This window comes from Lygodium microphyllum, chromosome 4, assembly GCF_053477565.2.
Source record: "Lygodium microphyllum isolate KBCC chromosome 4, Lygodium_microphyllum_v1.1.10, whole genome shotgun sequence".
Taxonomy (NCBI): Eukaryota; Viridiplantae; Streptophyta; class Polypodiopsida; order Schizaeales; family Lygodiaceae; genus Lygodium; species Lygodium microphyllum.
In genome coordinates this window covers 14,964,520-15,035,431 of record NC_141138.1, presented here as the reverse complement: position 1 = coordinate 15,035,431, position 70,912 = coordinate 14,964,520, and the positions used below count along the sequence as shown (strand labels likewise).

The following is a 70,912-nucleotide window of genomic DNA, read 5'->3' as shown; positions in this document are numbered from 1 at the left end:
AGGAGAAAGCTTGAAGGATTATTTATCCAACTCAGTTGCAAATATCAAAAAGGAGTTGATGGATGTGATTACAGAGCAGCTACAGACGCTGAAAGTGAATACTGCTAGCATATCTAATGTGGTAGGAGCATGAAGAGATGTGATGAAGTCAAGTACTTGGTGTGGTAAGTGTCATCAAGCAGGCCATTTAGCCACTAAATGTACACAAAAACCAACCATTCTTGGAGCCTTCTGTTCCTACTGTTTGTGGAAGAACCATACAGAGGATATTTTCTCTCTGAAGGAGATGCATGATAGGAGAAGGAAGGAAGATGACGCAAGATTCAACTTACTGGAATCCAAAATGACAACACAAGATATTGGACCCAAGCCTAGAGAGTTTGGTCCTAATTTTGGACCCAGAAGATTTCCCTCTCAAAGTTATAGAGGAAGACAGTTTGGCGGTGGTCAGAGATCAGAAGTGGAGTGTTACAGATGTGGAGAAAAGGGACACATTTCACCAAATTGTCCAAATCCCAGAAGGTCAGTGGATTACAAGCCCTTATGCAGTCGATGCAAAGGAGAAGGCCACACTACAAAAGACTGTCCAAGCCCAGCCCTAGTGAAAAACAGTGCTACTGATAATCCAGCCAAGGCCCAAGAGCCTACCTCCAATTTAGTGGAATTGGAAGTTGCTGCCATCACACGTGCAAAGAAGAAGGAACCACCTATCCAGAAAGTAAACAATCCTCCTGCCAGAACAGTGAAGTTCAATCTTCCACCAGAAGAACAGAATAGAACAGAGCCTGACAGTGCCGTACAGAGCACTACAGTGCCACAGAGAGTTACAGAGACAGGACCAGAGGTCCAGGAGATAGAAGAGGAGGAAGTGCCACAAGTGGCAGAAGAAGTTCCCATGATACCCCTGTTGGAAGAAAGAAGGAGAATGAAAATGGGTGTTGCCCCATTTCCTAACCGTTTAGAGAAGCCAGTGGATCCTATTAAGGAATACGATATGGTCAGAGATCTAGATACCTTTAAACCAAACCTCACATTCCGTCAATTATTGATGTTGTCTCCCAGTTGCCGAAAAAGGTTCAAAAGTATACTGACAAGAAGATGTGGCTTAAGGATTGCTCCCTCAACAGCAACAAAATCTAACAAAGCTCCAGAGCCTGTCAAAGAAGTGGACGTGGCTAACACCTTCCTAGATCCGGGCACCCCAGAGACTGGCGTGTGGATTAAAGACTGCTTCATTGCAAATGCACTGATTGATGGTGGTTCATCAGTGAACATTATGATGGATGTGACAATGAAGGATCTAGGCCTACAAGGTGTGCAACCGACCCAATGGCTCATCAGACTGGCGGATCAGAGCAGAATCAAGCCTTTGGGCATTCTCCCATATGTGAAGACTACAGTGGTCTTTTTGCATTGTGATTTATCTGCATTGTCTTTTCCCAATCGATGTCTAAGGTGAAAATGAAACTCTTGTAGTATCTCTATTCGCCTTCTTTGCTTTTATTCATGTCAATTTGGGTAAAAATCCACATAAGTCTCTTGTCGATTTGGGTGAAAATATAATGCTTTTTGACTTAAGGCATTTACAATCACATTGTCTTTTTCCAGTCAATGTCTAACTTGAAAATCAAACTCTTGTAGTGTCTCTATCCACCTTTTCTACTTATTTTCATGTCGACTTGGGTGAAAATCCACTTAAGTCTCTTTTGATCTATCTATCACTGGAGGGAACCTTATTCCTAATACATAAAGTTTCCATAACTTTACAACATGAATCACTATTATCTTGAGATGATGAGCACTATAATTAGACTCATAGGGTTTTTAGAGTTTTAGCTTTTGTGAGGTGTAAACCATTTGCCTTCTTATACCAATACTTCTCTAATTGCAAGTCCACTTGCATTGGTGATCACCTCAAATGGTTGGGTGAAGTTGAGGAGTTTTAGTACCAGGGTAGTAGTTGTGGCTTCCTTGACTTTATCAACGCTCTATTGATGTTTGATTACCCATATGATTAGGGTGTTCTTCTTCAAGCGATTAGTTAGAGGTGCTATTATGAGAAAGTAATCCTTAATAAAGATTTGAGAGATTAGTCAGAGGTGCTACTGTGAGGCGGTAATTCCTTGATGAAAGATTTGATACCATCCTATTAGTCCTAAGATCCTCACATTTATTTGATTATATTAGGTACCGGCCAATTTAGGATGCCCTTTATATTTTCAAGGCTTACCAAGCTTCCATTGGTAGAGATGATATATCCCATGTATTCAATTTTGTGGGGGAAGAATATGTACAAATTAAATGTGTGAATAGCACATGTGTGCATGTACTGTGAATGGATTATAAGTTACCAAATTAAGTGGGTTATGGTGCTATGTGCTTGTGCAATGACAGGGTTCCCTTTATAAATTAGCAACCGATTCTTTTTAATTAAAAATTTATGAGGTGCATTCTGTTTGTTTGGTGGGTGTAACGATCGGTTAATTTTTAATTACAATTATATGTGTGTTAGGGTGCATGTGAAGGAGGAAAAAAGAAAAAGAACCTGGCAATGTGTGGTCACCCACAAGGTTTGATGCCCAAAATCCCACTTCCAAACAAGCCAAAGAATAGAAAAATCCTCGTATGAAAACAACATGTCAACTAAGTGGTAGTCGGCCTCTTTTGGCATAGAGTTGGTTTTCACAAAGGATTTGCAATGCAATCCTTAGGTAAATCTCATATTCTCTAGTGATTTGATTACATGAGTAATCAAAGGATAGTAGTGCAAAATCATCTAGCTACAAAGTTACAGTTATCTTACATTAGTTGGTTGAATGTTACCGAGGTGTTACTCAATCCAAATGGCATGACTAAGAGTTCATAATATCCATATCTAGTGCTGAAGGTGGTCTCTGGGATATCTTATTCTTGGATTTGGATTTAATTATATCCAAATCTCAAGTTTATATTTGAAAATACCTAACTTCATACATTTAGTCTAAGAGTTCATCAATTATGGGTATGGGACACTTGTTCTGACCATTTATTACTTTAGGCCTCTAAAGTCAATCTAGAGTTTACATGATCCATCTTCCTCTTTTGAAAAAAAAGTACCACACCACCCTGAGGTGAATTACTTGCGCAGATGAATCCTTGGCCAATTAGTTGCTTCAGTTGTTCCTTAAGCTCAATGGCTTCTAGTTCTAACATCTTGTAGGGCCATTTGGATACTTATTTGACTTTAGGAGGTAGTTCTATTTTATGATTTTCTCAATTAGAAGATAGTTGTGTATGTTCTTCTAGGGAGACATTGTTCAAGCCATTGAACCAAGAAGGTAACATGTCCTCTTTGGTTTTCTCAACATTGTTTAGTTAGTTCATATAGTTTGGTTGTCCTTTTCTCGATCCCTTTTAAAGTAAACTTGCCTTGGTTAGTTAGACTTTAGTATTTCTAGCCTTCCCACGTGTCTTTATGATGTTCTCTTCTAGATCATGGAAGATAACTTTGACTCAATTTTTGAGCTGTTGGTTTGAATGGAATTTTTCATATAGCTTTAGTAGAGGCCTTTTCACTAGTCGATTCTATTATCATTTTTTGTGTTTCCCTAGATTCTAGATGCAATCCTTTGATTATCATGGATGCAATAAAGAGAATGAGTACTCTTGTAAACTATCACAATGTTAAATGACTTACTTATATAAGTCATTGGAGTATAGATAATAGAGCACTAGTGGTTCATCCCCTTGTTCTTAGTGTTGAGATGGCAATCTCAACATGTGTGGACATTGATGATGGACTGTCTAGTTAGATGGATCCACATGTCTACACTTAGCATATCGATGGCCATTATGATCCTCACATGGCCACTGACTTATTACTTATTATATTTAGTTTGTTGCACCCACCTACAACTGGCATAGTTATAATGCCTGTTGATTAATATAGTTAGTTATGTATTGTTTGACTTAATAGGCCACTTTTCTTTGTGTTATATCTTATCTATACTTTGCATACATTGTATTGTGTATGAAAAAAGAAGAAAAAACTAGCAAGAAAATGTTTTTGTATCCATCTCTCTTCTTGTGTTCTTGAGTGAGATTACTCTTGTGTGTATGGTGTATGTTTGGCACAGCAGCTCAAGCAGTTCCCCCCACCATGCAATTTGTGACATGGTATCAAAGCAGTACTACTAAGAAGGTTTGTTTTAAAGGTTGAAGTGAAGAAGAATAAGTAAGGATTTGAGCTAGCAAGAAATGGGTAATAAGCTCTCTGTTAGTGAAAATGATTACTCGGTGTATTGTTATTGTTGTGCACTTGTTGTGAAAGGTTATAGAGTGATAATGGTAGAGAACAATGGAAACCCCATCATTGAGAAGTTGGACAAGAACAACTACCCATCATGGAAGTTTCATGTGATGAACTTTCTTATTGGAAAATGTCTTTTTGAGTTCTCTTCAGATGAAGAAAAGGAGCTAGACTTGAGTGACCATGTGACTATAGACTATAAATGAATTAAAGGAATGGAAAGAATATAATGCAAAAGACAAAAAGGTAATGTATTGGCTATTTGCAATCATCAACAATACTAAGTTGGGATACATCAGAAATGTAGAAACTTCACATGCAACTTGGACAATCTTTGAGAATATGTTTTCAATTAACACAAAGGCATGGAAAATTCAACTCAAGCAAGAGTGAGTATGCTTTAAAGGTGAAAAACATTGTAGATGTCTTAGTAGCTATTGGCACAATGCTTGATGATGATGATTTGGTTTCATCTACCTTAGGTGGCCTTAATAAAAGAAGGCTTGGAAATCAATTGTCACTTCTATGTATGTATGGAAGCTGTTTTTGGTTTTTGATGAGTTGGTCTCTCTCATGATCACTGAAGAGATCAACATGTAGGGTGAATCATCTAAAAGTATCTTTGCATAGTTTCCTCTAGTTTTTTCTCTTCTTTTTATGGTAAGATCTTAGGGGTTTCATCAAATTCTACATAATTGTGGTCTCAAGTTTTGTATCATGGTGGTGTACACCTCCTTCTACTTTGGATCTTCTTCTTCAATTGTTTGCTCTTTCAAATTCCTTGTATCAAAATTTGGTGGTTTTGGTAGATTAATGGGAGGTGGCATGACTTTGCTGGTTTTATAACAATGGGGTGCTTCTTATTGCAAAAGACCAAGTATCTTTAGTTCATGATCCTCATAGGCATTTTTTCTCAACTAGCAGATCAAGTCCTCTTTGGTTTACTCTACAAACATTAGATTGATCTTCGAGATATGCTCCATGCCTCCCCTAAAAGGAAATCCATAGACATTACTTGAACTCATTAGGATCTTTCATTTTTGGAATGTGGTGCAATAGTGCTACTTTCTAGAACAATTCTTACTACTTCACTAACAATTTTGGAGTTTTACATTCCACCAAGCTAATAGCCCTTGTTAGTCTAGCAACTATTGTTTCCTATATATATATATATCTGGCCTTCCATTGGCCATATGCATGTAGGTATTCAAAGTCTTGTCTTTCATGCAAGTCTATTTTGGCCTTCTCATGAGCTAGTTGGAGGATGTGCTTTTCCATTCATGATATCATTCTGCTTTTTATAGCAGTCTTTAGCCATATGACCCATTTTACCACATAAGAAATTAGCTTAAGACTTGAGATTTAGGGTTTAGTATAAATTGATAAGGGTTAGCCATTATAACCACCTTTTAATCATTTTGATCATTTCACTCCTAGGTGAAGCTTGAGGACCTTCCTCCCACCTTTCATGGAGGTGTATATCCATGACCACAAGAGGTAAGTTTATTGCTACACATGTCCATTCTTGTACCACATGGCTATGCTATTTGATTCATAAGCATATAATGGCTATTCACTTTCTTTAACTCTTGTAAGTTTAGTTATATTTTCTAGTTAAATACTCCCTCCATTACATTGGTAGGGTTATTTCCTACATTATGAACCATCTTGGCCTCGAAAAGCTTTGTCTCAAAGCTAAAATTTTGGAAAGAAATACAATGGAATGGAAGCTTTAAAGCTATAGAAGGTTCCCATGTGTTGAAGAAGACCCCTTACTCAATGAAGTACAAATAAGAAAAACTCTAGTAAACTTTTGGAAACATTTAAAACAAGGTAGTAGTAGAAAAATGGCTATAACTCCTTGTAATAAGTAACTTCGACTTGTCAAAATGAGGTGTCATGTCGAAATATACACTGATAGTAGGTGCTACATCCAACCATTAAAATTTTACTTTGTTGATGTTATGGCAATTTATTAATCACATTATTTTGATATATCAAAACATGCACTGTATAGGAGTTTCAATCTTCTTGAGTATTCTATTCATAGAAGCCATATAGAAACAATGAAGACAAGAAACTAACATGAAATTTTGATTATGGGATGTCATGTTGTAAGTTGCTTCCCCTAAAAGAAAGCCTCTTGGATCAAAATGAATCCCATCATAATGGTTCTCATGAACATGGAAATTGCCATTGTGATAATAGCATCATGCATGTGTTTCCTACCACTTGGATCAAAGGGAAATCCATCCCCCATCAAGTCATATGAAAACATAGAATCATCATGAATATCCAGACCAAATGGGTATAAAAGATAATTTCAATAATCACCCGAATCAAAAGGTTGATAAACATGTTATTGTCTCGCATGAAATTCCTCGTCATGATTTCTTAAAAAATCATTGACTATCAACTATATTCATCTTGGTCTTCATTAAGATTTTCTTCATGTTCTTCATTATCCTTCTCATGGTCTCCAAAATCTTCTTTAACTAAAATTGCTTCATCTTCCATCTTCTTTCTCCTCTTCATCTTCCTCTTCTTTATGTTGAAGCTCTATAACAAGTACTAGTTTAGCATTCTTTTTCTTGCATATGTCTTTGTGATATGAAGACATCAGTTCAACACATCTATAACATAATCCTTGGACATGCATTATGTAATACTTCCACGCAATTAAAAGTTATGGTTAATTTGAAAGTTAGTTAGTCAATTAGTAAGTTAGTAAGGTTACTAACTAAGGTAAAAACTAACTAATGTTAATAACTAAATAACTAATAATCTGCAAAAAACCAAGGATCGTAACCCATCTTTTTTTTTGGATTGACAAGGACTGTAGCCACCCATCATGGAAGTTACCACGTGAAAGAGAGTTATGAGCTATATTAGTCATTAGTGTCAGTGTGTATAGTATGGATGGCCCAAAAATACTAGATTTTTGGACAAAACTATCATATTTTTGATATTTTGGATATAATTTATTGTAAATATCCTAAAAAGCTATGGAAACTTCTAGCACATGGTGTCATGTAAAAAAAGCAAGTGGCTTTTTCAGCCAATTTTGGAGATTTAATGTAAAAAAGAAGAATTGGCAAAATTGTGTGTGTCGCGATTGCAATTTACAGGCATCAAACAACACTGAACAGAGAGAAGAAGAAGGAGAGATGTGGAAGATTTATGAACAGGTGTCTTGCAATTTTACCCCCCTTTCAGAGCTAATGGAACCATCAGATTTGTGATTTGAGCATCAGATTGCATCTTAGATGTTTCACATTGCTGTTTTTGTTAAGACCCCTCCATAAAGAGCTCTTCTTCTTAGCCACAACCCTTTTTCTCTAGTTTAGCTATAAATAAGAGACATAGGGAGCAGTTTAGGGAGGAACAAGGAGACCCCAAGAGGTTGTGAGAGGGAGGTACCCCTCCAAAAGGCTGAGAGAGAGAGAGAGAGAGAGAGAGAGAGAGAGAGAGAGAGAGAGAGAGAGAGAGCTTAACCTCCCCCCTTGTCTCGGTCTTTGACTAAGCCATCTTCTCTTACGCTCTCCCATCCCAAATTCATTCCTCATTCTTTATCTCTTAAATCCACTTGCGAACAATGGCTCAAAAGCGATGAGGTGGAAAGACCATGAGAACCACCGCAATCGGTCAAAGGTATTGCCGGAGATACGAGAGTGTCCAAAGTTGCTGGAGTTGCCACTACCAAAGGAACATGGGGTATGGTGAATGCAAGTGTAAGAAAATATGAAATTCCCAATGTCATCATGCCAAACTAGGATATTTATGTTTCAAAAATAAGCTACTATTTTCATATCACCACATAAAATAATAAGGTTTTTATTGAAAATTTACATAAAATGTTAGCTTTTGCATTAAATGGTACAAGATCTACTTGTTAGATTTCATGGACAACATCCACATAAGAATTAAGTACAAAAAAATATTAGCTTTCATATTTTTCACTTACACGAATTGATAATTTTATCTAGAGAGCGTATTAATACATGTATAAATGGTTAACTGTTACATATGATTTGTAGTTAGATTAATCGAGATTATAATTTGTAAGATCATGATGGAAATAGTTGCAGGAGGATATTGCATGAAATGAGTAAAAGACTATATGCGCACTCGAGATTAATAAAATAACTCGATATATTGTCAACATGACAATGTTAAGGTTGATTAACACTTGTTATGAAAAGTGAATGTCTATTTAAGGGTCTTGTAAATCATCTTGTTAAATTATTGTTGCAATAGTTTTTCTAAAGAAAATTCACTTATGTTGGGTAAATTAGCCCCAAACAGGAAATTCATGTCTTGCTTAATATGTTGTAAGAGATGTACTCAACACTTCTTTTTAGGGAGGAGATTCCTCATTAGAATGTAAGGTTACCTTAGGATAAGGTCTACCTTGGTTATGGAAGCTGTGAACTGCACGATGATGTGATTGTCATTGTTTGAAAGGATTGTTTGTTTGCTAGAATCTAGATCTCTGATTATAAACATTGACAAACAAGGTAGAAGGAAAGATCGCGCTAGGCTACCCCCAAGCTAGCTGCGAGACCCTACTCTAAGGGGGTCATGCTTATCGCTTCGAGAAGCTTAGATTGGCTTTGTAGCGAAAGGTCTATTCGTAGGGATAGCCTCGGGCAGTAGGAAATGTGGGTGCAGGGGGGAGCTCTGGCTGTAAATTCTACATTACTCCTAGAATCTGACGAGCCCCTTTGTGACCTAGGATGGGATCCTGGAACCCTAAATACTAGTTACAAGGGTGGAATCTTGGTGGGCAGAATACCCTCATGGAATTTTGTATATCTTCTACAGGGTCGAAAAGATGGAAAATGTAATAAACTTCCAATATAATAAAGGAAATTATTTTACTCAAGGGTTATTTGAATTGTATGCGTGTTCGTGAGATAAATTACATGAAGGAACTTGTGATTTAATGGACTAATTAAGGAAGTTGGTTGTATACGTTCCAATAAATATGCTGTAGGTAATTAAAAAAAACTAAAGATGATTTTGTCATCAAAGGACAACGGGTGGGTGTAACCCCCGATGGGTTCGTCCAACAGTAGGGTGGTCATGGTTAGCTGGAAGCTTTTCTAAATCGGCGATAGAAATAGGAAGACGATAAATTGACCTAGTCGTTAGGTAGAACCGACTTGCATTGTTTTAGGGGGCTCGAATGGGATTTTGCCTTATCGGCAAGAGGGTTGACGTACCACACTTCCCTCCATCTCCCATTCTCTTTGAAGTAAGTGCAATGGCAAGTCTGCTTCAATTCGAGTAATCCTGTAGAAAGTGGAAACTCAAAATTACTAATGCTAGCTAGCTGTTAGGAGACTCGTCTGATTTTAGGAACCCAAAAATTCAGGTCGATCCTAGTGGGCTTGGCTAGAACACTTCTGTTGCAATGTAGACTCAATGGGGTCTAAGTGACAAACCCTGTGATGTTCCAAGGGAGTGGTGGGTGGCGTCATTTGGAAAACCTACTAATGGACTACAAAAAGGTGCGCCTTGGAATGAGCCTGGTGGACACCTCATAGTTGGTATCAAAGTGCATGTTAGTATAGAATACGATGTAAGCTTAATAAAAATATATATATTTTAAAATATAGCCGAGGACATATTTTCTTCTCTTTGTTAATGTACGTTTTTGAATTATAGCAGAATAACGAATCTTGAAAACGATTCTTGATCTTCCAAGTAATGTTTATGTCAGCTACACATTCATCCGGTTTTGCCTAGAGAAATCAGATGATACGGATACTAGATCAATTATATAACCCCTCACCTCTATATCGTGAAAGACACTGGATGATTAGTAGAGGATACTACTATATTAATGCAAGCCATCTAGCTTATCTTCAGAATAATCTGAAAAGGGTAAAATGGATGGAAGATCTTAAAGTTGTTGAGATCTATCTATTTTATGAAGCGAGTGTAAACTCAACCCTATATACTAGAGGCAAGAATATCAAGCTAAACAACATATCTATGAGGAAGTTATGGTCTAGCTGCCGCAATTACAAAAAGAATGGATTTCTTGAACTCCCAAAAAAATATAGATTCCTAGATATCTACTCTCAGAATCCGAGCTACTTCATAAAAGATGTATCAGAATGTCATGCTTAGATTTTAGTAGGGAATCCTTTTCTGAAAAAAATAAGATGAACCTATGACCTATCTGATTACCTTGTAAATCTATTGTATAATAAAGATTGATTAAGACTTTATCAATTAGAGAAATAATGGAACCTTATTTTCCCTTGGAACCTCTGACATTGCAACTTAACTTTAGTAATGGAAAGAGAGTTTTATTTGAAAATAGTTTCAATAAATTAAATGAGAAATAATTTGAGCATCAAACTCTAATATGAATGCTATATAAATTTCATAATGTTTAACTTGGGAATTTTTGAAACTTTTGTATCCACAATAATTTCCAAATGACGCCCAAGAGAAGAAGAATCTTTTGAAGCAAGTCAAACCTTCGAAATTTGATAGGAAAGGTGAGAATGTGGAAGCCGATGCAGAAATTTGGATCAAATCCATGGAAGATTATTTTACGGTTGTTGGAACTGTCCTAGCTAACCAAGCAATGATAGCCAAGCTAAAATTAATTGGCAAAGCTCGACTCTAGTGGAAGTAGTGGTGCCGAGATCAAGGTGTCCCTGAAAGTACCATTACTTGGGATTTGCTGAAAGAAGTTGTAAGAGGTAGATATTTACCTCCAGCTTATCGCACCGAGAAGTTGAATGAGTTTTTTAATTTGAAGCAAATGGGACTGACCCTAGAAGTGTATTACTCTAATTTGTTTCACTTCTTAAAAATGCACCCTCCCTGGATACTGCTCAACAAGTGTCCAATAGATTCATTTGGAATCAATGCGCCCAATAGACCTTCAAGATGCTTTGATTTGAGTTGCTCCTATTGTGCAGGAAGTACATTCAAAGCCTAAAAATAATAAGTTTTGGAGCTACAATAACCAGAACAAAGGAGGATTCAAAGGTCAAGCAAAAGAACCCAAGGCCAATTTTACCAAGGTTAAAAGAAAAAGGTAAAATTCAATGCAGTTGGAAATTTTGTTTCTATCTAGGGAAATAGGAATGATCTTAGGTGCTCTCACTGTAATGAGCCAGGACATTTCAGGAGAGATTGTCCAAAGCTTGGTGGAAACCATCCCCAAGGCCAATTTTAAGGTCAAGGTGGAAAGCTGCCCAAGGTCGTGGTCAAGTAGCTATGGCAAGAGGAAGAACGTCAAATATTACCCTATAAGAGACTAATAGGGAGGAAAACCCTACTATGGAAGAAGATATTGAAAAAGCAACTGTTCATGTTGCATTCCACAAGAAGGACCCAAATCGTCAATATTCGATAATACAGATACTAACTATTCACCGAAGTAAATCATTTAAAGTTTTGATTAACTGTGGAAGTACACACATTTATTTCACCCAAGTGTGCTAAGAAGTTAGGAATAGATACAGTAAATGCATTAAAACTGCTTGCGGAATTAGCAAATGGAAAGGAAGTACTTTCTACATAGCAAACTGCCAAGGTAGAGTTTAACCTAGGAGAAAACCTTTCAAGTATGAGGTTCAGAGTAATGAACTTAGGATCTTATGAATGTTGACTGGAAATGGATTGGCTGATTTCCAATGATGCTCATATCCATTGTGGAAAAGGTCAAGTCATATTTCAAGATTTGAACGGTGAAATAGCAACTACACAAGGTGAAATAGGGAAACCTGAAGTTCAATTAGCAAAAGCTTCTCGAATTGTGAAAGGCTTGAAGAAAGAATTACCTATTTATTTGATCAAGCTTATTAAGGTAAATCAAGATGGTCAGATAGAAGAAGAATCATCCTGGTTAAAAGAATATGCTGACGTATTTCCTAAAGAGCTAACTAAGTTACATTCGAAAAGAGAAGTCGATCATAAGATCAAACTTGTTCCAGGAGCCACTCCAGTGGTGGCAAAGAGACCTTACAAAATGCTATTCTTGAAGCCATTGAACTAAAAGAGCAACTCAAGCAATTGCTAGAACAAGGGTATATTCGACCAAGTAGCTCATCATGGGGAGTCCCAGTATTATTCCAAAAGAAGAAAGATAGAACTCTTCGTCTTTGTATCAACTATTGAGGGATAAACCAGGTAACAATAAAGAATAAGTACCCAATCCCGAGGATAGATAAGCTTCTTGATCATCTACAAGAAGCAAGGATATTTTCTAAGATTGAGATATTATCAAATCAGAATCAAGGATGAAGATATTTCTAAAATCGCCTTCAACACAAGATACAATCATTTCGAATTCATTGTGATGTCATTTGGGTTGACAAATGCCCCAGCTACCTTTAACATGTTCATGCAGGACATTTTCAGACCTCATCTCGATGACTTTGTTCTTGTATTCTTTGATGATGTCCTAACTTATTCTAAGGAGGAAGAAGATCATGAACCACATCTTCGCATTGTCTTGGTGACAATGAGAATACAAAAGTTATATGCCAAGAAGAAGAAGTATGCCTTCTTCAAAAGGAAGATTGAGTACTTGGGATTCATAGTTTTCGCTGAAGTTATATTAGTAGATCCTACCAAGGTCAAAGATGTTCAAGATTGGCCACCCCCAGCCACTATCAAGGAAGTGAGAAGTTTTCTAGGTCTAATAAGATGGTATAGGATATTCATAAGAAACTATGTCGTTGAAGAACCATCTAGGGCAAAAACTCTGGCTACAATGTTATCAATACCAACTAATCCTATCATTGAGATGACTAAGGATGAAGCAAATAAGGACCTAGACTATCAACAATTATTTTGGGAAGTTCAGAATAAGGAACAAGATCCCAAACTCAAGACTAAGTAATTAAGAATTCTCTACAGATGAAGACAAAGGACTTGCTTATTTCAGAATGAGACTATGCATTCCTTCAAGTCAGACTCTCAAGAGAAGGATACTTTGGGAAGCACATGGCTCTCCTTTTTTAAGACACACAGAGTATGCAAAAACTCTTAATGCTGTTAGAAAAAGCTATTATTGGCAAAGACTCAAGGGTGATGTACTTAAGTATGTCACTAAATGTCTAAATTGCCAAAGGGTAAAATCTAAACGTGTCAAGTTACCACGGAAACTCTAGCCACTTGACATTCCCCTGATGAAATGGGAGTTTATTAGCATGGACTTTGTAGTTGGGTTACCTTCTGTGAAAGGATGATATAACTCAATAATGGTAATAGTAGACATGCTAACAAAGGTCGCTTATCTTATTCCAACAAAAACTAATTATAAAGCTTCAGATAATGCAATATTTATGTAAAAGATATTTTTGGTCACATGGGTTACCTAAAAGGATCATCAATCACATCGCGATTCTCTTTTTACATCACATTTTTGGAAGAGTTTATTTGAAGTGATTGGTTGGGACCCAACTTTATTGTAGCACTAGTTATCATCCACAAGAATTGATGGGCAAACATAACGAGGTAATCAAGTAATTGAGGATATTCTGCATGCATATTGCAGCAAGGAACCTAAAAGGTGGATTCAATATCTACCCTTAGTGGAATTTGCTTATAATGCCTCCTATCATCGAAGTATTCAGATGACTCCATTTCAGGCACTATATGATCAAGCTTGCCGTATGCCACTTAATTTTTCTGATCTTGCTCTAAGGGTAGAAGCTTCGAGAAAAATGTTAGAAGAAATTGATTATTAAATCAAGATTAGCAAATAGGATATTCAAGTTGCCAAGGACCGACAAAAGGCGATGCTGATCTAAAAAGGCAAGAATGAATCTTCAAAGAGGGAGACAAGGTCTTCATCTGTGTCCATCCAAAGAAGAGTTCTTTGTCTTTAGGAGAATTTAAGAAGCTAAGTCCAAGATATTATAGACCTCATAAGGTTCTCAAGTGCTTACGACCAAGCGCTTACAAGATACAACTCTTTGAGAATATAAATATCCACAATGTATTTCGTGTTAGCTTATTGAAAGCATACATAGCTACCCCTAACCATATCTTTGATGATCAACAAGTTGTAATACCTAGCCAAGGAAACCTTGAGCTACAACCTGATAGAGTAATTATATAAGGGAGAGAAATTTGAGGAGTAGAACCCTTAGAGAATACCTTGTCTAATGGAAGGATTATCCTAAAGAAGATGTGACATGGATAGATGAGAATATTCTTTATCAACAAAACCCACAGTTTCTCTCGAGATGAGGACATCTTGATTTCTCTAAGGGAAAGAGGATGTAATACTTCCACACAATTAAAAGTTAATTGGTTAGTTCGAAAGTTAGTTAGTCAATTAGTAAGTTAGTAAGGTTACTAACTAAATACTAACTAAAGTAAAAAACTAACTAACGTTACTAACTAACTAACAATTTTTTAAAAAATCCAAGGATCGTAACCCAACATTTTTTTCCAGATTGACAAGGACTATAGCCACCCATCATAAAAGTTACCACGTGAACGACAGTTAAGAGCCATATTAGTCATTAATGTCAATGTGTATAGTATGGATGGTCTAAAAATACTAGATTTTTGAACAAAACTAGCATATTTTTGATATTTTGGATATTATTTATTATAAATATCCTAAAAAGCTATGGAAACTTCTAGAACACGATGTCATGTAAAAAAAACAAGTGGCTTTTTCAGCCAGTTTTGGAGATTTGATGCAAAAAAGAAGAATTGGCAAAATCGTGCGTGTCGCGATTGCAATTTATAAGCAACAAAGAATACTCTAAATAGGGAGAAGAAGAATGAGTGATTTGGAGGATTTCTGAACACATGTGTTGTGGCTTTACCTCCCTTTCAAAGCTAATGGAACTATCAGATTTGTGATTTGAGCATCAGATTACATCTTAGAAGTTTCAGATTACTGTTTTTGCCAAGATCCCCTCCATAAAGAGCTCTTCTTCTTAGCGACAACCCTTATTCTCTAATTTAGGTATAAATAAGAGGCATAGGGAGTAGTTTAGGGAGGCACAAGGAGACCCCAAGAGGCTGTGAGAGGGAGGTTGAAGGAGACCCCTCCAAAAGAGAGAGAGAGAGAGAGAGAGAGAGAAAGAGAGAGAGAGAGAGAGGAGTTACCTCAAGAGGCTGCGAGGGAGAGAGTTAGCTCAACCTCCCCCCTTGTCTCGATCTTCAACTAAGTCATTTTCTCTTACACTCTCCCATCCCAAATTCATTCCTTTTTTTGTATCTCTCGAATCCACTTGCGAACGATGGCTCTAATGTAACGAGGTGGAAAGACCATGAGAGCCACCGCAACCAGTCAAAGAATGGGTATTACTGAAGATACGGGAGTGCCCAAGGTTGCTGGAGTTGCCACTACTAACGGAACATCGGGTGTGGCGAATGCAAGTGCAAGCAAATACGAAATTCCCAATGTTGTCGTGGCAAACTAGGTTATCCACGTTTCAAAAATAAGCTATTATTTTCATATCGCCACACAAAATAATAAGGTTTTTATAAAAAATTTACACAAGTTGTTAGCTTTTGCATTAAATGGTACAAGATCTACTTGTTAGATTGCATGGACATCATCCATATAAGAATTAAGTACAAAAAATATTAGCTTCCATATTTTTCACTTACATAAATTGACAATTTTATCTAGAGAGCCTATTAATACACATATAAATGGTTAACTGTTACCTATGATTTGTAGTTAGATTAATCAATATTATAATTCATAAGATCATGATGGAAATAGTTGTAGGAGGATATTGCATGAAATGAGTAAAATACTATATGCACACTCGAGATTAATAAAATAACTTGATATATTGTCAACGCGACAATGTTAAGGTTGATTAACACTTGTTATGAAAAGTGAATGTCTATTTAATGGCCTTGTAAATCATCTCATTAAATTATTGTCGCAATTGCTGCTCATTATGCTATTGTCCTTACCCATGCCTTCTAGGAGTGAATCATGGTATCATCTACAAAATTTTCTTGTGCTTGCTCATATCTAGACTGTCAGTCCATCTCTCTAGATATTTCACTGCGAAATGAGGCAATTGCAATTACAATGACAACTTTCTTTGGAAAGTTTGAATTGTTTGGAATTTTGAATGAGATAAAGCTATAGTAGCTTTGCTTAGTTAACCTATTGTAGGAACACTACTTAGGCATGCCTTGCTTCAGTTTGGGATCTCCAATGATTGTTTCTTTACATATGGTAATGTTGATCTTCTGCTATATGATTCTATTGAAGATGATGCTTTTGCTAATTCAACACTTTTCTCTTGATCATCATGGTTAAAGAAGCTTAACTATATGGTAGTTAGTAATCAATTATGGGAGAAACATCCCAACAATCTATTCTAACTAGCTACTCATCTACTATTGCTAACCACCGCAAATTTAGAGCTAGATCCTCCACATGAATCTTACAAACATATTTGCCAATGCCAAAAACAATCATATATGTGTTGAGATAGTACACTCTAGCACTGACCATTAAACTTGTAGAAGAAAACAAAATAGTTACAATTGGAGGAATAGTTGTGCTTTCCTTGATACCTAGATTGGGAACAAAGGCTTTTACATCAAGCTAGCCATTGTTGTAGATGTCCACATGATGGGATGAGAATATCCAAAGAGGAAATATCTAGATAACAACTCTTCGATTATTCTTGAGGATGCTATATTAGGAAAGAATTGCCAATTTCTCTAAATTCAAGAGTAGAATGATGGCTTGGGGTTATGAGCCTCATTTCTATAGTGCAACTTCAAAATCTAGGATTCTTTCAATGTTGCCGAGTGGCCTTCTCAATTTTCACTATCTTCTCCATTTCTTCTTTAGGGATTGCCTAGTCAAAAATATCAATGTTAGATCTGAGACAATCACAATTTGTACTCTTAGGCAAAATGTTGTGCCTTGGTTGCAGCAACATCAATTATGGTAGGCAAATAGTAATTGGGACTATTAGCCATGCCTGCTCAGGGAGAAGTCACCAAACCAAGGTCAAAGTTCACCAATATAGCAATTAGATCACCTTTCTCAAAGAATGACAAGTTTAGCTCACTATGCACATGAGATAACCATTGGAGCAATCGGAGCAAAATATAGTGTTAGAGATTGGGAAACCTCAACTAAGTGATAGGCAATCTCTTTCTAGTAGCTATGTAGAGAACTCCATTTTGAGCTTTTGAATAGATAGTGCAATCACAGGTCCCCTAGAGGTATGGAGGACATGCTTGATTTTACATCTCAAGGCACTTTGCAATCATCTGTTATATCCTTTCCTACAATACCTACACCTACCACTAATCTCTACTAGCTTAGTTGTTGTAATGCTCACATGGCCTAGATTCCTTAGAGTGACTCTCTCTCATGTGGCTTGTTGATTTGCTTGTAGTAGAGCATTTAGGCCTTGATCTTTACACCTTACTACTAGCTGTAACCTATGATGCACACTACATCCCATGTCCTTGTGCAATATGTTGAGGTCCCTCATCTATAGCCACAATAGTAGTAGTGCTCCCACTTCAAGTATGTATATTTTCTCCATTACGTATACTTATTACAACCCCTCTAGCAAGATAGCTCTACACCTCTAGAGGAACATTGCCTTTGGTTTCCACCTTATTTGATCATACTCCTACTCCAATATCGGGTCATCTACCTAGTTGTGTGCTCGAACTCCATAGTGCTTTGATATAGGCTTTTGAATTGGATCACCACACCACACACATAGACATCATATATCAAAATTATTCATACTTGTGTTGGGTTCTCTAGACTTTTGCATGTAGACTTCTATCAACCTCTTGCCATCACAACGTGTATCTCAAATGTAATCATACATGTGCTTGTAGTCAAGTAGGATAATTTGAAAGCAAGTCTCCATGGTTCTTGATGCACATGATAATGCTTTGGTTGGGGCACTTGTTGGTGCTTGTGTTAGCCTTTGTTTGCATCCTACAAACATAGTGAAGATTGTAATTCAAGCTCAAAGTTTAGGTCAAAGACCTATTATCAAGTCTCTTGTTAGAATAATCCTATATATAAGTTTTTTTTGTTTGTATAGAAGAATTGGTAGCAATCTTGCTTCATTTGTCCCAATCTCTGGCATTTACACCTTCACTTATGAATCAATAAAAGTTAATTTGCTACCTTGTTGAATGGGTAATATGCTTTGGTTCATTGCACTATGGATGGTTGTTCAAGCATTACAACATCTTTTGTTTATACACCTAGTGAGTGCATAAATGCTATACAGTTGGCAAGTTATGATCAAGTCAAGAAGATGCTATTGAAGATTCTAGAATTTTCAGATAATGTGTAAATACATCTACTTTCTAGACTTGGAGCTCATTCCATAGTAGTCTATGTGGGGCCCCCTATTGATGTGGTGAAATCAAGAATGGTGGGAGAGCTGTTGCGTGGGTGGGCTCCAAAAGGTTTGATAATGAATCACCCTACTTCATCATGTTAAAACTAGCTCCTCTTTTAGATAAATCTTTTGATGTTTACTCAACTATCATTTATCCTAAAACACATTGAAAATCCTTATAAAAACCAACAAATCTTCGATCTTCTGACTTTGAGGCTCTTGTTGTGCCCCTAAAATTATCCCTAATCCTAATGATGAAAAGCTTGAGGATTGGGATGAGAGAACCAAAATTCCAAATCTTGATGGCATGAAACTTGATAATTAGGATGAGGATGCTCCCAAGGGGATTGATGATCTGAATGTTGTGAAACCATAGGGATGGCTTGATGGCGAGCTTGAAGAAATAGAGGATCTTAAGAAACCATTGTTGAAAATGGAGAGCAACAAGAGTCTAAAGAAGAGCTGAGTAGGGTCTTTCTAGCAGAATCCACAAAACCATCCAACCAGGTTGTTGAGTATTTGAAGAACAAGTAGATGAAAAGCACTCTCTCTACATGATAATGCCATTATGAGCTACTATATACCCTATTGTTCTAGTGTCTTGTGTACTCTAGCTAGAAGGATGCATGAGCTAAAGTTAACACCATCATCATTGGTTGTTATCATGCTTAGAAACGTCTTAGACTAGTTCTTGAGATATTGGAGTGCTTATCAACAAGAAGGAAAGTTAGAAAATCTCCATAATGTCAATAAGAGAGGGTAAAATAAGCTCCAAATTGAACAAATACCCTACTATTTACTTGCTATCCTAAAATATTGTCTTTTGTTTGAGATTCAAGCTCATTTACCAATCTTATTCCACTGACACTAGATATATGTAGCTTAGCTGGACTAGACATGTGTGTGTCTTAAATAAGTCTGATAGGTTAACTCTAGTGATTCAAATATGGTTAGTTGCTAGACCTATCTTTTACAATATAGTTGTAGACTCAATGGTGTGTTAGAGATGAATGAATAATGAAGAAGTAGCATGAGAGTACTTTTCTATTTGAGCTTGCTCCATGTCTGCATCTCTCTCCCTCTCCTTTTACATGGTATCAGAGCAGGAGAGTTTGTGAGCTTGGCTATTGGAGGAGCTGAGAAATAATGACCACCTATGAAGTGGTTTGCAAAGGTAGAAGCAAGTGCTGGTAGTTGTAGCTCAAGAAAGGATGAGTACCAGAGACTATTGATTTTTATGCTAGTGGAGCCTATTGAGGCTATTTAACTGGGTGAAATGTCACATGAAAGAGCTCATTTTGAATGAGCATTGACAAAATAAGACCAATTGCATCAAAAACATGATCTAGAGAAGCTTTACACCTATTTTTCTTGCATGTTTGGACAACATTACAATTGTGATATTGCAGATCTCTGTGGTTCAACATCTTAGTAGTGTTGTGCTCTTTGTGTGGCATATGATTGGCACTAATGAGTGCTTGGTAATGCTCATCATTTATAGCAAGAAGTAGTCACCTCTAGCCCCTAAAATTCAGCATGAAAAGGAAGAAGAATATGCCTATCTAAACTGCATGGACAACACTAATCATTGCTATGTTAATCAAGCTAGAGATGTTGGCCATTTTGGTTGATATGCTAGGCACTATATAGTGCTTGTTGTAGCTCATGGAAATTAGAAGTAGAAGCACATATTAGAGTAGCTACTACAGAACAGCATGACAGAGAAAAAAATGCACCTATTTTGTGCGTAGACTTTGGCATTGATGGCAACGACTCAAGTGTTGTTTATCAATCATCATAAGCATTGACACAAGTCATAAGAGACTTGGCAAGGAGCTTGGACTCTTTCCCGGCATTGCATACCTTTCATTTGGCATCATCTAGTGAGGCATTAGCTTAGCCATAGGCTATATACATTAGGCATGTTGCTATAATAGACAATATTTGACATATACTTGGATTGGTTATGTCCTAGTGAAGTGAATACATTAAGTCATTGAAGCTTGAATGATGCTCCATCACAATTGAATGCTTTGTAAGCTACTGTGAACTTTGAATGATCAGATTTGGAATGTTTCACTGCTGTTAATGCATAGTACTGGGTTGTCTACTACCTGTAAACAACTTGTCTATCACTATCACTTGCCCTAGAGCTGATGCTACATGCCTATTGAGATTTGAGGCTATTTGGAGCCGATAATATCCTCGTTCGAGCACATAATATACTATTGTTTACTCATAGATTGTTGTTTGTCATCGAATGTTGTGCCTACCTATGTGTCTATTGTGTAGACAATACTACCTACTTGGAATGTTAGTACATCTGGATGTTTATGCCATATGTTTGGGGATGTTTTTGACATGTCTTTGAGATGAAGTACATTGGTTATTGTAGAGTAGTTACTATCATAAATCTAGTGGATTGAAACTTTCCTGCTTTAAAAGTGAATTTTTAATGCATTTTGGATAAAGGTTTTGGAACTCCTATGTGTGCAATATGCTTAAATGAGTTGGAATAAATTGATGTGGGGTACCAAAATTGATGTATTTGTGTTATTTTGATACTATACAAGCACCTTGATCAATGAAAAAGTTAGTTAGTGTGTAAGGAGTCGGGCACTGATTGTCTAAGACTATAGTGAATACCTTTAGTTGCAAAGATGGGAAATGCTATAGGGAGTGACAACATACCATCGGTTATGAGGCCTATTGGTGTGCGGCAAAGCAGGTATGTGTTGCCTCATGAGAGGCAATCGCATAGTGAACTATAGGTAAGAAGATTAGAAAGGGTTAGGAAATCGGTTAATAGGTTGACATATAGTGGGTACTCAGCTAGACATTATGCATATATGACTAAAGTGACAAGGTATAGGGATCCTATGAAGTTTAGTAAGATAGTTGGAGATAAAAAATGGTGTGCTACCATGGATGAAGAATACAGAACATTGGATGAAAATGACACATGGGAATTGGGTAAGTTTGCCTAAGGGAAAAAATACTCACTGGCTATAAATGGGTCTACAGAGTGAAGTGCAAGGTAGATGGTTCATTGGTGGAAAGGTATAAAGCTCGGTTGGTTGCAAAGGGATATGCATATAAATATGGCTTGGACCATGAGGAGACTTTTAGCCCGGTTGCAAAGATGGAAAATGTGAGAACAATTATTGCATTAGTAGCTTTTAACGGGATGGAAGCTCTGGCAAATGGATGTAAAGAATGCTTTTCTAAACAATGACTTGATTGAGGAGGTATCTGAGGGGTATGTACATCCCGACTACATAAAGCATGCATGCAAGCTAAAAAAGGCACTTATATGGGCTGAAAGAGGCACCGAGAGCATGGAATGCTCACATTAGTATGTATTTACAGTAGCTTGGTTTTCAAATGGGTCATGTAGACCATAGTTTGTTTACAAACAAGACAGAGAATGGCTATGTTTTCTTGGTGATTTATATGCATGATTTAATCATTACTGGAGATGATGATCATGGGATTGGTGAAACTAAAGCAATGTTATAGACTAAATTTAAGGTCAAGGATATTGGAGAGCTAAAATATCTCCTTAGGATTGAGGTTGTGTCAATGCCTCATTGTATATGGCTGCTCCAAAAATAGTATGCTCATGATATGTTGTTGAAATATGGGATGATGGAATGTAAACCTTTGGAAACGCCATTGGATCAGAATGTTAAACTTGCAATTGATGTTGGAAGTGAAATAGAGAATGTCACTATGTATAAACAGATGGTGGGTAGCTTGATTTATCTCACTATCACTCGTCCTCTAACTTAAGTTACATAAGAGACATTTAGATACTGTTAAGAGAATCATGCAGTACTACATAAGAGACATTTAGATATTGTCAAGAGAATCATGCAGTACTACATGAAGGACATTGTTGACTATGGACTATTTTATGAGCATGGGAAATCACTTGACTTGATATGTTATATAGATGTGGATTGGGCTAGTTATGCTTATGACAAAAGGTAAACTAGTGGTTATGCTTTTAGCCTAGGTAGATGTATGATTAGTTGGAGTAGTAAGAAGTAGCCGACTAGAGAGGGAGTGTGTGTGGGTATTGGGGGGAGGAAAAATTTTAGGGGAGAGAGAGAGAGAGAGAGAGAGAGAGAGAGAGAGTATGACATAGAGAGAATTCAAAATTAAGAGATGGAATATAAAGTTTGGGAGAGAGGGAAAAAGTTTAAGGGGGATAGAGAGAGAATTTTAGGGAGGAGAGGGAATTGAGAGAGAGAGAGAGAGAGAGAGAGAGAGAGAGAGAGAGAGAGAGAGAGAGAGAGAGAGAGAGAGAGAGAGAGAGAGAGAGAGAGAGAGAGAGAGAGAGAATTTTGGTGAGAGAAGATAAAGGTTTGGGAGGTGAAAAGGTTTTAGGAAGAGAGTGTAAATTTTGGGAGGGAAGATAAAAAATTTGCACACACATGCACACATATATAGTAGAGAGGAAAAAGTTTTAGGGGAGAGTGAGAGAATTTCAAGGAGAGAAGAATGACATAGACATAAAGAGAAGATATGTGACTCTCACAAATGCAACATTGGCACTTGAGATGCATTCAAATAACTTAGACGGATTTTGAAAAATAACAGCCCATACCTATTTTGAAAAGCAAGATAGTACAAAAGGAGTTAGAGAATCATTATTATAGTATCACAAATCTAGAGAAGCATTTTAAAGTGCACTACTAACTATCTGCAAGTGGGTCTTTGAATTAGTAAGTATTCGAAGTAATCAAGATATTGTATAAATTTTGAAAGTCCACACATGCGTCACCACAAGTGGTTGTGAGATGGCTTTCTAGGCATCTACATAAATTGACTAACAAGGCCAACAACATAGCTCAAGTCTGGCCTTATGATAGTTATGTAAATTAAATTTCCTACTATCCTCCTAAACATAGTAAGGTCTTCTATCTTATCCCCAACATCATCACTTAACTTCACATTTTTCTCCAATGGCACTGAAAGAGGCTTATGCATTGTAATACCATACTTAGACAATATATCCAAGCCATACTACCTTTGGGATAGCCATATACCATCATCACATCTGATCACCTCAATACTAAGAAAGTACCTTAGCTCACCTAAATCCTTCATCTCAAACTTCTTCTTCAAAAGATCCTTGACTTCAGCAATCCCATAGTCACTGTCACTTGTAATAATAAAGTCATCCACATAGATGACTATGGTGACCAAACCTACATCTCCCTTTCTCACATAAAGTGAGTGATTAACATCAGAAACATAAAAGCCAATGTTGACAACATACTCTCTGATCTTGTCAAATCATGCTCTAAGTGCTTGCTTCAGCCAATAAAGCACTTTTTGTTACCTATAGACATATGTGAGATGCTCTCAACCCTCATAACCTACTAATTGCTCCATATACACCTCTTCTTTCAGCCTAGCCTTATATATACTAATAGAACCACCTACATTATGCTTGATTTTGTAGATCCACTTACAAGTAATAGCTTTCTTGCCCTTACAACTAATAGTTTAATTTTGTAGACCCACAGTTTACAACTAATAGCTTTCTTACCCTTAGCAAGGGTACTAGATTCCAAGTCATATTGGCTTCTAGTGCAGCCATCTCCTCATCCATTGATGCATTCCAATGAGCATGATCAATAGCATTTGATCATGCTAGACTTGCAGATCTTTGGATCACTCAATGGAGCCTTTAAATTACCATGTGCACTTTGTACTCCTGGTATCCTAACTAAAGGAATACCAAGCTCATCATCCAAATTCTTTGAACCACTGGAATCTCTATCAAATCCCAAATGATTGGTAGATACATCATTGCCATTTGACACTTTCTTCTCCAGTAGATGCATCTGAAGATGTGAGACTACCTCTTAGTCTCCTAGACTAAGGGCTAACTGTAGATGTAGTACCATATGATTATTTTGGTCCACTAAGGCTCTGTGATTCTTGCTTTTCATTTTGCACATAACAATCATGATCATCATCATTATCCAATGCATCACCACTAGATACATACCAATATCTCATCTCATAAATAATAATATCCATGCTCACTCTGAACTCACCTGTGAGAATATAACAACGATACCCTTTCTACTCTCTAAAGAGTATCCAATAAAAATACATTTTTTAGCCTTTGAATCAAGCTTCTTTCACAACTCATCTTGCATATCAACATATGCAATGCAACCAAAGACTTTTAAGTATGACACATCATGCTTCTTGCCCACTTCAGGCTTATGCTTTACGGGTCTGAGATAGCTTGGGATTTATGCTTCGGATGTACCCTACTAGGATTTGGCATGTCTGATGCTATGTATTTGATGTATTAGAGCATTGCTTGCTCTCTTTGCATCTGACTTTACTTCCAGTGGGAGCCTCTTGGTATATTTGGATGTACACAGAGTCTTATTTATAAATGAGCTTGAACTCACTAGAGGGGTACTCTCCCCATCCATCCAATCTCAAGCACTTAACTTTCAAGCTTGTTTCTATTTCAATAGTAGCCTTGAAAGTTTTGAAGTGCTCAAACACATCACTCTTTTCCTTTATGAAATACACCCATATCTTTCTTGAACAATCATTAATAAACGTGTCAAAATTATTTACTACCATCAAGAGATATACTTTGTGTAGACATGCCTCACACACTTTCTGAAATTCTGCAACTCTAAAAGTAGGCAACCTTGTAACCAACCCTTTGGATTGTATTAATTCCAAACTTTACACATTTACATGTCCAATATGTTTTTGCCATATTTCAATGTTTGCAACCACTCTTTTTTCTTTAGCATACATAGCAACACTCATAGCAGGAATTTTAACATCTAAAATGAGCATGTGGCCAACTCTACTTCCTTTTATGACCAACATGCACTTATCATTAAAGTCTTCCACAAAATAATATTTTGAACTTACTACCCTTGGTCTACCATTTGGCTAATAAACACTAAATTCTTTGTGATGGATGGTATATGTAATACATATGACAGACTCTTTGTCCAACCATCATGCAAGGACAAGAAAACTTTTCTAATGTGTGAAGTTGAGTGGTATCATTTGGATTTGCATCTCTCCAAACCATTTAGAATGGCTAGTCATATGATTATGTGCATGAATCAATATACCATACATCATCATGTGTTCCCTTTCCTATAACAGCATTCATCATATAGTGCATAACAAACATATGCTCATTTTAGCCTTCATTCTGTCATGAAGACGATGCATAGTTTCCTTATTACAATTTACCACTGCCAATATCATCCTTCTTAGCATAACACTAGGCTACAATATGGCCTATTTTGCCACAGTAATGACAAACCATACTAGAATTACTAGAGCCTCTGTTCTACCATCCACCTCTTTCTCTAGAGCTCCCCCTACCTCTAAAGTTTTTGTAACAATAATGTAGGCTCTAAAGAAAAAGTAAAAAATGTTCCATTCTATTCTTACCATAGGAAAAGCACACAATAAGAGGTGACTAGCCTTATGCCACAAAAAGGGATGGATGCCCAAGGGGGATGGGAAAACCCTAAAATCCAAAATAGGTGTATTTAAAGGATGAGAAAGAATTGAATAAGCTATTCATATGTATGCAAACTTTGTGTTATTGCCTTCTTGCTCTTGCTTTTGCAACTTGAGAGAGAGAGAGAGAGAGAGAGAGAGAGAGAGAGAGAGAGAGGACAATGGCAAGTGAAGCTCCTTCCATTTCTCTTGGATGTCTCTAATATTCTCCTATTCCTTCTCTCATGCATGTCAAGCTAGAAGAGATAAGAAGCAAAGGGGTGCATGCTTCAATTGTAGAGTTTGTAGTTGTTTTGTGGTAGCAAGCTCACTACAAGCAAATCATTGTGTTCGTAGAGCATGTGAGTGGCTAGGTGAGAGCTAGCTCAAATACATTGTGGGTCAAAACTCTTGAAATGATAGGAGTGTGTCCATCGGTCCCAATGTTGAGCTCGTGTAGTGCAAAAAGCTGCAAGGAGAATGGAGATTACACATAAATCAAGAGAGAAAGAAAGAGAAGACACTATGTTTGTGGTGTCTCCAATGGCTCTCTTATGACCAGTACCTTAGAAAGAATAAAAAATCAATGTGTACATATATAGTTAGGGTTAGTGAGTGAGATGGGTGGTTGGCCACATCGCCCTTTACCCCAATAGTATCAATTACTTCAATACCCAAGATATCTTACTCAATCTTTATACCGTACATTCAAAATAATGTTTCAATTAAGAGTATAGATGCAATGTTCCTCAATTCCAATGTACATATCCAAAGTAATTTAAGCCTTCATTCAATTAAGATCACTCTTATGTACTAAGGGGATTCTCTAATCTAAATTACTTCAATAGATTCTCTTTCTAAGTTCTATTTTTATTTTTCTAACTAGATTAAGGAACATGGATTCAATGCATCTGTTACTCCTAGATTATAGGAGGATTTAAAGAGGTCATGTTTGCGAATGGTCAGGGATGTTGTTGTATTGAAGTGGTGCTTGGGGGCCATCTTAAACATAAGGATTTGCAAGTGCTCCTCTTCATGCTTAAACCTTTTTCACACTCCATTTCATGATGAATGATGAGAGTTCCTCTTAAAGTGGCTCCTCCTCAAAATTGGGTAGATCTTCCGTAGCCCAAGATTGTTATGAAGTTCACATATGCTCTCTCTATCTCTTTGTGTATGTCTCTATTCCTCAATTGAATGGTGCTAATGGGGGTGTGATAGTAGTTTGGAAGGCAAAATCACAACTCTCAATTGACCTTGGAGATGATAATGACAACTATTCTTTCTTTCTATTATTGATAATTATGATGATGGGGCGATAAGTTCAAGACTATGAGTTGTCTTGAGACTAGGTGATGTTTTCAGATGGTGCCTCAAGGCCAATGATCAATGCTTTGATGTGGCGGCTCATGTCAATGATGGACTCCATAGTGGCATGACACTTTGCAGTTGATGTTGATGTCAATCTCCCCTTGATTTCAACTAGATGGCCTCAACAACTATTTCCTAAGCCATTAAGCCTTATGAACTAAAGCTTTGTTTCATAATAATAATAATAATAATAATAATAATTTTATCATGCTTGGATAGGAGATGTTCCTATGCATTGGTAATGTAATTCTTGCATAGCTTCATACGACCATGTTAATGATTCTTGCCTCATGAATATTAAATTGCCCATGACCTCAATATTTTTGCAATAATTGTAATTTAAAGATGATGCTTTATGCCTATTAGAAGTTGAGTACATTGCAAGTACCACAAACAACCCCAACCAAGACAATGCATAAATAAATCAAACATTGGTAAAGCAAAACCTATCATCTCGAGACTAGATTAAAACCTTGCTATTGGATGCTTGTGTTTGACTAATTATAAAACTTATAATGAAAAGCATCCAGCTTATGACAAAACCTTAAAAAAAAAATGCCCAAAATCAAATCTTCCACAAATAAGAACCCTTGCCAAAAGGGTAATACACACTTGTTTAATATGAAGGAGCATAGTTAGAGCTTTGTAGACTCCTTTTATCTAGCAATAAATAGAGAGGCTTTCTTTATTTCATTGAGTAGTTTGAGCTTGCCTTGAAGCGCTATTTCACGCTCTTGGATGTCTAGAAGCACATTGCAAAACAAGGCTTGCTAGTCGACATCCATAACCTCTTACATAGACATCTTTATCTTGTTAGGTTTCCTTGCATCAACATTCTTTGAGGAGCCAAGTTCCTTATTGGATGTGTGCTTTGCATAAGGTACAATCCCCACATGTAGGGGACATGGTTAGAAGTTAGCCACAAGATCAAGTTGATTTTTTCCTTATTATTTTACTCTTGCATTGGTGTCCCTTATTAGATAGGAGACGTCTATATCTATACTAGTCTATATTTATATCTATAGTAGTTCTTATTTTTGAATCTACCAAACCTAACAAAAGAGAAACCCTAGCCTACATGGCATGAATGGATGCATCCCAAACCTCTTTTCATTATCTCTTTTTTAAACTTTTTTTATAGATTCATCTTTCTTTAGATTCTCTCTCTCTCTCTCTCTCTCTCTCCCATCTTGTACATGGGCCACCTTTTTTTCTTTTTCTTTTTCCTCTCCACACACACACACACACACACACACACATATCTTGCATGAACTCAATGCATCCCAAAACCTTTTATTATTATTTGTTTTTCTTTATTCTCTACCTTTTTAATAGATTCATCTCTCTCTCTCTCTCTCTCTCTCTCTCATGCGGGCTTGCATATGGGCCACCTATGGACCATTGCTTACATTATATGCACCACCTATGGGTATCTCTTTACTTTTTTAATAGAGAGATAACAAACAAACAAATCAATCAATCTCACATATTGGATGCAATAAAAGCATCCCAAACCTTTTTCAGTATCTCTTTTTTTCTCTTTGTTTTTCTTTGATTTATGATATGAGTTTTCGAGTTTGTATGAATTGAAGTAGAGCAATCTATACACATGATTTGCACTAACAAAGTTATAAGCATTTATCAAGTGCGAGTTATGCACAAAATCAAAGTGAGGATCACACCCAATGAGTGCAAGTTGATTATATGTGGGTGTTTCTCTAAATGATGGAGTAGTTCAATTGGTGTAAATATTGTTGGTGCCCTTTAAACAATTGAAGTAACCAATCAAAAAATTACTCAAATGAGTTTTATAGTGTTAAAAAGAACATTTGGAGGGGGGGTGTGGGAGAGTGGGGAAACACCATTACATTATAGAAGCCCTAATGACCCACGCTTGCATGAAGTTTGTTTGAGTTCCAGGGTATAGCTAATGGAGAGAGAGAGAGAGAGGGAGAGAGAGAGAGAGAGAGAGAGAGAGAGAGAGAGAGAGAGAGAGAGAGAGGAGGGTTTAAACAACATTGCGTTATAGGCATCTTTGTTGAAAGTTGAGCTGCTCATTTAGAAACATTTTGTAAAGCTATTAAAATGAAGTTATAGCTTGGGATGAGTGCAATGTGGTTTGGTGCTTCCGACTAAAAAATTTTGTATTTGTTTTTTTAATGCAATGCCATCTTTGGTAGTTTGTTAGACTGATTAGTTGTAACAATGATTGTTAAGCAATTCTTCAATACTTGAGTGATTCTGCCAATGGGGTCATGGCGTAGTGGATTGAGTATGGCTTGAGTTCTACGGGTGCGTGAGTTCGATCCCTGCATCTCACATCCCTTGAGGCACAAATCTATTCGTCAATACTCGACCAATTCTTCATCAGAATCTAACAAGACTTGAGAAATCCTTAAGCACAACTTGAAGACTTGAATGATTGTCCTAGACTAAGGAGACCCCCAACAAGAAGATGTTGGACAAGGCGACTCCCCCAACAAGAAGAGAATGTTGACAAGGCGATTGGCCTCCCGGCCAAGCTCACCATCTCCATACCACATTCTCTACCAGTCTCTCCACACACCGCGCAGGAGAAGGCTCAAGAAGGACCAGCCCCCAAAGGAACCCAAGTCAGACCGCGAGAGACGAGAACTGGGCCTCCCAGAACGAGAGCCATGGTTCGAGGTCCTTCCTTTCCAGGAGAAGAAGAAGACCTTCGTTCACAACCTCAAGGAGCTTCTCAAACGGCAGGCTGAGCAGGTCATGCGAACGGATCAGATTGGTAGGCTGCAGGAGCAGCTTGAGATTGTCCGAAAGGGAAAGTCTAGGAAGATGTCTGGCCTGATCAGGAAGTACCCTAGTGTCTTTGAGCTCTATCAGGATGAAGAAAACCATAAAAGATGGTGTGGTTTTACGGACAGGGCCCTGGACCTTCTCGAGGAGGAGAGGCAAGTCACCCTGGCTCATGAAGAAGAGCTCGTGACCAAGTTGCGGAAGTTGCTCATGCTGACTGTTGGTAAACGGCTTCCCCTCGACCGGATTGTACGTCAGCGGGAGTACTTTGGCTTGCCACATGATTTCAGGGAGAGTTTGCTGCCCAAATACCCTCAGTATTTTGTGATTCATGAGAGGAAGGCAAGGAAATACCTTGAGCTTTCATCATGGGATCCTTCACTGGCTGTCACTGCTATTGAAAGAGAACATCAGCTAAGAAAAAACCTGCCTTTCGAAGCTCAGGAAGCGCAAGCAAGGCTTCTGCCAGGAGCTCAAAAGGAAGGAGTTCTACATGATTCTCATGCCAATAATTCTGATTCAGACGCTGAGCAACAAGATCAGCCAGAAAAAGCTAGGTTGAGGGTAGAGGGCCATAGTCTGAAAATCATAGATGGCAAAACCCAGAGCCAAAATGTTGAAGCCATTGACAAAGATTTGAAACAACATAAAACTTTTGCCTCCGAGGGAGAAGTTGACACTCAGCATTATAGTGCTGTATTCAGAGATGCTGAACGACAGCTAAGCTTATCTAGTGAGGGAGAGAGTAATGGCTGCCAATCTGGAGCCCTCCCAAGAAATGCCCAACAGCAGTGTGCTTTGTTCGCCAGAGAAGGCCAGGAAGATGCAGTTTGTAATGCAATACATTTCCAGCAACAGATGACTCTGTCTCTTGATAAGAGAGACAGACAAGAGGAAAGCGATGGAACCAAAGGGAGGATATTGTCTCAAGGGAAAACTTTGGAGATTCCAGCTGAGCAAATGGTAAATATGCCTTCTGAGAATGGTCTGCTTCAAAATAGAACCACAAATATAGACAATCCAGTTGAAGTATCAGAATCTCATCCACAGCATATTGATGATGACAAAGCATATGAAACCCACTTGCCAGTTGAGTTGCAGCAGACGTCATCAAATATGGAGGGAAAGCCTCAACTACACCAAACACCCATTTCAAACATTCAGATTAACTCATGCCTCCGCTTCTATTGGAAGCCAAAGAAAAAGGGTGCATTGCCCAAAAGGGATTGTGCAGATGCAATTGAACGGTTTCAATCTGCACCCTATATTTCTCCTTACAAGAATTGCCCTGAGTTGCAGCTCCCTAAAGGATCTCTTGAAGAACAGAAGTTCATTGTAGCTTTGGTTCATGAGTTTTTAAGCCTCACTATAGAGAAGAGAAGTACTGTTGAGAATGTAGCCCGGTTTACGAAGGAATTCCGCCTTCCTGTTGACCTTTTAGAATTTCTACGATGGTTCAGTGGTATTTTCTATGTGGTTATTGGAGAAAAGAAAAATCTATTGTTCTTAAAGGAAGCTTATGAAGAAGGGAAGTTGGTTGAGAAGGATCCACTTGTTTTATGTAAAGAGCGCTTCTTAGACTTGGCTTTTGGTAACCCAACATCTCAAGCTTCTGAACCAACAGAATGTGGCAAAACTGACAGGAACAGTTTGAAAGAGAACTATGAGGCAGGTGAGAAAAGAAAAATCTATTGTTCTTAAAGGAAGCTTATGAAGAAGGGGAAGTTGATCGAGAAGGATCCATTCATTTTATGTGAAGAGTGTTTCCTAGACTTTGCTTTTGGTAACCCAACATCTCAAGCTTCTGGACCGACAGAATGTGGGGAAACTGAGAAAAACAGTTTGAAAGAGAGCTGCGCAGTACACGTGAAACAAATGCTGGTATGGTATCAGGATTCTGATGAGTACCTGTAACAGCATGGAAAGGTTTCTACCAAATGTGGGATCTACATCGCTGAGATGGTGGAATGCTGGAGGGCTGATGCAAGTCTTTGATAGGCAGCATACAGACCAGCCATGCGCCTGCAGGCCGGATGGCAGGCACATTGAGTTCCTTGAGATTCACAGTATGACATTGAACTCCCTCATTTGTGCTCTTAATTGGCAGGGGACTGAAATTCTTCATGATTTTTGTTGAAGAGGATTAGATGCTTCTGACATGTGATGGTTGCATTGAGCAATACCTGCTATTTACTGATTGACCTAGGAGTCTAGAGCAGTTAGTTCGGCAATCATTTGTAGCATTTGAGAGGAACTGTCTGCAGCAGCCCTATGGCAGCTAGATTGGGCGATAGTAGTGTTTGAAGCTAATGCCCGTTGATATACTGATGTTCCCAGTGCATGCGCGCTGTTTTTTTTGCAGTGGGGTATTAGCTTGCAGTACAACGGAGTCGCAATGCATAGCCTGATGTGTTTAATGTCACTCATGGTCTTTATTGACCTGGACATTCAGTAGCTAGCAGTATGGTAGCTGCAATTGTTCTGAAAAATATTTTGCTACACTAGTGGTATTGTTTTTTGGTAGGAACCTTGTTGCCCATTGGTTTCATAGTACAAGGAGTCATTTCAGTGCAACCACGTGGCCTTGCATCACAAATTCAAAACAAACTTGTGGAGTGTCTCAAAAAGACTCAGATGACATGGCTGAAGAAGATGACTCATTTCTTGCAAGATCCTGTGGTTGAAGCAAGACTTGGAAGAGAAAAGGCTCTCGTTACCTTATTGAAACTTGAGCAACGCAAAAGCTTCTTTTTCAAGAGCTCCTTTTGGACATCACCAGTCCAACTCTTGTAAACCAACCAAAGTAGAAAGTCTTCAATATGAAATTCTATTTATCATAACTTGTCTTAAATCGTGACTGGGTTGATTTGGTTTAAGTCTTGTAGATATTGATCTTTGAGCCTATACAATAGATGCATCAAATCTGACTTGGAAACCTTTCATAAGTCTTGTAGCTTCAACGTGCTAAAATATTCAATGGATGCTAGGCTACCATGGTCATCCATATGAGTAGGAATCGGGTGCCTAATGTTCACTGTACTTATTTTATAGCTCCTTACTTGAAAGAAGGCCCCTCACAATAAGCCTCACCATTGACAGTCTACTTTGACCATCTATGTCAATGATGCATAAACAGCCCCTAGATCTAGGTTGGATATTGACATCCTAGGTTACTTGATCCCTCAAAGGACTACCATGTCCACTTGACCAAATGAAGTTTTTGATGAGCCGCTTTACTTGGCCCACGCATGACCTAGGATACTTTTGGTTGCTTTGTTACTACAATGACATGATTTTTTATAGAAGATACATGAAGGGAAAGATTCATCAAAATAGCAAATCCAATCTTGAGCTAATTGTCCACTACAACTAGCATATGTGCAGGAAAAAGAGAAGTAAATAGCACCAAGCCATAATCATCATCCACAGTCATTCCATTGATTTCTTCAATGTTTACCTTTTCTTTTATTTCTTTCTTATCATCATCCTTATCCTCCTTCTTATCCTTTTTCTCTTGCTTCCATTTGTAATAATCTTTCTTAACATGACATATTTGATCACAATGGAAGCATTCAATGTCTTTCTTGGACCTAGATTTGTTGATGTCTATCCAAGGTCCTAGTTCTTGCCTTTATATTGTTTTCTATCTCTTTCTACTTGAATGGTCAATGTTTCACCATTTCTTCCTTGTTCAATGGATTTCTTGTATATCTTTGTTAGGGGTTAAAGGCCACCTGTGCCTAGTTGCCTATATTTATCTTGTACTTGGTGCTTACACACCTATACACTATAGGTGGTGGTCTGTGCCTAGCTACCTGTATTTATCTTGTACTTGGTGTCGTGACACTCTATGTCTACAAGCTAAAACCTTATATAATCTCTATTTCTACCACAATTTGTGTCTATGCCTATGGGATGTGTTTGCCAGTATCCAAGAATACAGGTTTAGTCAAGAAGATTTATAAAAAGACCATTTATACAAAGACACATGGCAAGGAGTCTTTAAAAGGTTTCCTAGGGATAGAAGTACACTTTGAGATAGTCTAAGTATCCAGTATTAAGTTTTAATGGCTTAATGATATTTTTGGGTGAATATAAATACATGCAAGGAAATATTTTGAGTGGTACAAGACTTCCAATCCAAAAAATATCAAAAAGTGATGTGTGCACAAAAAGTGATGTTTTCGGCTATTTTAGGAGGATTTTTGCAATTTTGCTTAGATGCCTTGTAAATAGGGTCTATTTGCTTCAATTTGAGTACATGGATGAGCCTATTCTGAGTTCATATGCGAAAGTTATGGCCAAAACAAGTTGGAGCTAGGAATAGAAGAAAACAAATTCAAGAAGCAGTAAAGCAAAAAATAAGAGTTTAGAAGGTAAAAAGCATGAAAAGCATGCCTAAACTATTGTAAATGGTTATAAAAAAGAGATTTGGGCCACACGTTTGAGCAAATAAACAAGTGATTTACTACTATGATTAATGGGGCTAAAGTAGAATACAAGTGATTTTGCATATTTACGAGTGTCTTTAGCCTAGAAAGGCTTGCTTGTAGGTTATTTTTGGGATAGATGTGAAGAAATCTTTACCTATTGCTATAGATAAGGATTGAGAGTGACTATAATTCAAGAGATCTCACAAGGATTTACCAAAGAAGTTCTAAAGTGATTCTTGGTTGTTTTATACATATATGAGCTATTTTGGCAAGAGTATTATATAATACTTCCAAGCTTTCCTTTGTACTTGATGTTGTAATTTCTTTTAGATTAAAAGAGTGGTGTTGAGCTATTAGGATGGAACATATACATTCTATCAACATGGGTTGCTCTAATATTAGGGATCTTTGAAAAATTGCACCTCCTATGTTCTTTTTTCTAATAATCTTGGCTATGTCTTCTTGGGTAGAGACAGAATAGTTGATCTACCTACTTCTCCTTTTGGGAATAGATGAAGGATTTTCATGCCATTCTATTGACTTCTAGAAGAGGGTATCACCATTTTGGTGATCAAGTTGTATCAATCCTATTGCCTTGAGTTCATGCCCTTTATATCCCCTTTGTGCTAGCTATCACAGCAGATCTTCTTGGTTTAGCCCCTCTGACATTAGATTGATTCCTTAACTTTTTCCATCTTGCAAAGGTGTTGGAAAATAATCCTAATCAGGCCTTGAGTTCTTCTAGACTCTTTAACTGAGGCATGCAAGTTGTCATTATTACAACTTCCTTGAATAGCTCTTGTTGCTTCACCAAGACTAGTTTGCAAGCTTCTAATTGGATTCTATTCTGGCTTTCATTATATAGGGCTACTCCTAAGTCATTGATGAGCTCTATCAAGGGAGTCTCATAGAGTCTCTAGATGTTGTGTTCTGCCAAGTTCATGGCCCTTAAACTATTGGAAATGGTTTTCTCTTTGGCTGCTTCAATTTTTGCCTCTGGTTGATCACCATTATCTATGTGCTTAACTTAGCTATTTGAGTTTTGTAGCTTGTGAGTGGTTGATCTTGCTCCTTAAGTCAATCTTGAATCTTACTCATGGTAGTCTCTTGATCTTTTAGCTGATCTTGGAGCTTCTTAAGTGCTACATTGCACTCCTTTAGTTGATTCTAAAGATCTTGGACCTATTTTTCTTAGAGATCCTTGAGCACTATGTCACTCTTTCATCTAGGTCTAAAGTTCTACAAGTGCCAAGTTATGCTCCTTTAGCTAGTGGTCGAACTCCTACTCTTGCTTTTCTTGAATCCCTTTTCGTGCCTTGTCATGTGCCTTCAAGTGAGTTTAGAGCTCATCAATGTGCTTTTTTAATCTATCAAGAAGCTTTTGCACTCTTTCCTTATCCTCTCTAATGTTTCTTGGAGTTTCTAGTTGGCCTTAAGTACATTAGCCTTGTTGTCCTTGACCTCTTAAATTATCCACTCAAGGGCTTCTACTATTCCTAGAGCACTTTACCCCTTGAAAGATTCTTACACAAATGTTGTGGAATTAGTTAGGTGAGAGCTCTTTTTTAGATTAGTGATGGAGTCTTTTGGAGAGGGTTTTGCTATGGCTAGCTTAGCTATTTGTACTTGCATTTATTCCATCTAATTCTACATCATAAAGGAGAGTTTTGTCAACTAGTTGAGCTTCTTTGGTTACCTTTTCTTTCCCTTTTGTGGAGCTTCTTTCACCTTTCTCTACTACAATTTCACCCACCTACTTATGCATTGACTTTTTGATAGATGCTCTTATGGATTCTTGGTACTCTTTCCATTTTTTTCTCATAAGTTTTTCCCTCTTATCAAATTCCTCCTTGGATTGCTGAAGGGATTTTTCAAGTAGATCCTTGTCTTTTGAGTCCTCATCAACTACTATCTTCTCTACATCTTTTGCATCTCTGGGTGCTCTTCAAGCTCTTTTCTTGTCTCTATTTTCCTCCTAGTGGTGGGTATGGCATCATATTGGATCTTGTGATGATTGCAATATGGATAGCTATCAATTGAGAGAGCGCATTGTCATAATTGATGATCATATTCTTTGCCTCTATGTAGCGTAGCCTAGTGTTTGTTTCCCAGTAGAACAGTTTGTGAGCTTTTGTAAGAGACTCCATGATGCACTCTAGCCATAGAGCATTGAGATCTTGCGTTTCCAAGTTCCCAATTAGGATGTCTTCTATATGCCATCTAGGTACTCTAGACTTACTTGTGGAGGGCTTATTGTAGGTGAATAGATGGTGGATCACCTATGCAATGACTTGTAACTCTTCTTCTTATACCCCTACTACTAGCTACACTCCATCACTCCTAGTGATGGGGTCCTTTCATCACTCAGACACTTACACCAACTCCTTGGCTCTCACATATTTTTTCCTAACTTTGCCCTTATGCCCAAGTTTTTTTCAAGTACCTATGGATTGAGTTCTGTCATGGTTTCATGGCTCTCCCAATGTCCCTCTCTTTTGATAGAGCACTTGAACTTGAATTCTTGCTTTGCTAGATTCTAGTAGCAAATGGCTATCTCACATGCTGACAATGGATACCATGGGTTGTAGCTCTGATGTAAGTGCCAAATTCACATTTTTCCACTATTTATCTGAGTGATTGATAGTGGTCTACTAGCCTCTCTATGCTACTAAAGGCCCTAAATTGAACATAGCCCATTTCATATATTTGGATTGTTATTAGAAAGTCGATGCATTGTTGAGTAGTGAAGATAGCCTTGTTCTCATTTAGTGGGTCCTTGATGAGAACAAGCTAGTTTCCTATCACAAAACTCTTACCAATATATTTACCTTTAGCACATAACTTTTTTTTCCCCCTTGCTCGAGTTCTTGATTGGTTGCTGCTTGTAGCTTGATCTTTTGGTTGGAGACTTGATATCTGGAGTCTTGTTTTCAATGTCTTTGAATGTTAAGAAGTCTTGGTTGTAGTCTTTGGCTTTGGTCTTGTTCACCTAAATGGAGATTGTCATCAATGGCTTTGATCTTGGTCAATCCGGTCTTTCTTGTCTCTCCCTTGCAAAAGTGGATCAAGCTTCCTATCTTGAGAGGGTAGCTTTGTTGAGAATAGCAAATGATGCTTGATGTGTATGCCCATAGAGGTTGGATGTGTGCCTAGAAGAGACATGCCCATAAGTGGCTTTGTATGCTCTAGGAAAAGATATCCAAAATCCCATAAGCATGGTGAGGAACAGTGGTACTACCCAAAAAGCTATATAAGCATGTACTTGACACTCATTTCAATCTGTAATAGTACTATCATTCTGTGTCACTCAAGATTGTGTTTATGAGTCCAAGTTAATCTATCTTGAAACCTTATTCACTTGAGTTATAATTATTTATCTCAATCATGTTTTATGTTTATAACCTCCATCCACCATAGCTAACATAGCTCTAGATCCGTGTTTCTCAACATGGTATCAAAACCATGGTGAGCTATGACTAGCTTCATTAGAGTAGAGTCCTTCTTTAGCCCTGTTTTATTATGAATGGATTGTAGGAGTTGAACCTATCTTAAGGCCCGTTTCCATATCCATGCATGTTTTTCATGTATTTTGACATTAATTCCGGCCATGTAGCCTTATATTTTCTGATTTTCAGGTTGCAAACAGTTGAAACTCATGGCAAACAATATTATAATGAATTTTCATTCCATATGAACAAAGTTTCATAAAGCAAATAGCATAAAAGGATCGTTTTTCTTCATAAAAAATAGCATTACCGCCTATTTTCATGTCTCGGTTTCTTGGTCTTGATTACGGGACTGATTTTCAGCATGCATTTAATGCTCAGTATCTTCAAGAATATCACTCTTCATGTCTTCATCCATCCGGAAGCAATCTGGTCTCATCCGGACAAGCTTTCCTCCACCATTCTTCATTGTCTTCTTCCACACAAGAACAACCCCTTAAGGGAGAGAGAGGGAGGAGAGAAAAAGACTAGAATTGGCTCTCTTCATTCAAGCCATCATTGTACGGGCAAAGACAGGCGATAAGATCGGCGAAGAGGGAGAAGATCAGCCCCAAGATCGGTTGTATGGGGTACTCATAGCCTCACATTCATGATGAGAGAGGAGGAGGCAAAAAATGCACCATGCGTGCTCACGCCATGTCTCTCCTTCTCTCTCCACATTTTTTGATCAAGAGGTGTATAAAATTTTGGGGGGGAAGGGTCCAAACTCCAAAAGATATGCCCAATTTGGCCAACGTCCACCTTTTCAAATCTTGCCAATCTTGTGGCCATTTCCCCGTCTGGGCTCCAAATCGAGATCTGAAAAATCCTGGGCGTTCGACTTGACATCCCGCATTGGTCAGCAACTCCTAAAAACCCGCACGGTAGTCTGAAAAATTATCAAAAATCAACAAGTGTCGCTCAGACGCCTTTAAAGCACTTGACGCTAAAAATCGTCCTAGCTGGAGCCGTCGCCTTCGACGTTGAATATTTTTCCCTTGATATTTGTAATTTTTAGCTATTTTAAAGCACTTCTCGACATAAAAAATCCACTCTCATTGGCAACCATGGGATAGGGCGACTCAGCCCGTCGAATCCCACAACAGATCTGCACAAAACAATCAAAGGAAGTATCAAGTTGATACAAAATAGATACATATTAAAACACATCACAATGCTCACCCTACCCCCTGACAAAACCAAGGCATGACATCCACAAGGAGTAGGCCTAGCATAATCTGATAGAAGGTCCGAAGCTAGTCACTAATTGACTGCTCCAACACGGACAAACTAAAAAGAACTATCAAAGAGGTTGCCCTAAGTGGTGGTCTGAACTACTTACCTAACTAAGGACAACACAACCAGGAGCTCCTACTAGGCGAGGACTCCTATAGCTTGAACAATAAGTATTTTCTTTTAGCACATTTCTTTTTTTAGGGTTTTTATTCTTCCATACTTGGGCATGTAAAAAGGAGGGAGCTAAGCGTAGTGCCCAAGGAGAACCGGGCATCGGCCTCAGGTCCTATCTCGGTACCCAAGAACCTACCAAGTCCTCGCAAGGTGACACTTAATCATTTTCTGACGCTCACTTTTATTTTCGCTCCAACCTTCCTTAATTTCTTTTGTCCTAGCAAGATGCCACCCCTAGAAAGACAAGGCATCGTCCCCGGGTCTGACTCGTCCCTAGAAACCTACCAGGCCTTTGCAAGGCGATGATCAACTGCTTATAAATTTTTCTTTCTTTTCATTTCTATTTTTATAGGGGGTTAGAACCCCTTTTTACACACCTTTGTATATATTTATTTTCTTTAAGATATTCAAGGTTTTTATCATCATCATTATTTTTTCTTCTGCAGGCCTCTCTAACAGCCTCACAACTAACAAGAACTCCTAGAACGGCTGCCTAGCAGGCTAGCAGAACAGGGTCACTAGGACTACTTCTAAAACATGTCTTTCAATGCCTGGCAATGTCTTTACAGGAGGCAGTGACTACTCAAACCTCCCTCAAACATACTAAACCTAAACCTGGGACTTCATGCCTTGGACGTCGGTCCCCAACAAGCAAAGAAAATCCCCTACAAGTACACAAACACATATAGCAGAAGAACACGGTACTCATAAAGGAAAGATATCACTTGGATAGGGCCACGAGAAGCTTCCATGCAACCAAAGGCTCCTTCCAAGCTTGTCTTTGAACCTATCTAGCACAAAACTAAAACAGGAAACCATTAACCGCACCTGCACTAAACAGATAACTGGCCCTCTTGGCCTAATGAAATAAAGCACTTCACTACAAAACTTGATCGGCCCTCTTGGCCTAATGAAATAAAACACTTCACTACCAAACTTGATCGGCCCTCTTGGCCTAATGAAAAAAAACAGTAACACCTCGCAAAACTAGCCCTCTTAGCCTAGCGAGATCAAACAGAATGGCACCTACACATCCCTCCCTGAAAGAGCACAGATATACAATAACATGCCCCTTTCCAAGGAGAAAAACCACATGGCTCCTAGCCCTAAACTAAATGCATAAGGTTATGACCCATCCCTCCTGCATATATAACAAGAGGCGTACACATAATATGTTGTCTAATCAGCCTATGGGTCCAGGATAATAACGGTAGATTGTTCTCGGCTACTCTTTGCATCACCCATATCAACCATCGTCTGCCATATATTGCATGCTCTGATAACATACCCCACAAGCGACCGGGTCCTGTTTCATCATTGATCACAATATCCAAACGAGGACCACAATTGAAGAAAAGGTCTTCTTCATAAGCAAGATTTGATCCGAACCTAAACTTAGGACTTCATGCCTTGGACGCCGGTCCCCAACAAGAAAAGAAAAATCCCCCAACAAGTACACAGACACAAATAGCATGAAACACGTAACTCATAAATGATAGATATCACCTGGATAGGGCTACGAGAAGCTTCCGCGCAACAAAAGGCTCCTTCCAAGCTCTTCAACAAACCTGTCTAGCACAAAACCAAAACAAGAAACCATTAACTGCACCTGCACTAAACAGATAACTGGCTCTCTTGGCCTAATGAAATAAAGCACTTCACTACAAAACTTGATCGGCCCTCTTGGCCTAATGAAATAAAACACTTCACTACAAAACTTGATCGGCCCTCTTGGCCTAATGAAATAAAACACTTTACTACAAAACTTGATCGGCCCTCTTGGCCTAATGAAATAAAACACTTCACTACAAAACTTAATCGGCCCTCTTGGCCTAATGAAATAAAGCATTCAAAACCTCGCAAAACGGGTCCTCTTGGCCTAACGAGATAAAACAGAATAGCACCTACACATCCTTCCCTAAAAGAATCCAGATATACAATAATAGGCTCCTTCCCAAGGAGGAAAACACAGGGCTTGTAGCCCTAAACTAAATGCATTAGGTTATGACCCATTCCTCCTACATATATAGCAAGATGTGTACGCATAATATGTTGTCTAAATCAACCTATGGGTCCAGGATAATAATGGTAGATTGGTCTCGGCTACTCTTTGCATCACCCATATCAACCATCGTCTGCCATATATTGCATACTCTGATAACATACCCCATAAGCGACCGGGTCCTGTTTCATCATTGATCACAATATCCAAACTAGGACCACAATTGAAGAAGATGTCTTCCTCATAAGCAAGATTTGCCAGTGAATCCGCAAATTGATTCCAATAACGTGGAATCACCTGAAAAGACACTCTCTCAAACTCCTCAAATAGGGTCATAGCAGATCGATGATACATACAAAGAATGGGATTCCGCACTGTGTATGTCCCATCTAGCTAATTCAGAATCAACTGGGAATCCCCTTTTACTAACAATCGCTAAATACCACCTTGCTTGGCAATAGGCAGTCCCATAATCAAGGCTTTATACTCCGCCATATTGTTAGTGAATCCTACCCCGAGATAAGCAGCTAACTTCATCGTAACTATACGTCGGGGATCTCGGATTACTACTCCAACGCTCCCTTTTTTATTAGGGCCCCTGGACGCTCCGTCAAAATATAATGTGTACATCCACAATGGGTTTACATAGCCTGCCATCACGAACTCCTCTATTCGTAATTATGGTAATAAAAGTTTAGCATGTTTAGAGGGTGAAGTGACGGCTCCATCCCACCTTCGTCATTGAACTCAACAGGGATACTTGTCAATAGTCGTAAGCAATGATGGCAGAAGACTTTGATCTCCCACACAAAGGTCCCGTCTTCTTGCTCAATCACTTTGTATCCTTTGCTCCACCAAATGAGTTTTCCGTGATGGTATCTCTGCTCCAGATATGGGTGCTCCAAATAAGGAATTAACCGCCCCATCAACTGGCTTTAAGCTCTTTTGTAGGTCTCAAATCATCCCCAGCACGAACCTGCAATGCATTTTCTTTGTATTAGCATACTTAGAAATAATAAGGTTTACTCTTATTAAGATTAACCTTATTTTTAAACTCTACTCCCTGTAGATCAGCTAATAGAGCTGTAGACCTATTTTTCCCTAACCTGACAATCTTGTAAGGGCCATCCCATTTAGGCTCCAGCTTCCCTGGAAACAACTCCCTACGCGCATCATAATAGAGGACTAATTGCCCTTTTTTGAAGGTATACTTCTTCGCTCTGAGGTCATGCAACTGCTTCATCCGACATTTAGCTACCTCATGGTGTAATAAGCTCTGCAATTTCACCTCATCCAGGTGGGCTATGGTCGTGAAACATTCAAAAAGAGAATCCTTATCTCCCAAAGAATGGTTAATTGCAAACCGTATGGTTGGTAACTCAATTTCAAGGGGTAACACACACTCTTTCCCATAAACTAATTTGAATGGAGTATGGCCGGTAGCTCGCTCGAATGTTGTATTATATGCCCATACTGCCACATACAACTTCTTGTCCTAGTCTCGTTTCTTCTCAGAGACTATTTTAGATAGGATCCCCACAAGCTGTTTATTTGTACTTTCAACTTGCCCATTTGCTTGCGGATTATAAGGGGTCGTTTTATTATGCTTGATTTGCCAAGCTTCAGTCAAGCTTTTAATCACTTTATTCAAAAAATGGGTTCCACGATCCAACACTAATTCTTTCGGTGGACCGAAATGGCAGATAATCTGCTCTAAAAGGAAACTGGCAGTCTCTTTCGCATTGTCCTGCCTCGTCGCCCATGCTTCTGATCATTTTGTAAAATAATCAGTGGCTACTATAATATACCTCTTCTGGGTAGTAGACGACGAGGTGATAGGACCCACAAAATCAATGCCCCACTTCTCAAATGGAAGGATAGCCATGATGGGCATAAGTGGACGTTTCCTATTCTCTCTACTGTCATGCCTTTGACAGGTATCACATCTCTTTACATACTCAAAAGAATCTTGGAAGATGGACGGCCACCAATATCCAGCTCTTAAAGCTTTCTGCGCCTTCAACCGTCCTGCGAAGTGCCCTCCACATGCAGAGTCATGGCACTCTTCTAAGATAAAAGGAACCTCGTCAGGCATCACACATCAGCGATAGATATCATCAACACCTTGCCGATATAGCGTCCTTGCGATCAAGGAAAACTTCAAAGCCTGTTGTTTGATTTTCCTCTTTTCAAACTTTGATAAACCAGCTCCAGTCTCCCCTGTTGATAGATAATGCGTAATAGCAGCATACCAAGATGGGATAGAAGCTGTATCAATTTTAAACATTTCCTCAATATCACTTCCTTTAGCTAAGATCTCTTTCGGCTCTCTGAAATCCACAAGGCATTCTACAATACCCTGCAGCCTCGGTGGCTTACTCTTCTCCATGTAGGTATAATTGATCTCTGAAATGCCCAATTTTCGACTAGTAAAAGCTATCGAATGATACCACTTTTCCTCCCAAATTTGGGCTAAACAGTAGCTGATACTATGCATGGTGGGCTGAAAATATATAGAACACCTCGCCTCTTTTAGGTGCTTTTAAAATGGGTGCTTTTACTAACTCCTGTTTCACATCCTCGAAAGCTACCTTACAAGGGTTGCTCCATTCAAATGAACAGCTAAAGGATAATAAATTCGTTAATGGCAACATTCTTTCTGCCAAGGCATTTATAAACCTCCGATAATATCCTATCGATGTGACAGAAAGCTATGAACCTCTTTCGGAGTGCGTGGTGGACTCATAGCAACTATGACCTTGATCTTTTCAGGGTCAGTTGCGATTCCCACTAAACTGACCACATGGCCCAGCAATAGCCCATAAGGTACTCCAAAGACACACTTCTGTGGATTAAGAGCGATACAAAACTGTCTACAACGCTCAAAGCACTTTCTTAAAATAATCACATCCTTTCCCTTACAGTGGCTGCCTCCAGGTCATAATACTTTCAACTCATCTGGGGAGATGTCACCAAAGGTCTTGTCTGTTGTTCGTTGCCATGATCCAGGTGCATTGCACAAACCAAAGGCCATCACATGGTATGCAAAAGTACCAAAGATAGTAATAAAAGTCATTTTCAGCTTGTCCTCTTCTGCAATTGCCATCTGGTTATATCCCGCAAAGCAATCCATGAATGAATATATTTCCCTACCCGCTAATTGATCCAAAATCTGGTCAATAAATGGCAACGGGTAGTAATCCTTAACCGTCTGCTTATTCAGCTCTCTAAAATCTACACATAGTCGGATCTAGTTGTTTTTCTTCTTCCTGATAACAATTGGTGAACACCATTCTGTGTGTTGAACAGGGAAGATTAAACCAGCTTTTCTTAACTTCTGTAACTCCTCAAATAGACTGTCTCTCAATTCAAAAGGCATACGCCTTACTTTCTGACGCACAAGATGACTGTCTTCTTTTACAGGAATAGTATGAACAGCCATGCTGGGAGGAATGCCTCTCAGCTCATCATAACTCCAAGCAAAGATATCGCAGAATTCTTGAATCAAGGACACATAGTCCTCCCTTTCTGCTGAAATGAGCATAGAACCTAATTTAATTGGCCGCGAATCATTTAGCGTGCCAAGGGCTAACTCAATCACATCTACATCTCTTATCCTATCTTGAGGCTCTATCGGCTCATTTAGAGTTATCTGATAAATATCCTTTGTAATGGACCCCTCTTTAGATCCGTCACTGGATGATATCTCACTACCAGATGGATCGTTTGTTGTTTCTAATTCAGTAGAAGATAAAGGAGCTCTCTCACTTTGAGGAGACTCAGGGTAATCATCGACTATTACTCGATTAGCACCTCTACCTAGAACCACTCGACCGGCGGGTATATCGACTTGACAGTCTGTTCGTAAGATCCAAGGACTACCTAGCAAGACTCGATAGCTAGGACGTCCTGCAAATCTTATCACCCTAAAGTCCAAGAAGCATTCTACACTTGCAACTGTAACATGGACCTTAGTAATGCAACCTTCTAGTTGTCTTAGACTATCATCAGCCATTCTAAGAAGGGTGGAGCTGTCTTTTTGGATGCCTAGACCCAACCTCTCCATCAATTCTGAACTCATGATATTGACGGAGGATCCAATGTCTACAATAGCATGTTCCACTAATATTCCATCCACATAAGCTGGAACCCTAGGGCAGTTCTTTTCAGCATGGTCAAACCAATCTTCCCCTACCCGTGCTATGCCCAAGGGTTCTACAATATACCCAATACGTAGGATCTTCTTAAATTCCTTGCATACTCCTGGAGATAATTTGATCAATTGCAAGAGGTTCACATCTGGTTTAACTTCGCAATGGGAACTTGCTAAATCAAAGTCATGATAAGTAGCCAAAGCTCTCTTTTCTCACCAAACCATCCTCTCTTTGGGTCTTTGGACCAGTTTTGGTGCTTCTTTCTTAGCTCTTGCCTTCTTTCTTGGCACTTCCTCATCCTTTTTAGGGGTCGAATTTTCTGCAACCGGCTTTAGTGGTCCCCCTTCTATGCTAGGATTCTGGAATTGCGTCCCCTTATCCCCTTGTTTAGGGGTTATCTCGACCGGTTTTGTATTATCTTTGTCAACCTCTTTATCCTTTTGGCCTCTTGTCATGGCTCTTAAGTTAGAGGTTTCAGCATCATTGACTCATACAGCCTCAATAAGGCTGACTCCGTTGCCTTGTGGCAACTCTTCTATAGTTGTTTTTCCCCTCTGCAATATTTGTCTTGGTGCATCATTCTGCCGCAAGTTATTTCCTTGCGCTCTATGATTCACTGGGCCCGGTTGTTTACTCCCTTGTTGGAGGGAACTAATCTTACTCCAATAGGTAGCGGCTAAATGGCCTGACTTCCCACAAATGTCACATTTCACATTTGGACAGTTTCTGGGGAAGTGTTGTCTACCACACCACTTACAACTAAATCTAGAGGGTCCACCCTCTTTAGGGAGTCGACTCCCTATCAGATTTTGTTGCTTCTTTAAGAAATTAACGTCGACAGCTATTTGTCGATATTGTTCGGAAATCATGTCACTATAATGCTTCATCGTATCCTTGACTTCGCCAAGGACATTAGATGCACTCGACTCATAGCCTCGATCGTCGACCCATCGTTCCATTGGCCTAACAATCTGATTTGGCATTGGCTGTTGACCCACAGGAACAACGTTAGAATTTGAAACTTGGCCTCCAACATTTGGTGGAGCCAACTGACTTGCCATAGGCATAGTCACACTGGGAGAAGCTGGCAGCAAAGGTACATTCTGAACCACGCTCCCTCTCCCACTAGGATTAGTCATAGGCATCCCTTGACTTCCATTCGTCAATGCTGGATTGCCGCCAGGTACTAAACCCCCATTAACATTCATTCGAGAGGAGTAGGATGTTTGTAATCGTGCTTCTACTCCCTCTGCCGCGTAATAGCGGTGTCTATATCTGCCAAGGCCACACTGCTCAATTGTACTTGGATGTTAAAATCCAACCCATGCAAAAAGTATTGCAATTGGGTAGCCGGCGGAATGGGAATGTAAGTTTGTAACTTACGGAATACTTCCTTCAGCTTCTTAGCATATGCTTTCACATTCTCGTGAGGATCTTGGCATGTTACATTCAAGACCCGCAACCAATATTGGCCACCTCTTTCAGGGGCATATTCCGCTCGAAAAGCTGCATAGAATTTATCAATGGTGGTTATGGTTCCGGACTCTATGTTGTGATACCATACCGCAGCCCTTCCTTTTAACGTCATATTGAAGAACATCATAAGATGTCCCTCATCTTGGATGCGATAATTGAACATCAATCTTTGGAACTCACAAATGTAAAATTCTGCATCCTCTTCCGCCAACCCAATAAAAATGGGCAAGGAAACTCCTAAGGCTGGTAAATCCGGCGTCCCTGCAGGAATTGCAATGGGTTGTGCCATGGCGACAATCGGATTAACAATAGGAGCTTGAACGGGTGAATTCACCCCCCACTTGAAGTGGGTAGACTTGGTGGAGGAGAGGAAGAACTTACGCTTCCTCCTGCACCTAACAAACTATGTGGAGCAGTTGGGTGACTAAGACCATTGCTTCTTATACGTACTGGGCTACTCCTTTGAGGAGAATAACGACTTACAATCTCTAACCGCCGTCTACCCCTCTCAGTACATTCTGCTTTTTGGATTTCGGCTTGACGGTCCTTGTCAGAGGACATAAACCAACTTTCTTTTGGTTCCTAGAAGCCCTAGATCCGAAAACCACCACTTATAGGCAGCTCCTGGCAGACGCACCACTGATGGGACCTGAAATGGGCCGGCACTGGCTATAGCACTAGCCGGACCTCATACTCATGACACACAAACACCCTCACGGCCTCACGGACCAGGAGTGTCAATCTAATGCTAAAGGACAAACTGTCCTAAAGCTTAATTCATGTGTTTATAGTTTATAGTCCAACGTTTCCTTAAACTCCTCAGAGGGAGATCCTGAAGTACTTAGGCATAACGCCTCATCACACACACATAGGAGGCACTCCACCGACTAGCCCCACTGCAACTCTCCTACATCGCAGGGATTGGCCCTTTGATGCACTGCAAAACATATAACACAAACGAGCACAACCTCCTCTCAAGGTACCAATATTTACGTTCTAGGATGTACCATTCCTCACTACAATTTTCCCTTAGGACCCAACGACTATCCTTCAGCTTAGGACATCCTCTCATGCTCATCGTTGGTCACAACCTAAGGAAGATAGGTGCCATGCATCCAGGAGGTTTTTCTGATACCTTTTAGTTATTATGCTTAATGCAAATCGTGTATGGCTTTGTGCTCCGACAAAAGAAAAATTAGCATCGTATATAGTGCATAAAGCATTCTTTCCATGAATTTCACTAACGCGTGCTGCGTTGAAAGGAGGCACCGAGCCATATGCTCATGCTACCATTCTCTTTATTTAAACTGTTTCCTATATGCCAAGTGCAATGCATAAATCAAATCTTTTCCTTATCTTTCAATGTTTCAACCCCTCTTCATCCAACTCTTAGCATTTTGTATCATTGATCGGTTAGATGGGGTTTCTATGCATTTTTCCCTTTTAAAAGAACGATAAATACACACAAAAAATAGAAACGGGGACAAACTAAGGCCAATCTTGTGCTTTGCCATCGTTATACATTGTATAAACATAGATATAATTTCCCCTAATTTTCCTCAGCCCATTTCTTATTTTTTCCTAATTTTAAACCTATTTTTTTCCCTTTTTGGGCATTTTCTCTATTTTTTAAAAATAAAAAATGACTAAAAATGAGAATTTATTGTGGGCTGTGGCCCTTAGGTTCATTGACCACAAAAACTCAGATTTAGTTGGTGTGACATATCATATTTCTCATTTATATAGCAAAAAAATCCAATTTTACCCTTAAAACGCGTGTTTTCCATGTATTTTGACATTAATTCCGGCCATGTAACCTTATATTTTCTGATTTTCAGGTTGCAAACAGTTGAAACTCATGGCAAACAATATTATAATGAACTTCCATCCCATATGAACAAAGTTTCATAAAGCAAATAGCATAAAAGGATCATTTTTCTTCATAAAAAATAGCATTACCGCTTATTTTCAGGTCTCGATTTCTTGGTCTTGATTAGGGGACTAATTTCTAGCATGTATTTAATGCTCAGCATCTTCAAGAACAGCACTCTTCATGTCTTCATCCATCTGGAAGCAATCCAGTCTCATCCGGACAAGCTTTCCTCCACCATTCTTCATTGTCTTCTTCCACACAAGAACAACCCCTTAAGGGAGAGAGAGGGAGGAGAGAGAAAGACTAGAATTGGCTCTCTTCATTCAAGCCATCATTGTACGGGCAAAGACAGGTGATAAGATTGGCCAAGAGGGAGAAGATCAGCCCCAAGATCGGTTGTATGGGGCACTCACATCCTGACATTCATGATGATAAAGGAGGAGGCGAAAAATGCGCCATGCGTGCTCACGCCATGTCTCTCCTTCTCTCTCCACGTTTTTTGATCAAGAGGTGCATAAATTTTTGGGGGGGAGGGTCCAGACTCCAAAAGGCATGCCAATTTGGCCAAACTTTGCACCTTTTCAAATCTTGCCCATCTTGTGGCCATTTCCCCGTCTGGGCTCCAAATCAAGCTCTGAAAAATCCTGGGCATCCAGCTTAACATCCCACATTGGCCAGCAACTCTTGAAAACCCGCACGGCAATCTGAAAATTTATCAAAAATCAACAAGTGTCGCTCAGGCGCCTTTAAAGCACTTGACGCTTAAAATTGTCCTATAGCTGGAGCCGCTGCCTTTGACGTTGAATATTTTTCCCTTGATATTCGTAATTTTTAGCTATTTTTAAGCACTTCTCAGCATCAAAACTCCGCTCTCAGTGGTGCTATGGTGTATTATGCAAGTGCAATAGATGATATGGATAGGGTATGTGCACTATAGTGCTCAAGGGTAGAGCACTAAGGTAAGATGCAATACGCTTGTGCAAGATGCCTCTTCCACCTCAATAGCTTGTGAACTCCCTCCTTGCGAAGGGGATGAGAGTCAAGGAGCTTGAGATAAAGAAACCATGCAAGAAGAAGTGGTGTGACTACATGCACTATGATGAAATGTTCTAGATGTATTAGGCACACTAATGCATGCACACACTTGTGCACTGTAGTGCAAGATGTGTATCCTAGTGTGTGCATGTTCTAGTGTGCTTATGATGTAAAACAAGCTTCTAATGCTTATGTGCATGTGTGTGCAGTGTGCTCTAGTGCGCTAAGGTGGTGTAGAATGGCATGTGAATTTATGGTGTCAAGTGCACTGTGAAGAAATGTTTTAGCACACGTGTGTGAATTAAAGTATGTGGACATATAGAAGCACACAAGTGCACGTGTGTATAAATGTTCTCCAAATCAGATGCACTATCAGGCACTACCTTCCTCTTGTACTTTCCTTCAATCCTCCCTTCCCAGTAGGGTGGATGTATCGTTATAGAGACAGAGGGATTTTTGTGTGCACTACCATGGTTAGATGTTGTGCACTATATGTTCTTAATGTGGTGTGAATGTCAAAGTGTGTGGCCAAGGTGCAAGGGTGTGTGTGAGGTGGGTGTGCACAGAGATGTGTGTGCATGAGTGTGTGCATAGTGCATGATGTAAAGGTTTGTGGGGTGCACAATGCAGTATGTGGGTTGTACTTGATGAGAGTTGATGTGCACTATTATGATGCATGGGTACTCGTGTGCACTAGTGTGTGACATGGAACAATAGACACCTTCTCCCTTCCTTGCTACTCCTCCCAATACTCCTTCCCAATAGGGTGGATCTTCAAGTACACATAAGGGTTGGGCCCATGCTTATGATCGCACAAATAAGTCCACGCGATGAACTAAATATTATAGACTTATACACATAAAGCATTAAAAAAAGAAAATATTTTATTAATTAACAAGAGAAAGTGCACATAGATGCTTCCAATGTTTGCAGTGACCAGAGTGCCATTAATGTATCACAAAAAGGGAGGTGTGTGCACAAGCATGCAACTTGTAAGTGCAATGCACATAGTCATCATTCAATACACTAATTAAAAGTAAGAATCAACACATACTCCTACAATTAAGAATCATACTCTCTAGAGCAATTAAAGAGATTCTCCGAGGGGAGTTAGTGCACCGTGGCTCCCTCCCACTTTCTTTCTCCTCCACAATAGGCTCTCGCTTCCTTGAGGATGAGTGGCTAAGGTGAAGTAGAGAGGTGAGGTCCCTACTTTCTCAATTGTGCTCTAACAACCTTCTTCCTCTACCATAGTTCAATGCACCTCATGATCATATAAAAAAATACATTTTTCTTATCTTGGTGCTACATGTCCATGGTGTCCCTTCCTTTGTGTCTGGCGACTCTTTGCTCCTCCTCTCTCACCAACACTTCCTTCTATCCAATAGTGGTAAGAAACTATGGCACACAAGCACAAAAGAGAGGGGGGAGAGAGATGGTGAGTATGAAGATGATTTGTGGGTATTCTTATAGGTTAACATTTTGGTATTATAGATGACAATAATGATGATGGTAGTGATAATGGAAATCTTGATATCATGATCTTGATGATGAAAATGTTGTAGGCTATCCATGATTTGTAGACACTATTCTAGGCAACCTTGATGAGGCTATTGTGATGATGATGATAATGCACGTAGTTGTTGGAGGCCATGATAAAGATGGAGATCATGATGTTGAAGATCTTGATGACAATGATGATGAAGGTCATGATGTTGCAGGTTGTGTAGTGGCTAGAAATCGTAGCAATCATCGGTGATGATGATGAAGGTCGTGATGATGTGGCAAGTTGTGGCGATCACAGGAGGAGGCTACTTTGGCAAACTCAAACAAAATTGAGCCTATAGACTGGGTATCACAGATTGTCATGGTACTCAATAAGAACAAAAAAAATCATGTATGTGTCAATTAATGCCAACTTCCTAGGAAGTATTAAAATAAGGCTCTTGTGACCATCCCAAGGATTGGACCATAACAATCAATGTATATATCAATACCTCTAAATTTAGTATTGGTGTAGTGTTGTGCCAACTCGGTGAGCATAAAATGGATTTTCCCATGAGCTTTGCTAATTACTAGCCCACCGTGACAAAATTGAACTATTCCAACATCAAAAGAGAAGGGTTAGCAATGGTTTACGTTGTAAAAAAGTTTCACCATTATCTCCGTGCTATACCTCTCACTTTCTTTGTTGACTATCAAGCACTACATTAGGTTATAAATGAACCTTGTGCCACAAGATGCATTGCCAAATGGCTTTTATTATTGTTAGAGTTTGATTTCTCTAAAATAACACTTCATTGTTAATTACTTATCTCAAGTGACTATTAGCAAAAATGCCACAAGAGTTGACGATCAAGTCTCTAATGCTCATCTATTCCACATTGACCAAGAAGTTCGGCTCTTTAAGGCCGATACACCTCATTAGGATGATGATATTGTATATAACCTTAAGCAAGACCTACCAAACCAACCAATAAAAAAATCTTGGCTAACATGCCTTGTGATTAAGACTAGACCCTACCATTTGATCTCAGGTCAACTATATCACTTTGGTATCTTAAGGTGGTGTGTTTGTGAGCATCAAATTGAGGATGTGCTCTAAGAAACCCATGATGGCATAGCGAGAGGATATTTCTATGCAAATAGCATAACTTGAAAAGTACTTCAAGCCCAATTACGCTGGCCCAACACCCTCTTTAAAGATACAACTATCAAACACTATGGCAAGTGCCAATGTATGAAGTTATCTATAGGCAAGGATAAATTGGAACTCATAATAGTAATTTCCTATCAACCCTTTGGGAAATGGGGTATAGACTTCATGGGACCCATTAGCCTAGCCTCACAATAAGTGCAAGCTCAATACATCGTTGTAGCCATTGACTCCACCACTAAATGGATTAAGGCCAAGGCAACCCATAAGAATAATGCACAAATTGCTACACAATTTCTCTAGGAGCAAAAGTTATCTTATGATTTGGTTGGCCCATTGAAATTATCAAAGACCAAGGGACACACTTAATGAAGTAATTGAGTACATGTTATCTATGTTCTTAGTTATCCATAGGAAGTCTAGTCCTTATGACCCCTAAGAGAATGGTGAAGCAGAAGCCATGAACAAAGGTCTCATTAGTGTAATAACAAAAATTGTCTCAACATCATGTTCGGACTAGGATGGCAACACTACGGGCCTATCAAACAGTCTACAAGGCTTCCATGGGACAAACTCCATTCCAACTTACACAGGGTATAGACACCATCATGCCCGTAGAGTTTTTAGTCCCTAGCTTGTGCATTGCTTTACCAATAACACTAAGAAGGCACTAGATCCTAGCAACATCACCTCCAAGAGCTCAAGCACTTGACTGAAACATGCCTACTAGCTACTCATGCCCTACTTAATGAGAAAGCTCGATGAAAGGCCTAGTTTTACAAGCATGTCAAACAACAGTCCTTCAAAAAGTGGAATCTTATACTACTATATTTGATTGAAGGCCATAAGAAAAAGCTAAAACTATGAGGCCTCATACCCTTTCATGTTTGTGTAATTGGCAAGTCAAGGAATGTTGAGCTAGAGACGCTAGATGGCTGCCCGTTGGCCATTTTAATGGTAGCAAAATAGAGAAGTATTACCCACTCAGACACCCTTCCCATAAACCACCCATGGCAAATTATGAAAGTCCTTCCTACAAATAGAACAAACCTATTATGAATAGTTTGAGCAACAACAATAATCCATTCCTACATCACACTCTCAACCAAGTCCTATTAGCTCTCTCATAAATGTTTGAGCCATCACTATTAACAATTTAGAAATGGAAGATGAGTCCTTGATTTTGGGCACTTACCTTTGTATTTGCCTTATAGTAAGTCAATATTGGCCGATGCACTTATTGATGAGGAGCCGGATTATAACATGCTACCTTTGTGGATTATAACATTGTAGACAATGGGCTAGTCACAACTTTTGCAGACCATGGTTGCAAATTTGAATCCCTACAAAAGGACCATCTTACTCATTATTGGGTGAATGTAAATTGACCATCACTATTGAGATTGGGAGTATCCCAATCCTTTTCTATGTTCTTCCAAACTCTGAAGGGAGTGGCACTAAGATTCTTTTGGGACAAACGTTCAAGTTCTTACCCAACAATAATGTCAAGTATATTGATAAGTGCATCCATCTACAGTTGGCCAATGCACATGTGATCATGATATTTAGCCCCAATGAGATGCTATTCGAGCCTACTTGGAACACTCCTACATCTCAATTTGACTTAGCACATATTTAGATCACTCCTACGTGTCAATCAAACTCGGCACCTAAAGCCATAATGATCTTAACCCTATTATTAAATGCCCGCAAAAAGTTGCATGTTAGCTCCATCACTCAATGGAAGTGGCATCCCAAAAACTCCTCATGCCCCTCTTCATAGCATAAGCTAGGGTAAAAAAAGCAAAGATATGTTCATAAATCTAGACAATCCCATCGTAACCCACACACAACAACTCAATGGGTTCCAAAGGACCTTCTCATAGTGTAAGGGTATTATGACAACTGTCACATACTCTGGCTACCAAAATCATCTCCAAATGCATGCATGGCTACTCACCACACATATCCCATTGTACCCCCTTTGATGACACCCCATAAATCATACAAACCAACTACTAATACTATGGCTTCTGGCCAAGCCCTCATTACACCTTCACGCAACACCCCCACTGAGAACAAAGGTTCATCTGGTCCTTCAATCCCATTGGCCACTCCATCTTCAATTATTGATTTCCCATTCAACACAGCCTCTCAATCCTCAAAACTAGACACCACTATTTTCAGCACAACTTCATCTGTCATCACCAACTTGCCTCCATAAGAGGATGTCCTTTCTGACCTCTACCGAGTTCCCCCATATTGAGCAAATGAATATTGACCTTCTCCACAAGTCGCAAAATGGTTGAAGACTTATCAACCTAGGTAGGAAAGACCCCATCAAAATGCTTTCTATAGCTTGATTCCACATTTGGCACTGTTGCCAAACTATTCACCATGATTAACCTTGGGGTAGCTAACACCAATATGACCATGATTACTTCATAATGGCATCCCATTTGGGAGAGCAAGAACAACTCTTTTGAAAAATTATTCTTGTATAAGACTAGTTGGATCAGGAGATTGTCAAACAACAACTACAAGCTTGCACATACTTCATTCACCACATCAACTCTTCTTAAGGATCTTTCTACCATCGGGAGGCTCCACCATCTCTACAATATGACCACTTATTTTCTTAAAATATGGTATCACATGCATTATGAAGCTACTACCATAGGAAATAGGGTTATCACCCCATGACCGAACAATGCAAGATTGTGAATGTTCTCAAACATGGTCCAACATACTATGAGACCACATCCTTATGCTTCATCATCAAGGTCCCCATGTTGATACCCCTAAAAAGTTGATTCATCACCCATTGATTAACAACAAACTCACTGAAGAAGAGCTCCATGTTGCAAGTTGATTCAATGGCCCATTGCTCCTCGGTGATATCATCTTACCTCTATGAGTTGCTACTTAGACCTAGTGCCTTGGTTGCCCTAGTAGAATTTAAGTACAACCTACATTTCTATGATTGGTGGATTCATGAATCTTCATCTATTGTACAATAATGGCATAGCCATTTTCCTTGTACATAGTAGTAAAATGGTTGAACCATGAAAATTATATGCATACACTAACTAACCTTGTTGAGAAACACAGATCTAGAGCTATGCTAGCTATGGTGGACGGAGGTTATAAACATAAAACATGATTGAGATAAATAATTATAACTCAAGTGAATTAGGTTCCAAGATAGATTAACTTGGTCTCATAAACACAATCTTGAGTGACACAGAATGATAGTACTATTACATATTGAAATGAGTGTCAAGTGCATGCTTATATAGCTTTTTGGGTAGTACCACTGTTCTTCACCATGCTTATGGGATTTTGGATATATTTTCCTAGAGCATACAAAGCCATCTATGGGCAGGCCTCTTCTAGGCACACATCCAGCCTCTATGGTCATACACAATAAGCATCATTTTCTATTCTCAACACCCCCCCTCAAATGATGAGTTCCTACACCTGCTGACATTTGCCCCCCCTACATGCAGACATTGACCAGGAGACTAGCTCTTTGGCAGCCTTAGTTAGATCAAGCTTGAAACTTTACATTTTTGGTAGGGCTTGTTAGATCCACTATGGGAAGACATTTTGTTTGTTTGTGGCAGCAGAAAAAATCATCTTCATTTTCTTTATGCTTCTTTGGCATCCTTTGATCCTTTGCTCGATCATCTTGGTCTTCTTTGTCTTCATGCTCTTTTACTCTGTTGTGCTCTTTATCCCTTTTGTTGATGCGTGGTACATGCTTTCACTGATGGGTACATGTACATGCTTTCACTGATGGGTACATGGCCTTGTCTCGACAAGTTTTCTTTAACATACATGGCATAGATATTTGAAAACATACATTTTAGGATTTTTTGAGTAATGCAATGGCTTGTGCATACAAGATGGATACATATTTCTTTGGATAACATTGGGGTTTGGAGTACATTGACATTGGATATTTTAGAGTGATGTAGGCAAACCATTTCAAGTGTGGGAAGGTCTTACCAATCGGCTTCATCATCACGCTTCTATTTCTTTGATGTTTGGCATTCATCAAGCTCATTGTCAGACATACTGGATGAGCTGTTAGACACTTCTAAGTTGTCAATATGGTCATCGTCTATCGATGCCATGTTTAGAGGAATTGTGGCACCATGGTCTTTTTTTTCAATTCTCCAAGAAGTAAGCTCCATTCGGACAAGTTCCGTTCCCTTGCATCAACAATAGAGGGGAGACACAACGCCTCTCATGGTGATAGATGCATCGTATTTGCCATTGGACAAGGAGCATCTTTCACATGTTGGATAGAAGAGTAGGGATTCAAAATTTCCTCCATATGCTTATAAAACATCTAGTTGCTAGCGGCTTCACCATTAGCACCTTGCTTGTGCTTCTCCCATTTGAATTTCTTCTTCAGGGTATCAATCATGTTCCGACATTGTGTCTCAGTCTTCAAGCTCTTAGCCATGCAAACCACATATTCGGTGATCTTTGCCAAGTTGTTCTAACTAAAGCTCCCGCGACCATGCTCGATGTAGCATTTCCCTTGGGCTTGAAGTAAGGCAAGTGTCGTAGCTTTGTTCCATTCTTCACCTTGATGTTGAGGATGCCGACCTATGCCATTCTGTAGAGGAGTCAGAGAGGGAAGGCTTTGAGGAGGAGGAGGAGGATCTAGCAGCCAGTGGCAGTAGTGGACAGGAAGAGGAGGCACGTGCGAAGCTTGCTGTCCTCATCTTGCAATAGTGCAGATGGAGACTAGGCGATGGAAGGCTGCTGGGGCGGGCACAAGAAGGTGAAGTTGCTGAGCTCATTGGAGTCGAAGCATGAAGGCGGAGGGTGTTAACCCTCAGGCGAACAAGGTGGAAAGTCTAGAAAATCTAAAGTAGAAGACAAGGCCAAGGCAAAAGTGAAACGAAAGATGAAGGCGCATCAAGAAGAATGTGGAAACACAAGAAGTGTAGAAAAGTCCTAAATCATGGAGAAAGGCGCACAAGAAAAAATGCAAGTCAATACTTTTGTAAAGGAGCGCAAGGCGCACCATGATTTATTTTAAGAGTGCCGAGCTCTCACCCATGCAATTTGTAAAGGTAGATGGGTGATAGGAAGGAAGCTAACCCTTAGATAAATAAGGTGGAAAGTTTGGAAAATCTAAAGCAGAAGACAAGGCCAAGGCAAAAGCGAAACAGAAGATGAAGGCATGCCAAGAAGAATGTGGAAACACAAGAAGTGCAGAAAAGTCCTAAATCATGGAGAAAGGTGCACAAGAAAAAGCTAAAGTCAATACTTTTGTAAAGGAGCGCAAGGTGCATCATGATTTATTTTAAGAGTGCCGAGCTCTCACCCGTTCAATTTGTAAAGGTAGATGAGCGATATGAAGTAAGCTAGGAAGATAGGAGGACAATGGGAAAAAGGGCCTAGGTCAAAGCCAGCCATGTATAAAAGGGGATAAGAGGATGACCGCCCAAAAGGGACTTAGGGTTTTGTATATAAGGTTGAAAAGTGAATGAGAAGCTCATTCTTGTGTGTGGCCAAAAGTGGCTCTCCTCCTCCTCTTCTTCTTCTTCTTGCTTGCTTGCTTGCTTGCTTGCTTGCTTGAGCTTGTGCTTGAGAGAGGGAGTGTGAGAGTGTGAGGTGTTAGATATGATCAATGCCCCACCCTCATTAGGTGCTACCAATGATCCATGGTGCTCAAAGTTGTAAGGCCCCCATTATGAGGAGAAGCCAAATGTGAGCCTGGACATTGGTTGAATCCTGACTTGTATATCAGATGAGATCTATGTGACCGGATGGCAAAAAGGTGACTGTTGTGGGTCTAATCTTTGGGTTAGACGAAGTGGTTAAGCTGGTAGCAACTTGAGGCACATTGCATTGAGTTGCGTGGTAAGGGAGTTAAAAGGGGCCCCTATTGTGGGGTCCGGGGGCCGCGGAAGCGGCCCCTGGCTGGGGGGTCCGAGGGGGGCCAGCAACCCTCCTGGCGGGGATCCGGGGACAGCGCCCCCGGCCCGATGGTAAAGGGAATATTCCCTGGCCGACTAGTGGAGGCTCATATGGTAGGTCGGTCAGCAGGCCGACCTAACGACCTTCGCCGGCTATAAAAGCTAAACCCCTTCGCAGCCATCCAACACTCATCTTTCACCCAGTCAGAGTGGTTGTTCCAGCTAGCCTTAAGCTCTTCACCTATCTTCTGTCTAGATCGCCATCTAAGCTTCACACAGTGGAAGCGCACGGGTGGACAGAGCCATCTTTGTATCAGTTGTTTGGAGTTAAAAAATTTACTGATTCTCCTCTTATCTGTTGTGTACTCTCTATCTCTTTCTCAGATTCTGTTCGCTGCACCGTGTAATATTTTACATGAGGGAGTGAGGGACTAGGGAGGAGAAGCTCTCCATCTTCTCCTCTCTTCTTCTCTTCTCTTCTCTTCTCTTCTCTTCTCTTTTCTTGTTCACGACAATAGAGCTTGGAGCGGGGAGCTTGAGGAGGATGGAGCTCACTTGAAGCTTGCACTTGGATCGTGGAGCTACTGGAGTGCTTAGGAGAGGAGGTAACTCAATCGGGCATGGAGGTAAGCTCACTACACCCATAGAGATGGATGGTGCACCGGCTACGTGAGAGGTAGTCATTAGTGCTCGGCTTGGAATGCTTGAAGCAATAAGTGGCCCGTGGGTCTTGGCAATTGAGAAAGAGCTCCCACAGGGGAAATTGTAGTGAGGAATGGTACATCTTGGAACGTAAAATACTGGTACCTTGAGAGGAGGTTGTGCTCGTTTGTGTTATATGTTTTGCAGCGCATCAAAGGGCCAATCCCTGCGATGTAGGAGAGCTACAGTGGGGCTCCGACTATTAGTCGGTGGAGTGCCTCCTATGTGTGTGTGATGAGGCGTTATGCCTAAGTACTTCGGGATCTCCCTCTGAGGAGTTTAAGGGAACGTTGGACTATAAACTATAAATGCATGAATTAAGCTTTAGAGCAGTTTTCCCTTTAGCATTAGATTGACGCTCCTGGTCCGTGAGGCCGTGAGGGTGTTTGTGTGTCATGAGTATGAGGTCTGGCTAGTGCTATAGCCAGTGCTGGCCCATTTCAGGTCCCATCAACCACCCACTAGCACACTATCTAGTCCACTATTGTATTGCATGACTATACTCTACCCTAGAGTAATTACCATGCATACAAAGCAAGACACATAGCCTTGGGACATTGCACTATATCTACAAGCTACTCTAGGGCCACATGAGTGCACATGCACCAAAGCACATATTATTAACACTCAGTGTAGAGCACTGAGCACACTAGTGTGCACACACCCACATCACAGTAACTTGTTGCATCATCCCCACATCAACCTCATCCCACCATAGTGCATAAACCTCACTTTAGGATAGGATTCTTTTCATATGCATTGACTTGGTGATACACATGAAATAGTGCACCAAGTACACATATCCACTCATGGACTAGGGACCCCTGCACATTACAACCTTAGGACACTACACCACCCACTTCCTACACCATTATGCACACATGTGAACTAGTGCACTCACTATGCACAAGTCATACCTCTATGCCAATCCTTAGGGCCCTTTACATGAGCATTATGTGCACCTTACCACACTAGTGCACCACCTAGTCCACCAAGTGCACTACACCATTGTACTACAACCAATGCACATAGACATTAGAGCACCCACTATAGTGCACTCATCCTGATACATCCCACACCTTGCACCATAGTGGACAATGCATCGGTACAATAGTGAACCTTTGTCTCATGTGTAGCACTTCATAGTGCACCACCTTGCACCTAGCCTAGCATAATCACTAGTGAGCATAGCCTTGCACCTTATCTTGCACTCTTGCATTCATAGCACACTATGCACTTAACCATAATACAACACCCATATTACTGCATCCTAGTGCCCTTGTGCACTAGTGACCCCTATGCACCAATGCATCAGCTCTTCACACATAGCTTAGTGCTCACTCATCACATGTGCACCTAGCACACCATAGCACCCACTCATGGCACCTAGCACACCATAGCACCCACTCATGGCACCTAAGCACACACATAGTGCATCATCAACACAAGGTGCACCATTTAGATATACTCAACCCTAGTGCACACTAGCGCACTTGTGCGCTCAATAGTGCACATATGCTATACACTTGTTGGCAACACAACATCTAGTGCATATAGCCAGTGGTGCATCACCTAAGTGCTCTTGTGCACTATAGCTCACACTCACACCCTTTGTGCATATACCTCTCACACACAAACTAGTGTATAGAGATGTAGATCGCCCTTAATTGTGCACAACTATAAGAAATCTCCTCTCAAGTTTCTTAACTCTCATCCCATTGGAAGGAGGGAGTTCTTTGATACTAAAGATGAATTGGTGACTTTCCAAGTGCACTTGTTGATGGTGTACCATAGTGCAACTGCACGCATGTGTGATACTATGGGTCTCAGTACTTTCATCCTACCTAAGTGCACATGGGCACCACCTCTCATGATACTAGAGGTAGTTATGACCGTCGTGGTAAAGACTCATAATAGAACAAATCTAATTCTAGACCCCGTAGGCAAGATCGCAATAAACCTCACGGTCCTAAGTCATCTCTTACTTGTCATTATTGTGGGTAGTAGGGGCATATACATCTCCCTTCTGTTGCGAATCTAAATTGAATCCTTTTAATTGGTATCAAAGTAGGAGTGTAGAAGTCAAGAACCAAATTGAGGAGTGTAATGAATTAATGTCTACATCGGATTCAAAGCTTGTTATCTACCAAATCCTCATTTAATCAACTCAAAATAGGTGTACTAAAGCTCAAATTTTGGGACACTATTGCTACATTGGATGCATTTGGGAAGCCATTGAAGGCTGCAAACAATGGATTACAACCATAGTTTGGTGGCTTTTGGTCTCAAATAAGTTCATGTATTAGATGCTAGAAGCTTAGGGGCTACTTAGCTCATAGCTTACTTGAGGAGGGGGCCACTTGGAAGCACATGGGTAGCTTTTGAATTGATCATAATGCTTGCTTATTTAGGAAGCAGGGAGTTTATGCCATGACAAATAGAGAAGAGAAAGATAAGATTTTTTTTGTAATTGATTGTGGATAGTAATTAAGCTTAAGCTCATGAACTAGATCGAGTAGGATGAGTTGATGTTTTCACCAAAATCGATTCCATGATTTCACGTAGGAGGCTTGCATTACCTATCACCATTTTGAAATGACAGCAAGCTAATTATTATAGCCTTAAGGTTTATTATTAAACATTTAACCTTTAAGGTTAATGATGATACCAAGAGAACACTGGAAACACTAGGTAGAAGCTAGAAAATTATATGTTGAGAGAAACCCTAAGGTTTAAGAAGGAGAAAAGGAAGAGACTTGCACAAAAGAAATACTTCAAATTTACACAAAATTTCCATTATCGCATCAACTTGAGCATCCTCACCCTCTCCATCACTAAAAGGAGCCATGAATGCATAGGAGGAAGAGTACAAAACCAAGAGGATGGAAGAGAGGAGAAAAGAGACCCACTTCTCTCCTATGAAAAGCCATGTTCCCTTATCCAACCACCCAAACCACCTTTTCTTGATAGTAGTTTCATATGAAAAGAAACCATATACATGCATGCACTAAGGTATAAAGCTGAGGCTTTATGTTGTTTCTAAATATTTGTATGTATGCTAAAATTAGGAGCAAAATAATGTGATTGGCATTATAGATTTCCAGACCTACTATTTATGCCATCACTTACAATGTAGTAAAGATATAACAATAAAATTGTTTACAAAGGCATTAATGTGGCAAGAAGCTGATATGAGCTTTGACTTTTGTCAATGGAGACCACATTTTGAATGCCAATTTGGTACGAAAAATGAGTGCCATCAATTAACCCCCCCCCCCCCCCCCCCAAGTTATCTCATGTTCATACAAGAAGAATACTTGATTTGGTTATTTGTAGAATTGTTTTCAAGCTTGAGGATGGAGAAGAACAAGACCCATGTAGAAGGGAAATAGCAATCTAAGGGCACACAATGGAAGATGCATACGACTTTGTTAAAACCAAGAGAGCTAAAGGAGATATCCATGTAGGCAAGAGAAGCCTCAAGGGGAAGTTATCACATGGAAGGAAGCCGCTTGCAACAAAGAGAACATCGATCTTGGCAAAGGGAAGCACGACATTGGTGAAAACATGAATAGATGTAACATTTCCCTCAAGAAGCTTTCTCAATATTGGATTGCAACACCTATGCAACAAAATAAGGTGAAAACACTACTGATGTGGAGTACTATAATACAATCGGTCAAAGCTAAAATCTTGTCATGGAATGTTTGGAGAGCTTTGCATACAAAAAAAGAAAAGTAGATGTCTCAAGCTATTAAAGAAATCTAAGGTGGACATCATTGATTTGCAAGAGATTAAGATTAGGGAGGGTGGGTTTGACATTAGTAGCCTTTGTTGAGAATCAAGCTCTTGTGATTAGTATCACCAACATGACTGATCTTATCTAGATAGCTGCCACTCTCCATGTAATAACTAGGTCGATCAGACTCAACCACAATTAGTGAAATAGTCAGTTAGTGACCTAGGTATTTTTCAGTTATGTGTGACTAGACTTTAGTAAGTATTATGGAATAATGAGAAGCGGAGAACAATGAGAGTACACTACTCTCTTTTTTTAAGCTCCATGTCTTTGTCTTTCTCTCCCTCTAAATCTTGAACATGGTATCAGAGCATGAAGCCTAAAGGCTTGGCGGTAGCATTGGCATTGGCATTGCAAGAGCTGGGGCGTGAAGTCAGGAGCTGCACTGTGACCTACAAAAGTTCATGTGTTGGCAACCATTGGATGAGTTTTGGAATGTATGTTTCTTGTGGTTTATCAATTCACAACCTATTGAGGCTTCCTAGAGGGGTTCTCTGCCACTTGAATGAGCTATGTTGTATGAACATTGAGTGAAAAAATAGGAGCAAGGTAAAAAATGTGATGTGCACAGATTGTGCCAGTTTGCTGGTCATCTTCTCCTACTCCAACTCAGACATTGATAGCCATAAACATACTCTACTATTGATAAACAAATTGTTAGGGATTGACTCATAGCATTGGTATCTTAGTTCTCAACTTGTTTGTGGGATGTTTGAATCAAATATTGACTGGAAAACGGAGCAGATTTGCTGTTAATTATACAAGGACAGCATAGATCTACTTGGTTATAGCTCATTGAGAGCTATATTAACCTCTACTAATGTCTACTGATGCTTGAAAATGTATATGCCTTTACTCTCATGAATTTTGGCATGGCTTTGAAGAGTTCAATACTAATATTTAAATGGTAATAAACTTTGAAATAAGTCCACAATATGTAGGCTGAAATCTATCATGAATATATGACCGCTGACACATGAAGTTTTGGAGCATCTTGACACCTATTTGGTACCCGTAAATGCTTGGATGTTGGTCCATGAATATAAGATGTTTTGTGGATGTAAATGAGTATTAAATGCTTGAATCTAGGCTGAAATACTCTTGGTTATAGTAGTAGACTACAGCCTGTGAGAAGAGTATTTGGCACTGCTACTTACATACAGTACAAACATTGATACTCATTTGGTCATGTATTGAATCCCCAATGTACTCGGACATGTCTATGGTGGTTTAAGGATATTTTTGAGCTGAGAATACCCTGGTTATTGCAAAGTTTATGTTGCTAGTCATAACAAGCTACTTGCCCCTGTCATAAATTGTGGGAAAGTCCAGTGAATATCAACATCAGTTCTATGCATCTATTGATGCTTATATGGACATAGTCTATTTCGCTGGGATGTTTTGCCAATACTATAGAATGTTTGAACTTATTTGAGCTTGGTTTATGCTCAGTTGAATATGTTTTTTCATTACTGGCATACAAGTAGGTCGTTAGGAAACTGTACCTGAACTGCAAGAAACTGGTCCTGAACTGTAGAAAATCTTGTTTCTGAATTGTAGGAAGTATGTTCTTGAACTGCAAGAAGTCTGTTCCTGAATTGCAGGAAGTATGTTCTTGAACTACAAGAAGTCTATTCCTGAACTACAGGAAGTCTATTCCTGAACTGCAGGGAGTCTATTCCTAAACTCCCGAGAGTCAGGAACTTATAGATTGCATATAGCATTGAATACCTTAGTTGAAAATATGGCAAATGCTCAAGGCACTCGCAATATCACTCAAATTGTGGGAGAGAAGCTTGATAACAAAAACTTTGCTCTATGGAATTTTAGGATGCACACTTTCTTGATTGGCAAAGGCTACTATGATTTATGTAAGGGGACTGAAGTGGAACCCAAATTGCCTAAATGGAATCCGACTCATGATCAACGGAGAGCTCACTGACAGTGGTCAAAAAGAGTGAGAAAAGTGTTACATTGGTTCTCTTTATGCATTTCTAATGCGATGGCTATGCAAATTACCAGCTATTAGTCCCCAAAGGATGCTTGGGATATGTTGAGATATCGAGCTCCACTCGTGATACACCAGGGTGACCGTTGTGTATTTATGTCACCGACTTGTCAGTTGCAGACGCGGTTGGTACACCGCCCATGAATAATAGCTACATGATAGCTATCCTTATCTACTCTAGTTCGTGGCTCAGTTAGTATGCCACCTTAGTTAGTTGAGTTTGGTTTGAGACCCATACATAGGGTTCTTCTATTTCTTTGTACTAGAGTTCTTTTGGCTTACATAACTAAGAAGAGGAAAACTATTTTCAGCCTCCATCCTTGTGTGTATTCCCCCATTGTGCAAGCAAGAAAGCTACAAGTGAGACTCCTTCCTTCTCTCCCACAATCTTGACATGGTATCAGAGCCTTGTTCGTGGTAAGGAGCTCAAGAAAGCAAGCCAAGCTCGCGGTGTTCTGGTAAGAGGAGCAGTGTTGCTTTCATTTTCTGTTTTGGGAGCAGATCTCTGCAGGTAGCACAGTCGAGAATTGCAGGAGTGCATTGTCTCAGGTTGAGACGCCCTTCGCGGTGAAGCAAGAGGGCAGTATATGCTGCGGGAGAAAGCTTTAGCTCTTGGCGACCTTGTTTTTTTGATTTGAGGCCATTTCGGGGCCTGTTTTGGAGGCGGAAGTTTTCTGCAACGCACTCAGGAAAAGGCCCAGTTTTATGCTGTGCAGCCACTGTTCTACAGGTCGGTGAATAGTTACTGTAAAAATTGCATTGTATGCTTGTGCGCAGAGACATTGGGAGTTACAGAATCATCCCTGTTGCCTGTTGATGCAAAATCGTCACTAGGAAGCGACTGTGTGGTCAAATTCCACTTTCGCCAGTTTTGCAGATTTTCCCTTGTGAGGGTGAAGCTGTGGTTTTTGCAGTGACAGAATTTTTTGCAGTCTTTTGTAATGGCATCTGATTCTCTTTCACAGATTGTCACTGAAAAGCTTGACAAGAACAACTTCCAGGCATGGAAGTTTAGAATGACGAATTTCCTTATGGGAAAAGGATATTGGGAATTTGTTGCAGGAAATGAAGAAGAACCAGTTCTTCCTGATGTTCCCAATCAACAGCAAATGCAGGCATTCAAAGCATGGCATGAGAGAGCCAGGAAAGTTATGTACTGCTGTCTATCAGCATTTCAGACTCTATGATTGTGCATATTCAAGATGCAAGTACGCCAAAGGAGGCATGGGATACTTTGTCAAAAATGTATAGCACAAATACGCAAGCCAAGAAAATGCAGCTCAAGCAAGAGTTGCACAATGTACAAAGAGAAAATATGAGCATCAACGACTACCACATGAAAGTGAAGAAGATTGCAGATGCACTTGCTTCCATTGGGTCGCCAGTGGAAGATGATGATTTAGTTTCCGTGACCTTGAATGGTCTAGGAAAGGATTATGCACAGTTTCGGACATCCATTTCAGTTCGTGAAAGATTTCCTGATTTTGAGGAGTTGATTGCTCTTCTAATTTCTGAGGAGCAGAGAAATGGTGGTGCATCTTCTTCAGGAGGAACTTCAAAAGAAGCTGTCTTCTACTCAAATGCTGGAAGAGGTAGAGGTAGAGGTAGAGGAGGCCGATTTGGAGGCCGTGGCAGAAATCAGAATATGCAGCAAACTCAAGAAAACCAGTCCTATGGAGGAGGACGTGGTAACTCTAGAGGCAGGGGGAGCCAAAGAGGTCGTGGTGGATGGCAAAGAGGTCAAAATGTAAACAGTAATGTTGAATGCTACTACTGTGGTAAAATGGGTCATATGGCTAAAGACTGCTATAAAAAGCAGAATGACATAATGAATGGAAAACTGCAACAAGGGAATTATGCATCTTCTAACAGACAGGGTGATGATAGAAATGAGCATTTGTTCATGGTGCAGCACATGAACAATTCTGTGACAAGTGCAGAAGAAAGCAATGATGTATGGTATGTTGACTCAGGTGCATGAAACCACATGACAGGTCATGCAGAATGGATGGAGGATGCAAGGAAAATGGAAAAACCAGGATTTGTGGAGACTGGTGATGATACTGCACATCCTATTGTGCAGATTGGAAAAATTCCTTTGTCTATGCAGGATGGGAAAAAGAAATACGTGTCCGATGTATTTCATGTCCCGAATATCACCAAGAATCTGGTTTCAGTTGGTCAAATGGTTGAACAGGGCTTGCAGGTCAGATTTAATCCTCATGGATGCTTTGTTGAGGATATGAAAAATAAAGGTCGCTTGATAGCAAAAGGAAAGAAGAAGGGCAGAATGTTTACATTGGATGCAGACATGTCTGAATTGAGTGCAGCAATGTTTGCACATGGGACCGGTGTAGTTGCAGATATTGATATCTGGCATAAACACATTGGTCATGTTAATGTACAGCGACTTAAATCAATGCAGGCACAAAATATTGTTGCAGGATTCCCAAATTCAAGGTTGGAGAAATGCATAAGGTATGTGAAGCCTGTCAGTTTGGAAAACAGGCAAGGAAACCATTTCCTAGACATGTTCAAGAGAGTAAGAAGCCATTGGAATTAATCCACTCTGATGTGTGGACTACTAAAGCTGCATCTCTTGGAGGCTGTCATTATTTTGTCAGTTTTATTGATGACTACAGCAGAAAAGTTTGGGTGTATTTTATGAAAAAGAAAAGTGAAGTTTTTGGGCATTTCAAAACTCTTAAAACTATGGTTGAAAAAGAAACAGGCCTGCAAGTAAAATGCCTAAGGTCAGATGGAGGGGGAGAGTACCTCTCAAATGAGTTTGCAAAGTTCTTGCAGGAGCATGGCATAAAGCAGCAATATTCATGCAGTTATACCCCACAACAAAATGGAATTGCAGAAAGGAAAAACAGGCATATTGGAGAGGTATCTCGTGCCATGCTCAATGAAAAAGACTTGCCAGATTTTTATTGGGCTGAAGCAGTTGCTACAGCAGTCTACATAATGAACAGGACTCCCACTGCAGCAATACATGGAATGACTCCAGAGGAGAGGTATACTGGTAGGAAACCAGATATTTCTCATTTGAAAATTTTTGGTTGCATTGCCTATGTACATGTGCCAGATGAGTTGAGATCCAAGTTGGATCCAAAAGCTGAGAAGTGCATCTTTATTGGTTACTCTCTGCAGCAAAAAGGGTATAGATGCTATAACCCTTCTACTCGTAAGTTTACAGTGAGCAGAGATGTTGTTTTTGATGAGATGAGTAGCTGGTATAAACCAGTAAATGTGATTCATGATGTAGATGCACAAAATGGTAATGTTGCACAGAATTCTCAGCAGCAGTCACAAGATATTAGTGGACCTGGAGCATCCTCTACCAGTGGTTCACATTCTTCTCCATGGACAGGCAGATTGAGATCAGGAGAATCTTCTCAAAGCAATGCAGATAGTGGTATGCAGGTATCACGAAAAGGAAAAGAGAAGGTAGATCAGCCCATGTTTGATGTGAATGCAGGTCACTCTTATGTGGATGGTGAATCCAGTGGCTCAGAACAGAGCATTGATGATGAGTTGGGTATTTCTTCTATTGTTACACCTGGAGTAAGGAAGACCCGGGATGTTTTGAGAGCACCTGGGAGTGAACCCACTTTGCGCAGGTCTACCAGAGTTAGGTATCCTGTGGATAGGCTGAAATATGATGGATTTACAGCCATTCACTATGTATATATGGTCAAGGTGATACAAGAACCAGAACCCACTTATTTTGAGCAAGCCATGGGAAAAGAAGAATGGGAGAAAGTCATGGATGAAGAAATGGATGCCTTGGAAGCAAATGCTACATGGGAATTGGTACCTTTGCCTAAAGGTAAAAATGCAATTGGCTGTAAGTGGGTTTATAAGGTGAAGCACAATGCAGATGGTTCTGTGAACAGATACAAGGCAAGATTAGTAGTCAAGGGATATGCACAAACATATGGTATTGACTATGAAGAAACATTCAGTCCGGTTGCAAGGATGGCAACCGTAAGAGCAGTCATTGCTATGGCTGCATCAAAGGGATGGTCTTTACATCAGATGGATGTAAAGAATGCCTTCTTGCATGGTGATTTGCAAGAAGAGGTCTATATGGAGCAGCCACCAGGTTATGTGCATGCTGTTCATCCTGAGTCTGTTTGCAGGTTGAAGAAAGCCTTGTATGGCTTGAATCAAGCACCTAGAGCATGGTCTGACAAGATAGGACAGTATCTTGTCACTATTGGCTTTCAGATTTCCAAGGCAGATTTCTCACTTTATGTGAGAAAAACAGAGAAAGGTATTATGCTACTTGTCATTTATGTTGATGATTTGATTATGACAGGTGACAGTGATGAAGATATCGTTCATGTGAAAATGCTATTGAAGCAGAAGTTTGAGATGAAGGATTTGGGAGAGCTGCGTTATTTCTTGGGCATTGAGGTGATTAGATCACCAAGTGGGATACAGCTCTTGCAGAGGCAGTATGGATTGGACATGCTGTCCAAATATGGGATGACAGGCTGTAAGCCTATTTCAGTTCCTTTGGAGCAGAATGTGAAGCTGAGCACAGATGCAGGTGAGCTTCTGGAAGACCCTACTATGTACAGACGCATAGTAGGAAGCTTGATTTATATGACTATTACCAGGCCAGATTTGAGCTATGCTGTTGGATTGGTAAGTCAGTTTATGCAGGCTCCAAGGAAACCGCATTTGGATGCGGCTAGACGCATACTCAGGTATGTGAAGTCCACATTGCAGTATGGACTATTTTATGAGACTGGGGTTCAGATACAGTTGCATGGATACACTGATGCTGATTGGGCTGGTAGTATTTCTGATAGACGATCTACCAGCGGATATGTGTTCTCTTTTGGGAGTGCTGCAGTCACTTGGAGTAGCAAGAAACAACCTACAGTTGCCTTGTCGAGCACAGAGGCCGAGTATAGGGGTGCAGCAATGGCTGCATGTGAGGTAGCTTGGTTGCATAAGCTACTTTATGATATGCATCAGTCTACAGATGGACCAGTTGTCATTTATTGTGACAACATGAGCAGTATACACTTGGCAAATAACCCAGTCTATCATGCTAGAACAAAGCACATTGAGGTGCATTATCACTATGTGCGGGAGAGGGTTTTACTAGGTCTTATTGATCTAGTTTATGTCAGCACAGAGGATCAGGTAGCTGACATATTCACGAAGGCATTGGGCGCAGAGAAGCTGCACAAGTTCAGAGACATGCTTGGTGTGCAGGAATTGGGATTGAGCTCGAGGGGGAGTGTTGAGATATCGAGCTCCACTCGTGATACACCAGGGTGACCGTTGTGTATTTATGTCACCGACTTGTTAGTTGCAGACGCGGTTGGTACACCGCCCATGAATAATAGCTACATGATAGCTATCCTTATCTACTCTAGTTCGTGGCTCAGTTAGTATGCCACCTTAGTTAGTTGAGTTTGGTTTGAGACCCATACATAGGGTTCTTCTATTTCTTTGTACTAGAGTTCTTTTGGCTTACATAACTAAGAAGAGGAAAACTGTTTTCAGCCTCCACCCTTGTGTGTATTCCCCCATTGTGCAAGCAAGAAAGCTACAAGTGAGACTCCTTCCTTCTCTCCCACAATCTTGACAGGATATTCT

The 70,912-nt window shown here is 39.6% G+C and overlaps 1 protein-coding gene across 1 annotated transcript; it reads left to right on the top strand.

The window, feature by feature from the left end:
• The first annotated feature begins 29,986 nt into the window (after nt 1-29,986).
• Nucleotides 29,987-33,137, top strand: LOC148036818 (uncharacterized). The gene has a single exon (XM_087675713.1). The coding sequence runs from the start codon at nt 30,028-30,030 to the stop codon at nt 32,011-32,013; it is 1,986 nt and encodes a 661-aa protein (XP_087531839.1). The 5' UTR covers nt 29,987-30,027; the 3' UTR covers nt 32,014-33,137.
• The last annotated feature ends 37,775 nt before the right edge of the window (nt 33,138-70,912 follow it).

Coding starts and splice junctions, on each gene's coding strand:
- LOC148036818 (XM_087675713.1), top strand. CDS start 30,028: ATGTTGACAAGGCGATTGGCCTCCCGGCCAAGCTCACCATCTCCATAC.